Below are 72,089 nucleotides of genomic sequence, written 5' to 3'. Positions count from 1 at the left end.
ATCTAACTTGTTCCCAAAGTTTCTCATATATTAGTTGTGAATTTCTTCTATAAATAGCGAGCTCACATATATTGCATTCTGCACACTGAAAGGAATTCTGAAACTTCAAATACTTTTCTTCTCTCTCTCCCTCTATGACTTGTGTTGACAAATCATTCTGCCCTTCATCTCCTTTTTTTTTGTCCATGAAATTAACCATTTTCTTCTCTCTCCCTTTTTGATTTGTGTTGAAGAAGTTTTCTTCCTTTCATCTCATTCTTTTCCCTCGAAATTAAGAGTGTTCTTTAGACCATATACCCTTATAGATATAATGTCACTTGGGAATTAAGAATGGTCTTAAGAGCCTAGTACCTTTGATAATTTATGTCCCTTCGGAATAAATAATATTTTAAGACCATAGTCCCTTTTTCGATATAATCATAATGATCATAAAAATATATTCCACCTCAATTCTTGCATAAGTTAGATGTTAGAAAGGGAGATACAAGCATATAACTAATTATATATAGTTCTCAAAATCGATCCTTGCCTTCTTCTTCTTCTTCTTCTTCTTAAGAAAGTATGTGTCCAAGAAAAATAAAAACATTTAATTTGTGAATTTAAACTCCTATGATGAAAAACAAAAGGAAAAAATAGAGTGAGAGAGAACTATTCCTCGTTCAACTCCAAGGCTGACGAAGCTTTTGATTTGTTACGAAATTTTTTTTTGGAAATAACTAATTCAAAGCCTCATCAGTTTTGGGGTTGGGCTTGGAATGGTTCTCTCACTCTGTTCTTTTCCTGTTTTTTTTCATTGTAGGTGCTTTAGTTAACAAATTAATCGTTTTGATTGTTCATGTAGACTTTCTTGGTTAAAAAGAAACTTTAAGAAGAAGAAGAAGAATAAGAAGATGGCGAAGGATTTTAAAGAACTATATATATATATAACTAAATGTTGGTATCTCCTTTTCGGTTTTGTATATATATCAAGTTCTACAATTGTATATAATTTCTTGGGAGATAAATTCCACCTAAAAGCATGATTGTGGCAACTGATAGAACTAACTTGTGACTCGATAAACTGTTTTTACAAAAACTTTTATGAAAAATTACTGAATGTAAGAAGAAAATCTTAAAAGCAATACTAGATTCAGTAATATTTTAACTTCGTGTAAAATTGAGTACCTTTAACACAAGTTGGTTTCATAATAGATTGTTATTTATTTTGTATTAATAAGCTGATGAATTCTTGTTATTAATTTATTAATATATCATATGAATTTATTTATCATGACCGAAGCATTCCCATGATTTATTTTGTAAAATTTCATGAGTCACATAAGCAATAATGTTTGATGAACCTAAATTTCTGGAATATGAAAAAAAAAATCTCTAGTTACCGAGTAAAATGGGAGCACATTTTTTATAAATAATTAGCGGAAATAAGGGAACTATCATGCCTGTCTGACCTCTCTTTTTACTACGCTAAAGTTTGTGTATATTTTAAGGGATAAATTTCACCCACATTTTGAAGAAAAAAATAGAAAAAAAAATAGAACAAAAATTGGTCTTATTTTTTGTCGATGACTTTCCCCGGGACCAGAATATGTCTTCACTCATTTTCAAATATGCTCAAAGAACAAAACAAATTTGAGAAACTTTTTCTAAAAGACCTCAAATTCTATTTTTATTGTTCCAATTTTTTCCTTTCAGAATTAATAATAAATTCAGTGGAAATTTGTCGAGATTAAATTATGGGTTAAATATGTTTTTAGTCCCTCCCTAAATTTTTTTATTAACTTTTAGTCCCTATTTGAATTTTATAGGGACTATTTTGGAGGACTAAAATTATCCAATTTTTGTAAAATGTTTTCAAAATAGAGACTATTTTTACAAACTTAAAAATTTTGGAGGACTAAAATTACCATTGAAATTTCATAGGGACTAACCTTAAAAACTCATGATTTTGTAGGGACTAAAAACTTATTTAACCCTTAAATTATTCGAAAAATATATGTTGATATATATTTTTTTTTTGAAGGATGTTGATGAAAAACAAAAGGAAAAAATAGAGTGAGAGAGAACTATTCCTCGTTCAACTCCAAGGCTGACGAAGCTTTTGATTTGTTACGAAATTTTTTTTTGGAAATAACTAATTCAAAGCCTCATCAGTTTTGGGGTTGGGCTTGGAATGGTTCTCTCACTCTGTTCTTTTCCTGTTGTTTTTCATTGTAGGTGTTTTAACTAACAAATTAATCGTTTTGATTGTTCATGTAGACTTTCTTGGTTAAAAAGAATCTCTAAGAAGAAGAAGAAGAATAAGAAGATGGAGAAGGATTTTAAAGAACTAATTATATATATATATATATATATATATATATATATATATATATATATATATATATATATAACTAAATGTTGGTATCTGTAACGCCCATACTAAACTGATCTAGAATATTTAGAATGTGCGTTAAATTTAGTACTGGATACATTAAAATTACAATAATAAAATTTAGTCCTGTATTGTCTCCTTGCCACGTACAACCTGCTGATCTGAAACAAAAATAAAAGGGATTGGGGTGAGACGAAATGTCTCAGTGAGTTCCACCTATCCTAGGCTGTAGGCAATCTCAGGGAACCTAGGATCGCCATCTGTCTCTAAACTCAACCCGTTTTGGGTTTATAAGGCTCATATTTACATAACTGAGCGATCGGGGAAAAACTAAGATCGGTAAATAACTGAATATTCTTGTCATCTTGACATATTCATAATCATATACTTGTATATAGTCATAATCATAATCATAATAATATTTATCATTATGTTAGAAGTTAGCGTTGAACAAACAATATTATCTGAGTTGATTTTACGGAATAAACCCAGGTGGAGTAACCCCGGAATTTATTCCACTCTGACCGGTAATAATTTCCAACTGGCGGGAACCCAACTGACGGGGATACCGGACTCCTCTTATTATTGTGGGGTCATCCTCACGGATAGTGCCCGTTCCAACTGGCGGGAACCTTTCGTATCCAACTGGCGGGATAGCGAAAGCCACAGCTTAAACATGTTTAAATATTATAACTTGAACTGATTTCTGATAACTGAGTTAATCCTCATCTCCACTACTGACGGGGAGCTAGAGAGGAATAATTTATCTTAACTGATTTTCTTACAATGATAATATTTCTGAATATGATAATAAAGACGAAGTGAATCTCGTCTTTAACTTGTAATTAATCTGATAATTCTAATATTTTTCTGTGTCTAATCATACTAACCTATTCAGGTTCTAGGCATATCATTGTCATATGTCATTCCTAAAGGTTATAAATAATTTCCCACGCCCTGATAAATTTATATTGACATAAGAAACTAATATATAAATTAATAAGCTAGAATAAATAAATTAATGTAGTTTCATGGAGAATTAAACTACCCAAGGTGGGGTTTCAATCTAAAGGAACTCACCGTGAATCACTCCCAGAAATTGCAACGCAGCTTATCCACAATCTACAGCTTTTGCTATCTCCAAAACTCCATAATCACTTTTCCAAAATAGCTTATGCCTTGGCTTATAGGTCTTTCCCTTTCCGAAACAACTCAACTGACTTGTGACATATTCTTACTTAATCAACCAGCATACAAGAAAAATTCCATTTCAGTCCCTGCACCAGAAGGTCGCCGTTTGGCTATTTAAGCACTTCTAAAACAGCTTAATTATCATTTAAGCACTTTTACCATTACTAAAACAGCTTATCATTTTTCCATTACTCATATGTCAATTAAACATCTCTCTCATAAGCTGTTCTTCAGAAAATAATACTTGAAACAACTTAACTTCCAACTTAAGCTATTCTTCAACGGCTTAACTAACAACTTATAACTTCTATCACATAAATTTCGACCCAAACTTTAACATAGCAGTTCCAACATGTATTATTAGCCCTATGAACCACTTATACAGTAGTCTGAACTCACAACTTAGTCATTTAAGGCATTTTGCTCAAAACAGCTTAACTGACAGCTTATGACCTCTAAACAATTCAATTTCAATTCAAATTTTCCAGAATCAATGAATTCATGTGTACACAGTTCCTATCTCATTTTTACAGCAATACTAACATGTTAACTTCAAAAATCAGTTATGGAAGTTATTGGAACAACTTATGGCTTTTAGCTTCTAGCTTCTCTTTTCAAACAGCAAACAACAGAAAAATGATGCTACTGCCAGCCCAAAATATAGAGTCATCACAGAAAACAAAGGAAATAACAACTTATGCTTCTAATCATTCAACATAACTTAAACTACATCTCTAAATATCCACTTTTACCTCAATTTAAGCTTGTCAAACTTCCGATTTTCCAAACTCATATTCCAAGCTTCTGGTTTTCTTCATTCTTGGCCTGATTTCTTGCTTCTAATGTCAATCCTAACACAATAGTTACTTCTCTACACATGAAATTCCATTTCTAGCTTGATTTTGCAAAAACCTCCAAAAGTGGTAAATATAGAGAGAGCTTGGCTTAGGATGAAAAATGGAGGGAAGGATCTTCCAAGCTTGAAACACTCTTAGTTTGTACAAGGATCCAAGATTCAAGCATGTTTGTTGATTTCTAAGAGGGAAAAATTTAGAAAATTGGGAGCTTGAAGGATGGAGGGGTGAGACACGAGTATAGAGAGGGAGAGGGAAGAAAAAAATCTGCTCTTCTAGTGAAGAGAAGAAAGTTTTAAGCGACAAATTTCATTCTCAATAGTCCGTTGGAATAATATGATTCGGTCCGGAAAGTCTTATGCGCAATTACCATTTTGCCCTTCTCTAAAAAAAATAAAGATAAAATAATTGATACTGAATTTTTTTTTTTATATGCGGGGTATTACACTCTACCCCCCTTAAAGAAATTTCGTCCTCGAAATTTTAGTGATTTAATAGCTAATAATCATAAATAATTCCTCTATACTTCCGACTTTAGACTCCAACATACGTTTATTACCTATTGATTCTTTCTGATTGACTAAATTATCAGTTTCCCATGTTACATAAAGTCTTCCGACTACCTAGCCATAGATACAACTGACTTGAATTAATATGTTAAACCGATTTCAGGACATGTTTTCCAATCTCATGTCGAAAAGATTCGATAATAACTTTCTTATTTGTAATCTGTGGAATACATTATACACATTCCGAACATATTGGATTGTAAAGCTAACCTATGCATCTGATATCTTTCTAGTAAATTCCTTGTTCCACGTACTCTTTATAAATTGTCTTAGGTTACTCCTACTTGTTTACCTTTACTGAATTCTTGAAAAATCTCATATGTTTACTAGAGTAACACTTCTATCGACTTCGTCAACTTTTATCTTGTCTTGGACGAATATGACCTTTGAGTGGTCTTTCATGCTATGTCTGGTCCCAATAAAATTTTATTTCTGAACTATGCCCCAAATAACGAGGTCTTATAATGATAATCGTACCATACTCTGTATAAGATCGTCCCTACTAAGCATTCATCTAAACATGTAATCCTAAACATACATCTAAACATGCATATCCTAAGCATATATCTAAAGATATCTATGTGATGTGTGTGCATGTGTCGGTGCTTGTGTCGGTGTACATCATTAGAGTCCATTGTCCTTTACATCATTGGCCTAGATACATGCTATGGTCTTGTAAGAATTTACAATTGCATAAAAGTAAAGTACAAAAAAAAATCCTAAGTATTACATTCTAATTTTTGCATGAATTTTAAAGTGTGAGAAAGATAGAGACCAAGAATATAAGATGGAGAATGAGATGCCTTATGGAATGCATGAAACATGAAATGAAGGAGTTAGTAGCACATGATAATATCAAGAAAATAAAGCAAGTAAAAGTTACTATAACAAAAGCAAAGAAATTACCACAAAACATAGCAAAAATGATGCAAAGCATAGCCAAAATTATACCACAAAATACAAAGCTCACATGACTTATAATCCTCACATCTTAACACATTTTTAAAAAACATAAACTCAAATTTTAAAATGGGGATCAAAGAGATATGAGGGACCATGCATTTTAATGAGGAACTTAAGCATATTTTCCATTATTCATTCACAAACAAATCTTGCAAAGCAAGTAACTAAACACAAGGCACACACATATAGTAAAGACACATTCAAACAGCAACAAGACCTTCACAACTCATATATCATGAATCAAAAACATCCATCAAGAATTGGAATTGAAATTACACAATTTTCATAGGCTTTTTACATAAAGTTTCACAATTAAAACACTAAAACATCATGCTATTTTTTATCAATTTTCCAACACAACAAATATCATAAAAGGACCACAAAAAAATAAAAATAAAGAAGCCTGTATGAATTTTTATAGAATTTTTCAAGGATTTTTAGACTCAAAAATGTACAAAACTTCACAAATTTTAACAAGAATAGTAAACAAATAACAAGAAATATCCCACACATATTTTTTAGGTTTTAAAATGTAACATCACAAAAATATCAAGAAAAAAAAAACAAGAGCATATATAAAAAATTTTAGGAATTTTTAAGAGAAATTTTTAAGTGAATAGGGGCGTAAAAAGCATGTCACATGGTGCAAACAGCAAGAAAATTCATAAAAAACGAAAAAAAAACAGTAACACAAAGCCCAGGCCCAAGGGAATATGGATTCTGGATCATCCAAACGTATCAGGGACGTTGGATTGATCCAGATCCTAAAAACCTAAATCAGACGGTGGAGACGCTTGGTCCAAGGGTGAACCAGTTCGGTTCACGCCTATATAAAGGCACATGAGACCGGTTCTTTCATTCTTAACCCTAGTTTCTCTCTCTAAGGCTCTCCTTCTCTCTATAGTTCTCTCGTTCTCTCTAGAACTTCCGATCATCTTCTCCGACGGAATTGACCACCGCCGGTGATGACGGAACCCTAACTTCATGGAAACCCTACGATCTAAAGCTTATGTTGCTCATTCTTTAACCCTAAACACAGATTCACCAACGAAATCCACAAGAACTTAACGAAACGACATAGATCTAGCTTCGATCTTCTCGGTTTTCACTCTTTCAAAACTTTTTCGAACAAAAACTTGAACTGAAACCTTTTAATGGCCTGGATCTACGTCGTTTTGCAGAGACGAACACACATGCAGAAGAAAAATCGAAAAAAGAGGAAGAGATTGAAGTGTTACCTCTTCGTGACCTTGTTGCTTCGGACAGAGAAGCTTGGAATAGATCTTCGTTCCTTGCTTCTGGTGAGTTCGTAGCTTCTAAGATCGAAAATAAATCGATTTTTTCACTCTTCTTCTTCTTCGCGACTTTCGTGGAATCCTGTGAATTTGTTGTTGTTTTATGATGAAAATTGATGAGGATTGAGTGATTCAGTGATGATTTGATGCGAATTTGAGAATCTGGAAAAGTTAGGGTTTAGGTTTGGGATGAGTATTCATCGAGTTCTTGATGAGCTTTGCTGTTTGATCTATCTTCTTCTCTTTTTTCAAAATTCCTTGTAATCGCGTCGAATTCGTCGTAGTTATCGAAGGATTCACGCTTGAATTGCAAGGAACAAGTTCAATGATGATGATTACGCATGTAATCACTGAGAACTTTGCTGAATATGAAAATATTTTTGTTGAATTGAAAGTATTTTGGCTTCAATTTCTTTGGAAATTTGTGTTGATTTCGTGTATTTGGTGATGAACTTTGTGAACTTGTGTTTGTTTTGGATGAATTTGGAAACATTTAGGGTTTGTTAGATGATGAAGTTCTTCATGAACTTCATCATGTTCTCGATGAAATGTGGTTTTTGATCGTAACTGAATGGAGAGAGAAACTTCTTTCTGTTTGTGATGTGGCACTGAATTTTTTGCTGAGTTGTTGCATTCTCTTTGGGATTGTGATGATTGGGCCTTTATATAGGTGACATGTGTTCCTGATAGCCAATGTGTGCTTGCCACGTACTCTGGACTAAACTTGGACTGAAATTTGGACTTGGGGCCTTTCTGCAATTGTGAAAATTAAAAGGGCCAATCTGCAAATAAAAAAAGGACTAAAAAATGAACTGGACCAAAATAGGACTACTCTGCAATTGTAAAAAAAAACTTAAAAATAAATTCGAAACAAACAAAAAAAAAGGACTTGAATGCAATTTTTTTTTAAAAAAAAAATTTGAGGACTATAAAAAATGAATTAAAATTTGATAATTGGAAAAAAACTTCAAGTGAAACAAAAATAAAAAACACAAAAAGGAATAAAAATGAACCAACTACTTAAATGAGGTACTTCAAAGTAACCTCTCTCTGCCAAAATTTCGTTTGAAAAGACCAAAATGCCCCTAGGGACTAAAACGACTCAAAACGACTCAAATGCAATTTTAAAATGGTTTTTGACATGGAATTAAAGCAAGAGTTTATACAAGCACATTGAAAAAACTCAGAGGCAAATTTTTTTAGAAATTAAACAGAGTTTTAACACAGGAAAAGACTAAAATGCCCCTAGGGGCTAAACTGACTCAAAATGATTTCAATGCAATTTTTGAAATGGATTTTGACATGGAATTGAAATAAGGACTTATTCAAACTATTTGAAAAGACTCAAACAACTTTCAAGGACTAAAATGAGTTTGAATGCAGGAAATGACTAAAATACCCTTCTTCATGAATTTTGCTAGTAATATTGAAATAAGATGCAGAGGAAGATGCAATTGATCAAGGACAATTCAAATGACTTGAAATGCAAGAAAGGAAGAATTGAGCTAGTATTTTTAGGTCCAAAATTAGGGTATAACAGCTGCCCCTATTTAAGTTTCTTTGTCCGGAGAGTCAAGAGACGAAGTCTTTGATTTGACGGGACGAAGATACTTAAATATTAACATTTGCACTGTTTTTGGACATAAAAATACGCTCTCAGATTTTCAAAATATGAATGCCATGCAACATTTTGATTATGAATGCAAGACAAACGAACTGGAGTCTACAGAGCATGTCATATCACTGGGGACTTAGGTAGACATTGACAGGGTAGACAAATCAGGGGACAAAAGATAGGTACAAGCTGTTCTTTGGATCGAACTCGCCACTTGACCATGCAATACAAACAGAAGATGGGTGCAAGCTGCTCTTTGGATCGAACTTGCTACTTGACTAGGAATAGAGATACAAGACAGGTACAAGCTGTTCTTTGGATCGAACTTGGCATTTGACCGGAGACATAGACATATAGGAAGATACAAGCTGTTCTTTGGATCGAACTTGTCGCTTGATTGAAGATACAAACAGATAGGCAGGTACAAACTGTTCTTTGGATCGAACTTGTTATTTGACCTCGAAGTATAGACAAAAGGATGACACAAGCTGCCCTTTGGATCGAACTTGCGGCTTGATCAATATCACAACATGTTGATTGGTACAAACTATTCTTTGGACCGAACTTGTCGTTTGACCGATAACAAAACATAAGCAGGGTACAAACTGTTCTTCGGATCGAACTTGCCGTTTGACCGGAAACATATGCATATAAGCAGGTACAAGCTGTTCTTTGGATCGAACTAGCCACTCGACCAATAACAAGATACAGATTGGAAGTTTGATTTGGAAGGATACAAATTGAGAGTGAGTTGATGTTGACTTGATTTGAAAATAGACATGACCATTATTGTTGGCCCAAAAACAAATTGAGAGTGGATTAACATTGACAAAGACATTGAATTGAAAGTTTGAGATTGAAAGAGAGATTGAACATTGAGATTATCAGAGACATAGACATAGACATTGAATTGAGAGTTGAAATTGAATTGAATTGGAGATTGAGATTGAGTTGGATTGAAAATTGAAATTGGGTTGAATTGAAATTGAGATTGAGTTGAGTTGGATAGAAATTTGAAATTGAGTTGAATTGAAAATGGAAATTGAATTGAATTGAAAGTTGAGATTGGAAATGCAACATGTATGTATGGTATAACAAGATTATCAAATGTATGAGCACATAGAATGCATGATTATGCATGTATGAATGCTTGAAATGCATGATTGGTTTGTAGTTTGACAGAGAAGTTTCACAGAGACAGACGAAACATTGGAAGCTTGGGCACGTAGTGGCTCGTGCTATAACATATTCATACAGAAATCCTCTTTGGAGAGACCGTCGTTGGAAGACGTATCAAAACCATGGCTGAGGGCAAATAGAAGCTCGTAGAGGAGGGACCCTTGGAAGATTCTTGGATACAGGTCGCCGTTGTTAGGTGTGTCAGTGCTGGGTAAACATTGGATATTCGCATCTGTGGTCAATGCTTTTCATTCTTTCATTCTTCAATCCCATTTTTACCTGAACCGCCCTTTCGGGCTTTTGATTCACCGGGAATAACTTCTTTTCACTGCCCCATTTTTGCCTGAATTGCCTTCATAGGTTATCAATCAGCGGGGTGCTCATTTTTGCCTAAGCCGCCCTTCCGGGTTTTCAACTTAGCGAGCTTTTCATTTGCATTTTTTTTCAAGCTTTCATTTTCATTCTGTTTTTTCATTCTTACCATTGACCACAGATCATCCTGGTTTGCTTTCAAAATAGACAGGAAAGGATTTTTCAATTTTCAAAAATGTTTGTTTCATACAATGACATTATCAAATAGAAAGAGAATATTTTGTATATAGCATTGAAAGTAGAAAGAAAATAGAGTTTCAAACAATAGCACATGCTCAAATTGATGTAGAAGAGTGAAAATCAGCCAAAGGCATAACTCCACGGATTTACAAAGCTTGGAAAATGGTAATTTTATTGGTTGGTGGTACATTGAACACGATGACCGCTACATTTCATAGAAATTTTGAATTCACAAGTACAGAAGCTTCTGATGAAGATGATCATTGACAGTTGCAGATGCCCCAATGAGTGATGGTGATTTGCCAGATATAGTTACTTGTCTTTTATTATCAATCTCATTTTTGCATGAACCGCCCTTTCGGGTTTTCGGCTCATCGAGACGCTCATTCTTGCCTGAGTTGCGTACAATCTCAGCGAGCTTTTTCATATTCTTTTTTTTGTCCCTAACTTTTGCCTGGATCGCCCTTTCGGGTTTTCGATCCACCGGGAAGCGCATTTTTGCCTAGGCCGCCCTTTCGGGTTTTCGACCTACCACGCTGTTCTTTTCTTTTTAGACAAAGTATTTCTTGACTATATCGGCATTAACAGGATTTGGGAGTTCAACACCATCCATGTGTGTAAGGATCAAAGCACCACCGGAGAAAGCCTTCTTGACAACATAAGGACCTTCATAGTTAGGTGTCCACTTGCCCCTTGGGTCAGGTTGCTGGCTTATCCTTCTTTTCAATACAAGTTTGCCTTCCTTGAATTCACGAGGTCGGACTTTCTTGTCAAAAGCATTCTTCATTCGTACTTGATACAACTGTCCATGAGCCATAGCATCCATACGTTTCTCTTCCATCAGATTCAACTGATCATACCGACTTTGACACCATTCAGCCTCAGTTAATTTCGCTTCCATGATCACTCGAAGAGACAGAATCTCCACTTCCAGAGGGATAACTGCTTCCATACCATATACCAGAGAGAAAGGAGTTGCCCCGGTTGAACTATGCACCGTAGTACGGTAACCATGCAAGGCAAAAGGTAGCATCTCATGCCAGTCTTTGTAAGTAGTGACCATCTTCTGAACAATCTTCTTGATGTTCTTGTTAGCGGCCTCAATTGCACCATTCATCTGAGGTCTATAAGGAGAAGAGTTGTGATGTTCGATTTTGAATTCTTCACATAAAGCTTGCATCATGCTATTGTTCAGATTGGAACCATTGTCAGTGATGATCTTGTTGGGAACGCCATATCGACAGATGATGTTATTCTTGATAAACTTGACAACCACTTGCTTGGTCACATTTGCATAGGAGGCAGCCTCAACCCACTTGGTGAAGTGGTCAATTGCCACTTGAATACAACGATGCCCATTGGAAGCTTTTGGTTCAGTTCTTCCGATCATGTCAATGCCCCACATAGAGAAAGGCCATGGGGAAGATATAACATTGAGGGCATGTGGAGGTACATGAATCTTGTCAGCATATATTTGACATTTGTGGCATCTCTTGGCATGTCTGTGGCAGTCACGCTCCATAGTTATCCAGTAATAGCCGGCTCTTAACAATTTTCTTGACATAGTGTGACCCGTAGCATGGGTCCCAAAGGTGCCGTCATGTACATCATGCATCAATTTCTCAGCTTCTTGTTTGTCAACACATCTCAACAAGACCATGTCATAGTTCCTTTTGTATAGGATTTCTCCGTCCAGAAGGAACCTGCTAGCTCATCTTCTCAAGGTCTTTTTATCCCTGTTGGAAGCACCAGATGGATATTCATGATTCTGCAAGAACTGTTTGATGTTATAATACCAAGGTTTTCTAATTCACACCTTCATCAGTTGGATCTGGCATATTTTCAATAGTAAACACATGAGCGGGTCTATCAAGACATTGTACTTTGATTACGGGCACGTCATTCCAATGGTTCACACGAAACATGGAAGACAGAGTAGCAAGAGCATCAGCCATCTGGTTTTCATCCCGGGGGATGTGGTGCAACTCAACTTTGGTGAAGTATGTCAACAAACGTCTTGCATAGTCACGGTAAGGGGTCAACTTCTCATGATGAGTCTCCCATTCACCCTTTATCTGATTAATAACAAGTGTGGAATCTCCATAGATGTCAAGGTGCTTAATTCTCATATCAATGGCTTCTTCAATGCCCCAAATGCATGCTTCATATTCAGCTATGTTGTTCGTGCATTCAAAGGTTATTCGAGCAGTGAAAGGAATATGGTGCCCCTGTGGAGTTACAATAATGGCCCCAATCCCTTTACCATAAGCATTGACAGCACCATCAAATACCAGCCCCCACTTGCTATTGGGATCCGACCCTTCATTGATCAGTGGTTCTTCACAGTCTTTTGCTTTCAGATACATGATCTCTTCATTAGGGAATTCAAACTTGATTGGCTGGTAATCATCGAGAGGTTGACAAGCAAGATGCTCGGCAAGGATGCTTCCTTTGATTGCTTTCTGAGCTTTGTACACAATATCATATTCAGACAACAACATTTGCCAACGTGCAATCTTTCCAGTAACAGCGGGCTTTTCAAAGATGTATTTGATTGGGTCCATTCGGGATATCAACCAAGTTGTATGATTCACCATATAATGACGCAGGCGTTTGGCAGCCCAAACTAAGGCACAACAAGTCTTTTCAAGCATTGTATATCGAGTCTCACAGTCGGTGAACTTCTTGCTCAGATAGTAGATAGCATGTTCTTTCTTACCAGTCTCGTCCTGTTGACCGAGAACACAACCCACTGAATCATCTAACACTGACAGATACATAATCAAAGGCCTTCCTTCCACTGGTGGGACAAGGATTGGTGGTTCCAACAAGTATTCTTTAATGCTATCAAAAGCTTCCTGACATTCATCATTCCATACAACAGGCTGATTCTTTCTGAGCAATTTGAAAATTGGTCCACAAGTAGTAGTCATGTGAGATATGAATCTTGAAATATAATTCAGACGCCCGAGGAAACCTCTGACTTGCTTTTCAGTTTGAGGGGCCGGCATCTCTCTGATGGCTCGGACTTTGTCAGGATCCACTTCAATGCCCCTTTGACTGACAATGAAGCCTAGCAATTTTCCTGATCTTACACCAAATGTGCACTTGTTAGGGTTCAACCGCAGCTTGTACTTTCTTAATCTTTCAAACATCTTCTTCAAATACACAACATGCTGCTCTTCATCACTTGATTTCACAATCATGTCATCAACATATACTTCAATCTCTTTGTGAATCATATCATGAAACAGAGTTGTCATACCTCTTTGATAGGTTGCACCAGCGTTTATCAAGCCGAACGGCATCACTTTATAGTAGAATGTTCCCCACGGAGTGATGAAGGACGTCTTTTCTCTATCTTCTGGTGACATCCGTATCTGGTTATAGCCAGAGAAACCATCCATAAAGGAGAACACTTTGGATTGAGCAGTATTGTCAACAAGCACATCAATATGAGGCAATGGGAAGTTATCTTTCGGACTGGCTTTATTCAAATCTCTGTAATCAACACACATTCGAACTTTCCCATCTTTCTTCAGTACTGGTACAATGTTGGCAATCCACTCAGGATATTCAACTGTCATGAGGAAACCCGCATCAATTTGCTTCTGCACCTCAGCCTTGATCTTAAGAGCCATGTCTGGACGAGACCTTCTCAATTTTTGTTTGACAGGAGGACATTCAGGTCTTGTCGGTATCCGATGTTCCACAATCTTGGGATCTAGACCCGACATATCTTCATAGGACCATGCAAAGACATCTAGATAATCATGGAGAAGCTGAGTAATCTTCTTTTTCACCTCTGGCTCAAGTGCAGCACCAATCTTGATCTCTCGCTTGTTCTCTTCAGTACCCAGGTTGATGAGCTCAATCTCTTCTTGGTGAGGCTGAATGGCTCTTCTTTCTTGCTCAAGCAGTCGAGTGATCTTGTACGGTATCTCTTCATCATCCTCCTCATCTTCAGCTTCATATACAGGGAATTCAAAATTTGGAGGAACCATAGGGTCACTGTGTTCAACGGGTTTATTATGGTTCAATCTGCATAATGTGATTTGGGATGATTTTAGAAAAATGTTTTTCATGCAGATTTTTGAAATTAATAAGAAAATACAGATGTTTTGGTTTTTTCTGGCATTACCATTATTTCCAAGAAAAAAGCACTAAAAAGTAAAAAAAACAAAGAGTCGCGGAAAAGACGACAACTTTTATTGATAACGGCAATGCCGAAACAAACATGCCCTTACAATGATATCACTTTCGCCTTGGGCAGAGCGAAAGGATTGTTATTTTGAAAACAAAAAAAGCATGAACAACAAGACACATTACATGGAAGCATGCATGACTAAAGGAACATCAATGGCCTCCCAATTTCTCACAGTGCCTCCTGGTACAACAAATGTAGGCACATAACTACTTTCAGCAGCATCTTCAGCAATAGCATTGATAAACCCAGCACTGTAGAAAGTTCCTGTTGAAACGCCTGAAGCCGGGGAGAATCCAAGGCCCTCTTTACGCTTGTTTTCCAAAATCTGTATCACTTTGCCCCAGCCAGCAGCTTGCCCCTCTTGAACAGCCTTCTGGGCGTCTTTCAATGAAGCCATGCTAGCACTAGCTCTCCGGGGTTCTGCACCTTCAACAGTCAAGCCTTGAAATGACGTCCCTTCAGCGGACCCTGCTTCAACACAAGAGAAAGATGACACTTGGCTAACCAGATATGCTTCTTCACCATGTACAGTGACAAGCTTACCATTCCTCACAAACTTGAGTTTCTGATGCAGAGTAGAAGTTATTGCCCCAGCGTCATGAATCCATGGTCTTCCGAGGAGACAACTGTAAGAGGCATTGATGTCCATGACCTGGAAAGTAATCTGAAATGTCTCGGGACCAATGGTAATTGGCAAGTCTACTTCCCCAAGAACATCCTTGCGAGATCCGTCGAAAGCCTTAACCAAATAGCTACTTCCCCTCAGAGAAATTCCATGATGACTCAACTGTCTTAGTGTAGACTCAGGCATTACATTTAAAGATGATCCAGTGTCCACCAACACATTGGATATCATGTCAGACTTGCAGTGTACTGAGATATGCAGAGCCAAGTTGTGGTGTTTCCCTGCTTCGGGGAGCTCGTCGTCACCAAACCCCAATTTATTGCAAGCAGTAATGTTACCCATTACTCCATCGAACTGATCCACGGAGACTTCATGGTCAACATAGGCCTGTTCCAGCACTTTCACTAATACTTTCCTGTGAGCTTCTGAGCTCAGGAGCAAGGACAAGATGGATATTTTCGACGGAGTTTGCAGCAGCTGGTCTACAATCTTATAATCGCTCCTTTTGATAAGCCTCAGAATTTCGTCCAGATTAGACTCTTCAATAGATTGGCCTGTTGGGCTGGCGTTCTTGTCAACAGGAGGAGCAACTGGTGGAGTTATTGTAGCAACAGGTGTAACCACCTTCTTTTGGAACAAGGGTGGACGGACTTTTCCACTTCTCAGAGCTGTAATTTCTCCAGCAACATTATCAACCGTAGCTGAGGATACCAGAGGCACTTCCACTCCATTCTCAATCATGGTTGCGTCATACTTGTAAGGGATTGCCTTTGTAGAGGCATAAGATACCGAACCAGATAACCTGATCACCAAAGGTTCAACATTCTTTGTCTGAGATGTACTTTCAGCCGGAGAATCATGGAACACTGGCACAATCACGCAAACATCACTGGCAATCAAGTGCTTGTCATCCATCAGGCTCTGTATATCATCTTGCACCACGCCACAACCCATAGGATTTTGAAGACATTCTGAACAGGAAGCATGATCGTGATTAAACAAAGAAGCCTGGCAAAGTTCGACATGTAGTGGCACCAAAGGAGTAGCAACATTACGGACATCCAACATGGGAGCCTCTTGATGAACACGCACTCTTTCGAAAGCCTCAATCATGTTAACAGCAGCATGGTTTGGAAGTGGATTGTCAAGAACATGAGGAACACTATTTTCAAAAGTCAACCGTCCTCTGTCCATCAGGTCTTTTACAATATACTTCAGAGCATAGCAACCCTCAACATCGTGGCCTTGAGCGCCCTGATGGAACTCACATGTGAGATCCTGTCGGAACCTGGGAGGCAATGGTGTAGGCGGAGGCTTGCCTGGTCTGGTGACGCAGTGGCCCTTGGCGAGTAGAGTTGGGAGCAGATCAGCGTACCGCATTGGTATTGGTGGAAAATAAGTCTTGGGCCGAGGACCCTGTTGTTGCTGCTGTTGCTGTTGAGCAGGAGGCTATTGTTGTACTTGTTGAGCAACGACATTAACGGGCAGTGGTGGTTGACCTGGTGGCAGAGGATACTGCTGGTAGAATGGTGGGAAGAAAGGATGTTGAGAGTACTGCATATATTGGTAGGGCAGGGGTAACTGAGCAGCAGTTGTAGACGGGTTACCAGATACCATCCCTACTTCAGATTCTTTCTTCTTATGGTGGCCATTACCATACTTCTTAGGTGCACTAGCTGAAGATTCCCCCTTTTCAAGAACAATGATACCTTCTCTGACAGCCTCCTCTAGACGAGTTCCCATAGTAACCATGTCGGAGAAATTATTCGGAGCAGAGACTATCATTCTTTCAACATATTCCTTCTTTAAAGTTTTCAGGAATGTCTGGGTCAGTTCTTCTTCATCAAGCCGAGGAGAAACACGGGCAGCTGCCCCTCTCCATCTCTGAGCGTATTCACGGAAAGTTTCATCTGACTTCTGAGACAAAGACTTAAGAGAATCTCTATTCGGCTTCAAGCGGGTATTAAACTCATAGTGGTTTTCAAAAGCAGCAGTGAGTTCCTCAGAGGTATGGATATTGTCTTTGCTTAAACCAGTATACCAGTCTGCCGCATCTTCCATCAAGCTATCCTGGAAGCAGTGGATCATCAGCGCATCATTATCTACGTAGTTGGCAATCTTTCGGACGTACCGAATGACATGGCTATGTGGACAAGAAGTTCCATTGTATTTGTCGAAATCTGGTACTTTGAACTTCTTAGGAACCTCAAATCGGGACACCAGGCATAGATCACGAGCCTTAGCAGAAACACCGTTCCCACGGCTAGCTTTGACCTCACGGAGTTCTCCAGCCAATTCTCTTAACTGTCTCCTCATAGCTTCCATTATAGGATCTTGTCCACGTGGAGTATCAACATCAATTACCTGTTGCATAGTGTGTACAACTGGGTCGGTAACAACAGTAGTCACTTGAGGCATAGAAGTAGGTGTAGTAGCAAAAGTTGTCACAGGAATCTGTCCTTGATTGCCAATACCAGAAATACCAGCCGCAGTATTAGGAGCATAGAAAGCTGGGAGTCCATAAGGGTGTCCATTGGGCATAACAAACCGAGCATCAGACATCATAGTAGACAGTGGGATAGATGGAATCACTTCAGTAGAAACTGGAGCAGATGTGGCTGGTTGTTCTTGTGCAGCCATCATAGTGGACATAGCGTCATGAGCCTTAGCCAAGTCTTCTTTCATAGCAGCCAATTCGGCACGGAGCTGAGCATTTTCTTCTTCAAAGTTAGCCATGTTTCTTCTCTTGTACAATCTTGTTTGATGAACTCTATCTGGTTGGTAAACCTTACGAGCACGAGCCACTTTTCAGACTGCGGCGGAAAAAACCAGGAGGCAATGAGCACGAGAGAAGTTTTTTGTGACCAGTGAATGCATATGATGCATGAAATGTGTTAATGCATATGCAAAAAGACTCTTTTTGTGTTATCGATGGGTTTTAGACAAATTAGAAACTTGTAAACATTACTAAACAATCAAAAAAAAAATCAAACATCATAGAGTCTTACAAGACGATTCCCTTTGAAATACTAAGCCAAGGGATAGACTTTGAAATGTAAAACAACATAAACAACTGAAAATAACAACAGGAAACAGAAATCCTCAAGCATAGGAAGTGGAGGCATCATCCTCAGACTCAGATCCAGACTCATAATTGCAGTATCGTGCATAGAAGTTACGGGCACCCCTAGCCCTCTTGGAGTTCCTCATAAGCAACTTATCCTTTTCTTCAATTTCCTTCCTAGCTTTAGCCAACTCTTTCTTCAGTGTTAACACCTCATGAGTCTTTTGTTCATCTTTTCCATCCAAAGTCATAATCAAGTTCTCAGCCTTATAGTATCTAGTCCTCCACTGATGCTTCTCTCGACTCTCCATAGCTAGATGCTCCTGATACATCTCCTGAGTAGGTGGAAGTAGAGGCAAAGGCATGGTTGGAATAGATGCAGACACATATCTCATGGCGGGGTAAGGCATACCAATCTTCTCAGCTTGGTTTATTACCCACTGTGTATAGGCCTCATGAGCAACACCGGATCTCACACCCATATGCTTCACCTCTCTCTTCCGAAGTTTAGACCAAGCCTCTATGAAATCTTCTCTTATTCCTATGGGTGCATTGGAGTAGTGGAAGAAGTAAGGAGATGTAGCAAGATTGATGGGCTTTTCTTTCATCGGGAAACCAAATTGTCGCAAAGCGAGCTCCGGGTTATAGTTTATTCCACCCCGGGTACCAAGAAGAGGTACATTAAGAAACTTTCCACCACCCAATATAATTTCTTTGACTCTAGCAGCGGGAGTAAGCCAAACCACTTCATTAGGAGTGAGAGCCATGATCCTTTGTGAAATAGACCAATTCTCTGGATTATCATGGAAAGACTTCGGAAGGTGCGAAATAAACCACCTATAGAGAAGAGGTACACAACAAAGAATGTATCCACGACCCTTGCCGGATCGATCGTGAATAGCATGGTATGTGTCAGCCAGCAAAGTAGAAACCGGATTCTTGGAGTGGAAGATCATAATAGCATTCATGTCCACGAAGTCATCAAGATTTGGAAAGAGAATAAGCCCATAGATGAGAAGTGCGAGAATAGCCTCAAGAGTGTCCTGACAAGTAATTTCGAGATTGGCTTTCTCAAGTAAATACTTCGAAGTGAACTCTCGGATGTGAGCCTTAGTGACAAGATTCTTGGAGACATCGGTGGTCTTGAGATAGAGATCCTTAGCAATAACCAATGGAGTAGGAGGATTCTCAAGTCCCGCGAAGGGTACCCCTTTAGCAATAGATAGACCCATCAAGCAAGAATAAGCCTCTAAAGTGGGCACCAACTGAAAGTCGGGAAAAGTAAAGCACCGATACTCCCGATCATAGAATTGCACTAGGGTGTGCACAAGCTTCTCATCCACATTAGTCTGGAGAAGAGTAAGTAAAGCCCCGTAACGGTGTCGGAAACCAGTCGGATCCTCGATCTTGAGTGCCAAACCTCTCAAACTAGCCAAATCCACTTCCTTGAACTTGTAGGACTTAGTCTTCCCCATTCCTACAATGTTTACAAATTCAATTGGTCTAAGCCCTTCGATAAATGCATGAAAAAAAAGTTTATGCTTGTATGCATGTATGCATGATTATGTTCAAGTTCGGAGAAAACATGGTGGGTTGAAGTTCAAAGTCGAGGAGTCATGGGTGGACACGGTGTCCGGTGAAACTAGGGCTTTGGATAATAGTAACCGGGTTCTAAAAAGGTTCCCAAGTCACAACCTCTCCGACGTATATCACGGTGTCACGAGACAACACTCGCTCCATGATTATCCGTAAGAAGGTCTAACTTGAGTGTAGTATCGCGTGACGACTAAAATTCGAGACAACACTCGGTTTAGCCTCCGCACTACATCCTAGAAAATGGCCATGGATGGGTTCGGTTATCTACGGTTCATAGCGTCATAGAACAATTAGATGTAAAGTGCCTAAACGCGACAACACGCGCCGACAACATCACCCCCAAAATGCCTCAGCTATGTGGGGTTGATCGCATAATCCAAAACACGAGGCAACCCCCGGAATGAATTGTCGATTATATCCCTCCTAAATCCTAAGTTCACTCAGCCCAGGTGTAGCACTTTTGATATTCACACCCCACACGTTTTCAAGAATTTAAACATTTATTCACATAAGGAAGCAAAAAGAAGCAAGTAAAAGAAGCAAGTAAAAACGAAAGCGCAAGCGTGGAAATAAAGACTAGGCGTAACTCTCGAATCTCCCCAGTGAAGTCGCCATCTGTTTTATCTTGGTTTTCGGGTGTCAAACATTGATTACGTTTGGACCTTTTTAACCTTTGATATCTCATTTTTTCTTGGGAAGGGAAAAAATAAGCAAAACCCTTGAGAATCGAGGTCCGGGAGTTGTTTTCGCTATGGGAAGGTGTTAGGCACCCATAACGACTATAGTATCCTATAGGAACCGTCTTCATTTTCTACGCGCGCGCTTTATTCTTAAATGCTATTTGGAAAATGATATTTACACCTAAAGTTTACTAAGTCAAGAATTGGAGGGAGAAGAAAGTGTTTGAATTTTTATTTTAATTGAATTGAAGGAATTTCGATTCCTTGCCTACGTACCCGTTTAAGGGATCAAATCCACCGTAGTTCTCTTCCAAAAAAGGTTTTTGTTTTTGTTGGTTGATTTTAAGTTTGAAAATTGGAATTTTGAAGAATGGAGATTGAGAAGCCTTAAAGGCATGAGACTTTAAGAAAAAGTGAGGTTTGATTAGTTATTTTTGAAAAAAAGTCAAGTATGATTAATTTTCGTTGAAATTGGATTAAGAAAATAAAGAGAAAATGCAAAGGAGTTTTGACTCCTATATTTTTGGAAAAGGTTTTCAAGTGATGTTGTTCAAGTTTTTTTGGAAAATTGATTTTTTCTAAGTGTAAATCCTAAGCATTCATCTAAACATGTAATCCTAAACATACATCTAAACATGCATATCCTAAGCATATATCTAAAGATATCTATGTGATGTGTGTGCATGTGTCGCTGCTTGTGTCGGTGTACATCATTAGAGTCCATTGTCCTTTACATCATTGGCCTAGATACATGCTATGGTCTTGTAAGAATTTACAATTGCATAAAAGTAAAGTACAAAAAAAAATCCTAAGTATTACATTCTAATTTTTGCATGAATTTTAAAGTGTGAGAAAGATAGCGACCAAGAATATAAGATGGAGAATGAGATGCCTTATGGAATGCATGAAACATGAAATGAAGGAGTTAGTAGCACATGATAATATCAAGAAAATAAAGCAAGTAAAAGTTACTATAACAAAAGCAAAGAAATTACCACAAAACATAGCAAAAATGATGCAAAGCATAGCCAAAATTATACCACAAAATACAAAGCTCACATGACTTATAATCCTCACATCTTAACACATTTTTAAAAAACATAAACTCAAATTTTAAAATGGGGATCAAAGAGATATGAGGGACCATGCATTTTAATGAGGAACTTAAGCATATTTTCCATTATTCATTCACAAACAAATCTTGCAAAGCAAGTAACTAAACACAAGGCACACACATATAGTAAAGACACATTCAAACAGCAACAAGACCTTCACAACTCATATATCATGAATCAAAAACATCCATCAAAAATTGGAATTGAAATTACACAATTTTCATAGGCTTTTTACATAAAGTTTCACAATTAAAACACTAAAACATCATACTATTTTTTATCAATTAAAACACTCAAGATATTTGTGCTCGTGCAGGGTCTCTTCTTACTAGCTGGAGGAATGCTCAGAATATTCGACATCATATTCCTCAGAATCCTGACACCCCGAATGAGTTGAAGTGGATCAAACCAAGTCCCGGCAGGTTTACTTGTAATGTTGATGCGTCCTTCTCTCAAGCTCGGAATCGGGTTGGTATTGGTGTTTGTATTCGAGATGATGAAGGTCGCTTTGTGTTAGCCAAGACTGAATGGATGACTCCGCTTCTTGATGTGGATTTGGGTGAGGCTTTGGGCTTATTATCAGCAATGTACTGGGTTCGTGATCTGCAACTAGGTATTGTGGACTTTGAGCTTGATTCCAAAACTGTGGTAGATAGTCTTTATGGTAGTAAAAGTGGCGTCTCTAATTTTAGCGCAGTAATTAATGATTGTAGACGTCTGTTAGCTTCTGATTTAGTAACCTCTGATGTTAGGTTCATTCGGAGACAAGCCAACGAAGTTGCTCATAGCTTTGCTAAAGTGGCTTTGCGTCATGCTAGTTTCCATATTCATATTAGGATTCCATCTTGTATCTCTGCTATTATTATGAATGAAATGCAATAAGTTTCTTTTTGTCAAAAAAAAAAAAAAAATAAAGAAGCCTGTATGAATTTTTATAGAATTTTTCAAGGATTTTTAGACTCAAAAATTTACAAAACTTCACAAATTTTAACAAGAATAGTAAACAAATAACAAGAAATATCCCACACATATTTTTTAGGTTTTAAAATGTAACAACATCACAAAAATATCAAGAAAAAAAAACAAGAGCATATATAAAAAATTTTAGGAATTTTTAAGAGAAATTTTTGAGTGAATAGGGGCGTAAAAAGCATGTCACATGGTGCAAACAGCAAGAAAATTCATAAAAAACGAAAAAAAACAGTAACACAAAGCCCAGGCCCAAGGGAATATGGATTCTGGATCATCCAAACGTATCAGGGACGTTGGATTGATCCAGATCCTAAAAACCTAAATCAGACGGTGGAGACGCTTGGTCCAAGGGTGAACCAGGCCGATTCGAATGAACCAGTTCGGTTCACGCCTATATAAAAGCACATGAGACCGTTTCTTTCATTCTTAACCCTAGTTTCTCTCTCTAAGGCTCTCCTTCTCTCTCTAGTTCTCTCGTTCTCTCTAGAACTTCCGATCATCTTCTCCGGCGGAATTGACCACCGCCGGTGATGACGGAACCCTAACTTCATGGAAACCCTACGATCTAAAGCTTATGTTGCTCATTCTTTAACCCTAAACACAGATTCACCAACGAAATCCACAAGAACTTAACGAAACAACGTAGATCTAGCTTCGATCTTCTCGGTTTTCACTCTTTCAAAACTTTTTCGAACAAAAACTTGAAATGAAACCTTTTAATGGCCTGGATCTACGTCGTTTTGCAGAGACGAACACACATGCAGAAGAAAAATCGAAAAAAGAGGAAGAGATTGAAGTGTTACCTCTTCGTGACCTTGTTGCTTCGGACAGAGAAGCTTGGAATAGATCTTCGTTCCTTGCTTCTGGTGAGTTCGTAGCTTCTAAGATCGAAAATAAATCGATCTTTTCACTCTTCTTCTTCTTCGCGACTTTCGTGGAATCCTGTGAATTTGTTGTTGTTTTATGATGAAAATTGATGAGGATTGAGTGATTCAGTGATGATTTGATGCGAATTTGAGAATCTGGAAAAGTTAGGGTTTCGGTTTGGGATGAGTATTCATCGAGTTCTTGATGAGCTTTGTTGTTTGATCTATCTTCTTCTCTTTTTTCAAAATTCCTTGTGATCGCGTCGAATTCGTCGTAGTTATCGACGGATTCACGCTTGAATTGCAAGGAACAAGTTCAATGATGATGATTACGCATGTAATCACTGAGAACTTTGCTGAATCTGAAAATATTTTTGTTGAATTGAAAGTATTTTGGCTTCGATTTCTTTGGAAATTTGTGTTGATTTCGTGTATTTGGTGATGAACTTTGTGAACTTGTGTTTGTTTTGGATGAATTTGGAAACAGTTAGGGTTTGTTAGATGATGAAGTTCTTCATGAACTTCATCATGAATGGAGAGAGAAACTTTTTTCTGTTTGTGATGTGGCACTGAATTTTTTGCTGAGTTGTTGCGTTCTCTTTGGGACTGTGATGATTGGGCCTTTATATAGGTGACATGTGTTCCTGATAGCCAATGTGTACTTGCCACGTACTCTGGACTAAACTTGGACTGAAATTTGGACTTGGGGCCTTTCTGCAATTGTGAAAATTAAAAGGGCCAATCTGCAAATAAAAAAAGGACTAAAAAATGAACTGGACCAAAATAGGACTACTCTGCAATTGTAAAAAAAACTTAAAAATAAATTCGAAACAAACAAAAAAAAAGGACTTGAATGCAATTTTTTTTTTTTTAAAAAATTTGAGGACTATAAAAAATGAATTAAAATTTGATAATTGGAAAAAAACTTAAAGTGAAACAAAAATAAAAAACACAAAAAGGACTAAAAATGAACCAACTACTTAAATGAGGTACTTCAAAGTAACCTCTCTCTGCCAAAATTTCGTGTGAAAAGACCAAAATGCCCCTAGGGACTAAAACGACTCAAAACGACTCAAATGCAATTTTAAAATGGTTTTTGACATGGAATTAAAGCAAGAGTTTATACAAGCACATTGAAAAGACTCAGAGGCAAAATTTTTTAAAAATTAAACAGAGTTTTACCACAGGAAAAGACTAAAATGCCCCTAGGGGCTAAACTGACTCAAAATGATTTCAAATGCAATTTTTGAAATGGATTTTGACATGGAATTGAAATAAGGACTTATTCAAACTATTTGAAAAGACTCAAACAACATTCAAGGACTAAAATGAGTTTGAATGCAGGAAATGACTAAAATACCCTTCTTCATGAATTTTGCAAGTAATATTGAAATAAGATGCAGAGGAAGATGCAATTGATCAAGGACAATTCAAATGACTTGAAATGCAAGAAAGGAAGAATTGAGCTAGTATTTTTAGGTCCAAAATTAGGGTATAACAAAGGTGATTTGGGTTGGACCAACTGGTGAGAGTGCTAACTGGGAATCACATAGTAGGATGAGGGTTTCGTATCCGGAGTTGTTTTCTTATGTAATTTTCGAGGGCGAAAATTCTTTTAGTCGGGGAGAGTCGTAATAATCCTTTTTTCGCTAGAATTATTTTAATTATTTATTATGTTGGTTTATATGTGCTTGTATGTGATTAATTGTATCTGTGTGCATTTTATTTGGGATTAGTGGAGTTTGGCTTAAGAAGGGTATTTTAGTCATTTTAATCTCAGGGGTATTTTGGTCATTTAGTGAGTAAGGTAAAATAGTAATTTAATTAGGAGGTTATTTTTAGTGTTTTAAGTGGGAATAATTATTTTTACTAAGTTACTAGTGAGTTGGGGTAATTATTTAAGAGACAATAATTATTCGTTATTTTGACGGTTTGAGTGTGTAGTAACTTTGGTGAATGAAAATTGCTTTTCTGACATAGAATACTTCCTATTGACACAAGTAAATGACCTTAATACCCCCAGCGGAAGTTAACAACCGCTACATGATACGCCGACAGTTAACAGCCGCTGGAACTCAGCGGTTGTTAACAACCACTGAAGCTGAAGTCAGCGGTTGTTAACTGCCGCTACGTGCTTGACCATTTTCCAGAAGCTCTTTCCTAACCAATTTACATTTTCATATTCATTTTCATCTAAGATTTTCATCAAATAACCACTTGAAAATTCTTCTAAAATTTTCATATAATAACCAATTGATACCTAAACATATTCATCCAATATTTAACAGGAACATGGTAAAATTAAAACGCAAGAAATAATATAAAACGAACGTACGTATATGTAATAGAAATAGGAAAATGTACGGAACATGTCATAATAATACATCATGATCATCATAGCCAAAAAATACATAAAAAAATCCTAATAATAATCAGCCCTGCCTACCCTGCCTCTGCTGCCCCCTGCGCCGCCTAGCAATCCGATAAGTAAGGGCAGGGCGAGTAGCACTAGCTATCCGCATGACCTCCCGGACAATCTCCTCTTTGCTCATCTCGGCTTGCCTGGCCACAATATCATCAGCTATGTGCGCCACATCCCGGACGATCGTCAGTGTGTCAGGCATCTCCCTGGCATGCTCCTCCTCTATGATCTGCTCCACGTCCGCCGGCCTGGGAGGGGATCCTTCATCAGGTGGGAGAATGCGAGGGTGAGAGACTCTGGCATACCAAGCCATGTAGCCAGGAGCATGCTGCCATGGTCTCTCACACCCATCTCCCCAAACAGTGAATAACCATGGCTGAGCGTCCATCAACACAGTGGTCAGCATCTGTGTAGGCACCTGAAGGACATCTGACGAATGTCTGGGAATGTCCTGCACAAAGGATAACTGCCTCTTTACCCGCTCAGGTAAATGACGGTACACCCTCTCCTTCCCACACATGAGTCATCCCGAGTAAGTGCACAACATCTGAAATGGGTGCACGTCTCTATGATCACCATAGGTAGAAAACCTGACGTCATCCACCTCCAAGCGATCCAGGCGTAGGCAATAATGGGGCACATCTTTATGCCTCTGCTAGTAAGCCATCTCCCAACACATGGTCTCTGCGGCTCCCACTCCGGGTTATGCTTCCTTGGGTAAGGACCTGGCAAATGCTCCAAAATCCATCCCTGCAACAAAATAAATAATACACAAAAATAATTATTGGAGTTAAATATTCAATAAATCTAAAACATTATAAAATAATCTAACATGATAATATCATTTACTCTAATAAATTCATAAAGAAATTAAGATAAAGATTAAATTATTACCATAAAAAGAGTCGTACAGCCAGCCATCGTTATGTTATTCAAGATAACAGAATAATCCAGATACGCATACAGGTGATAACATGCAAAATACACTGTCTAAATAGTTTGTTTTCCATTTATTTTCGGGTCAATTATTTTATTTTGCACGATTACCGCTAGTACTTTGATGTGTTTCAGGACCATATGGTGTAAAAAGCAGAAGTAAAGAAAAATGAGGAAAAGAAAGAAATTATGTGTCACAAGCCCAACGACCTTTGGCAATTTTTTTGTTTAAGAATTAGACTATAAAAGCACATGAGACACTCAGTTGCAAAGGACCCCTAGTTTTTTAGTTTCAATTTTATCTTGTTATTTCTTTAGAACCCTAGCCACCGTACAATTTTGAGCGTTTAGAATTCATCATGGTTCCAAACCTTTAGCTACCGTACAGTATTTTAATCTTACTTTGATCGATTTATTATTACCCTTGTTTTACTTTCATCGATTTACTACTATTCATATTGAATTGAATTAGTGTTTCATATCATTACTACTATCCAATTTCCATAGTTTCTTTGCTACTGTGTTGTGATTTCCTACTTGCTACCTATTTCACTTTTAGATTTAAGCTCTATATTATATTCCAAAAATTAATTCCATTGCCACGGTTAGTCAAGTTGCTGCCACATGTATCTATTTAACTCCAATTAATTCGTTTCTGTACACTCTGCCGTGCCAATTTCTTCAAGTTGCTGGGTAATTAATTTGCTGCGGATGTTTTTTTTTTATTTAAAGTTGCCATCTCTTAACAGGTTCGGTTCCTTTTATCTCTTTGCCTTTAACAACATGTATTCATCAAAATTATATTTAGAGGATAGTTTAATCATGTCTGAGTAGTTTATTTTGAGTCCAAAATGAAAGGACCGTCGTACCGACGGAACTCATGTAAAATGCGCACCCCTTTTATTGTAACGAGAATTTAAATGTTTGTTTTGAAAATTCTGTTTCGTAATTTAAAAAGTCTACTACGAAAGTAGAGACACCGAGATATCGTTTACGCATCGAAAGAGCGAAAACGATATCCAACTTGGAAAAATTCAGATTTTTAATTGAAAAGGTTAAAGCGAAAGCACTTCTTTTCTTTTAATTAAGAATTTATTGAATTAAGAAAAGAGAATTTTTAAGCCTGTAATTATACGCTACGAAAGTAGGGAGTTACGCGTCTACAAATTCTGACAACGTATTGCGAAAGCAAACGATGCCTCTTGTTCAATATTTTCTACAAATTTTTTATTTTTCTCATTACTATTTAATTAGCGCAAAGTAACTCGAGTGTCGAAGGTTGATGGAAACCATGGTTTTGGTCTCTACCCATCATATATTTAATTAAAATCAATATTTATTTTACTCGCAATTCCAAACTATTTTGATTTCGCCTTAGATAAACACAGTAACAGCGAACTTCGGTAATTGTTAAATTGGTCTCTGTGGATACGATACTTTTTATACTAAAACCGACATAGCCGTACACTTACGGCCCTGTCAACAGGTAGGCTAAGGTCATCCCTCCCCATGACCACTTCCCAATCGCCCCCAAGTTCGCCATGCAATCAAGATATATCAAGTCGATGTGTCTATTCGTTTTGTTAATGAACAGTGCACAACCGACGAGATATAGAAGGAAACTCCTCACACACCACGCCCTCCTCATGGCTCTCTCCTGCAGCTCCTCCCTCGACTGTGGATCCTCAAGTCGTCTAGCCTCTGTCAGGTGCTCCTCATAAACCCGCTTCAGTGCAGGATAACTGATATGACCAGGAGATTCGTTCCTAACCTCAGCTCTGGCATCAGCATCTGACATGCCCAACAACTTGGTCATCAGATCAATCGAACGGTCCCTATACATCGCCTTGCCGTGGTCCAGCATGCGGCCGTAAATAGGAATGTGCAGGAGATTATGCACATCGTCCAAAGTGATCGTCATCTCCCCCACAGGTAGATGAAAACTACTGGTCTCCGTGTGCCACCTCTCGCATAGAGCATGTATCATGGCATGGGTCACAGTCGAATACCCAGTGTGTATCAAACCCTGGAGGCCAGACCCCTCCATAGGCTCCCAAAACCACCTCCAAGCCGCCTCCGGCTTATCAAGCTCTGTCAACCTCTTCTCTGCATTTATGCTCTTGTAACCCACTTGATCATACCACATCTGAAATTCAAATTAATTAAGACATTGTCACTATTTTAAATGATTCAAACACTTACGCTACAAAATATTAAATAAATTAATTCACTTACGCTACATTCTTCTAAATAAATAAATCACTTACGCTACATTATTTTAAATAAATAAAACACTTACGCTACATTATTTTAAATAAATAAATCACTTACGCTACATTATTTTAAATAAATAAATCACTTACGCTACATTATTTTAAATAAATAAATCACTTACGCTACATTATTTTAAATAAATAAATCACTTACGCTACATTATATTTAATAATTCAAACACTTACGCTACATAATATTTTAAATAATCACTTTAAAGCATTTAAAGAATTTTAAACAATTTAAACACTTACATCATTATGGTTCACCCAAAGAGGGTTCGCCACGGGCCTCGCGTAGTCGGTCAACAGTGACGTGGTTTTAGGTCCTCCAGGAAAGGGAGGCTCTCCAGCAGGATACAGCGGTATCAACGGAACACGACGACGTCGTGTCTGAGTTGCCGCCTCAGGCTCACCCTCAGGAACATGATTATCTGCCACAAGATAATCCTCAATAACATCCTGTGGCACCCCCTCATCCTCTGCCTCGTCCTGCGGCGGCTGAAAAAACATCCTCTCCTCCTCTATCCGATCATATCCAACAAAACCCTCATCCGCATAAGCATGCACTGGTGTCGGATCAACCACCTGGGAGGAGTCATCCACATGTGCATGTGAGCCCTCTCCATGTATCCTCGGGTCCCTGCGCTTCCGAGTCTTAGGGACATACGAGTCTTCAGCCCTCTTTTCTCTCCGAGCACTAGCGGTACTCACCTCTTTACCTTTCCGCATCCTATCCTCTCTAATAACCCACTGTCGCTCATCCGTATCCCTAGCCATATCTGTACAAAACAAATTTAAAAAACATAAATACGTGGAACAATGGTTCTAATCTAATCTAACTTATGCATTCATCAAACCTAATCTAACTACATTATCACATATGGTTATTCTACATTATGGTTATCATTATGCCAAATTTATGGAACAACGGTTCTAACCATTACATTATCACAAATTAAACTTACGCATATGAAAAATTAAACTTAGGCACATTATGTCATTCATCATTATGTCATTCATCAAACTTGCCAACAAAGCAAAAAAAACAAACTTATAAACACCATAACATATATACATTACATAATTTAACATTTTTGCAAAAAAAATTACACAAAAAAACAAGATTCTCTCACTTAGACATTTCATCAAACACCTTAAGTGCTATTCAAAATACTAGCACAATTGGTGTTATTTCAACATCAAATTCAACTACATTGTACCTACATTGTCTCTAAACATCAATTCCAGCATAAACAATCCATCAAAGCAACTAAATCATGCATAATTTGCAATTTTCTAACCTAACCCTAAAACTACCTAAAATTAACATTTTGCTCAAAATTATAAAAACTAACACCCTAAACAAACTACATTGCATGTAAAAAGGAAGGAAAGAACTTACTTGTCAATTAATTGAAGAAATTGGGCGCAAATTCGTGAAGTAGAAGTTTGGAGAAATTTGAAAGTTTGGAGGTTTGAAGAAGTTGTGTTTCTGGAAAATGCAAAAGTGAAGGTTCTGTGCTCATAAAAACACAGAACTCAACGGTAGTTACCAACCGTTGAGTTCCAGCGGCAGTTAAGTACCGGCGTGTTTCTCCGCGGTAGTTAACTACCGCCAGGGGCATTAAGGTCATTTACTTGTGTCAATTGGAAGTATTCTTTGTCAAAAAAGCAATTTTCTTGGTGAATTAGTTGGCAAGAATATTGAGCCCATTAAGACAACTAGAGATTAAGCCCATTTGGGTAGTGACTTTATAAACACAAGTCTCGTAAGAAAGTTAGGTCATTACATTCACTCATTTTAACAAAACATTGAGATAGAGTTAGATAGAGAAAGGGGATCTATATGAGAAAAGAGGAGCCTGAGAGAGAAAGCTTGGGATTGGAGGCTAGGAGCTAAATTGAAGCTAGGGTTTGGAATCTTGGAGAACTAGAGGTAAGGGGGATAGTGCTATTTCATAATTAAGTCATAATCTAGTATTTTCACTTGTGGGTTTAAGTGCTTTTGTGATAATTGTGACATTGTGTTTTTTAATTATGAAATTCGTGCTCTTAATTCACGTGAATTTAAGGGTATGATAAACTTCATGAAATTTATGTATTATGTGCTTAAAACTCATGGTTGTTGTTCATAAGTTGTTTTGATGATTTTTGCTTAAATTGGTAAAAATGAAGTTGTTGTTGATTGTTATAAAATTGTGAGATCATGCTTTGATTGATGTTATTTTGTGTTGTTGGTGATAATTTATACCTTGGGTGTTGTTGTTGTTTTAATGAATTTTGAAGAACATGGGTCATTAATGTTGAATTATGATTCTTGATGAATTGGGGTGAATTGTTGATGTTGTTGTGTTGAGATCAGTTAGTTGAACTTCTGTTTTTGGTTAGAAGTTTTGTTTGTGAAAGGTTTTGGGAAGAAACTTGGGTTTTGTATGAAAAGTGAGTTTAAGTGATTTTGGACAATAAGTGCCCTTAAATGATTTTGAGTAAGCTATTTTGGGATGGGAGAAACTTGAATTTTTCTGTAGAATGAGATAGTACCGAGTGTAAGGAGCGCGTAGGCGAAAACAGCATTGAAAATGAATTAACAGTTTGAATTTTATGTGCGAAGAGGTGAAAGCGAAAAATCGGAAAATCTGTACTGTCAGACGAGCACGACCATGCGCCCTACATGCACGGACCATGCATATGGCTCGACATTGAGCTGCACGACTGTTCGTCCTGTAGGCACGACCGTGCGTGCTGTCTGAACTTCGATTTTTGCGTTTTTGAGCCTTTTTCACCCTTTTCTGTTTTGAATTGGCTTTTGGTGTGAGCATGAAATTTTAGATAAAGATGTTAGCTTTCTAATGACTTTGGTTTGGCTTAAAAATGATTTTTAGATTTTGAGTTATGGTGAAAATACAACAAGTAGGTCTATGTGAAATTTTACAAAAATTCAGCATAATTATTTTTAAGTGAACCCAAAGGCTATGGTTTGGTCCCAAACCTCAAAACTTGAGTACTAGGAGTTTAATTAAGATGTTTAAGAGTATTTAACCTATGGCATGATGGATCTAACTTGGTTTCGTTTTGAAAATGAATTGGTTTTGTAAAGTGACAAAATGAAACGAACTTAGGCGAATTTTAGGATTTATCAGTATTGGCCAATGAGACATATATGTATATGCTACTGCACTCATATGTGAATTGTGTATATACTCGGTTGAGGTGTTTGAATTGTCTACTTTGATTTTCGGAGAAATAATCAGAAATGCTAGTTTTTAGGAAAATAGATGAACTTGTCAAATTAATATTTTATAGTCGAATAACTTGTAGTAGACTTTGAATTCATGTTAGTATAATTGAATATGAATAAATTGGTGAGGATTGGGTATTTAAATTGATGAAGGTCATGATGTGGCTAGATGTCTGTCTTTATGTGAAATGCGAATTCGGAACCTTGTTGTTTCTTTGAGGTGAATGTTATTGATGATAATTTTGGTGTTGATGATTTATTTAAAATGATAAATTCTTACATGCAATTTGGTGATGATATTGGTGGTGTTTGCATGTATGAAAGTTGTTGGTGTTTATGTTTGTGAATTATAGTATGAATGTATGAATGGTTGTATCATATGTTCATGCATTTATAAGTACTCAGAGGCGATGTTTAGAGACGATGTCTATGATACAATTTCGTATCAAGAGGCAATGTTTTGAGGTGACGACCTTGATGATGGTGAAATTCGGTGAATATGTGTAGGTGTAAAAATCTAATTGCGTATTCTTATACTTGTTATTTATAATGGTGTTGTAGTTATTGATCATGTGAATTTTAATCCAGCTTGTTTACTTTCATATGATTATGTTTAATTATGAATTGTGGACTAACCCACATGGGTCGTTTGGTTGGGCAGATGGTGTGCATGATTAGTTGCTTTCTCTTAGTGAGTATCCTTGGAGGATAGCTATGGTCAGAGCTACCTCGTTTACCGCTTTGGTGTCGTAGTTCCTAGGGCTCTGATTAGGGGTTGGTCATAGATGTTTTATTATATATCTGTTGGAGATTTTTGAGACTATGTAGTGTTATGAGTTGTATGATGACATGGCTACTTGGTGACTTATTTTATTATGGTTGACAGTGATTATGATTATTTTTATTTGATGGAGAGATGTTATTATTATTCCACTGCTATGTTTGAGAAAATTATTTTTGCATGATGAATTATTCAAAGAAGTGACATCTAAATCCTTGTATAATTTATATTATTTGCGTGATCATCGCTTTAAGGGTTTAAGGTGTTACTGGTGACGCTGAGTCACCCTTATATAGGCACGAAGGGTTTCTAATTGTCCTGGTGAGATGCAGCACAATACATGGAAGCAATTAGAGATAAATTGGACTGTGAAGATTGGCTTGAGGCGCGCTGTTGTGTGGTAATCCTTATGTTTGGCCTTGTGTGTTCTTGGGCTTTAGCTCTTTAGAATGTTTATCATTGGGATTTTGCCGGTCCGGAACACAAACCCTTTAAGTTTCTACAAAATACTACTTGTATTGAGCACACAATTCAAAAGTGCAAACCCTTAATCCCCTTTAATTTCTTTTTGGCTTAAATAGGTATAGCGAATTTCTTAGCTGACGACAATCCATGTGGATATGATAACTTACTACTTTATTACTTGTTCCAGTTTTGTGTACTTTCAAAATTTGTCATCATGTTCAAATGAGTTTTCCATATGAGAGAATAAATAAACAGGCCCGGCCTTGAGGAAGTGCAAGGTGCTTAATCAAGCCGGGCCTCCAAAAACTATGGGCCTAAAAAAAAGTTAACTCTAATACACACCCCCACTTAAATAAAAAATATATGTGTTACTTCTTTACACGTTTGAGTTTTTTCTAGACTTTAGTTCTCCTATCTGGACATAAATCTGGTACTATCAAACCACCCCCAATTTGTATAATCACTTAAGCAGTCAATTTGAAAACCTATTTCATTGAAAGAATCACAACAATCATTTCTTTTTCACATAAACCATTCGTTTTTCCCTTTCCCACAACGGATAAGTGACAAATCCAAATGACGCCGTTAGTAAATTCCACCTCTCTTTCGCTTAATTTTTTTGTATTTCGTTTCATGTTTAGAATCCCTTCTGATTCTGATTTTTTAATAAAGCTCAGCTACACAAAAAAATTGCGTTTTTATTTTATTGGGGGCCTATTTTAAATAGAGAGCCGAGCCTCCTATTTCATAGGGACGATGAAAGGTCATAATAAGGGGTATATCTATAGTAAAAGATTTGAACAAGACCAACCTTATTTCTAATCTTTGAGTACAATGCAAACCTAATTTGCATACCTTAATCCAACCCTTTTGGAGGGAATCCAGGTCACCAAGCCCATTAAATGCTAACTAATTGTGTTTAGTTTGAAATTCAAATTTCTCTCCATAATTCGGTACTGTTAAGTGTCATCCAACCTTTTCAAATTCCAAACACAATAAATTATCTTATTTTTCCAATGTAGCAAGTGTAGATTATGATTCTCAATGTCACTTCTCCATTCCAATTCCACTATGCATCGTTTTATCTGTTGTAATTCCAATGCATAAACTACTACTTCCTAAGCTGATCCTTTGTAACCCAAGCCATGTAAATGAGGTTTTTGTCCCTTATACAATACCTTGGCCCACCCAAAATCACCACCACATTGTTCAACCATCACCACCGCACAAAGAGCCAAATAGAGGCAAGCATAGTAGATTCAATTTGAGACTATTCTTTCTCCACCTTCAAAACTCATCTTCCCATTTGCAGAGAACAAATTAGATTAAGAGAAGGGAATCATAGAGTCAAGAAATACTGCATCAACCCCTGTCCTCTTCATCTCCATAAGTTGGATTCAACTTCCTCAGTCCTCACACCACTCAAAGCAGCTCCCACGGAAGATAGTTGTTGTGTGGTAGCATCTTCGCTTAAGATGGATTTTCTGCTCCTATTCAATGTCTCCACAACTGCTAGGTTGTTTTGAGGTCAGTTTTTAAGTTTGATTTCATTTTCATGTTGCAAATGGAAATTCAATTCTCTTAACTTTATTTCATGAACATTTGATGTGGATTTTTTTTTTTGAAGTAGAAAACATTTGATGTGGATTTGATAGTGATAACTTGAGTTGAAGCTTTATGCTTCTTGATTTAATCATTATTTGATTGTTTTTATCTTCTCATTATTCGATGGGTTTGACTATTTTTGATTGCATGGCGTTGTCTTCCTTTCTTTTATATAGGTTTGATTTGTAATTTCTTGAATCCCTCAATGCAAGTGTGATAACAATTAAGTGTTGAAGATCTTAAATTTTAAGACTCCCCTTTTCATTTTAGATATAATTCATTATTTATACAAATTGGATGTATCTTACCTTTCTAAATTTGTATGTTTCTAATTTTTTGATTTGGTTTTAAATAGGAAGAATACTCTTCTCCTTTTCAATTTTCAATCCACATGTAATTTGTTCCTTATGTAAGCATGTCACTAATGATTGCTTTACCAGCTTCAGTTGAATACCATTTATAAATGTTGTACTAATATATGGGTTATAAGCTGGATAGGGAAAATATAAATTTTTTTTTTTAAGGAGTAATAAGGTCGTCCTCCTACTAGCATGACGAGAACATAACAACGGGTGCTGGTACACCAAATTAATTACATTGAACACTCAAAAAATTCAAACTTTTTTCTAAAGGCTAAGATGATTTATGTAAACAAACCTCTATGATGTAATTAATGCCATCATAGAGGTTGATGGAATCGGCTATATAAATTTAATTATGCTGGATGACATTTTATATACATGACTTTTTGGTTTTAACCTGTGTGTTTTTCTTGCCTTCATCTTACTCCATTTATCCGAATTCATCTCCTCTACCTTAATACTCCATCCGGTCACTATTATAAGTAAAAGTTCACTTTTTTGATTCATTCAATAAATGATGTATGTAATATCCCGTCTGTCAGTATCGGAATATTACCGTCGATCGTGCTGTAAGATTAATATAAAGGAAAGTAAGTTTATTGAGAATATTATTAAGTGATGACAGTCAAATACGAGCTAAGTCTCAGAGTCATATTTAACACGCTTAAGACAAAGGGTATTTTGGTAATTGCACGTCAAGGGAGTATTTAATTGATTTTGGGGCCAAATATCTTCATATTCTTTTCCCTTTCTCTCTTTAGGGTTTGAGTTGGAAAAATTGCTCTCCCTTCTCTCTTCTCCCACGCCTTCTTCTCTCTTTCTCTTCCTCTATCCTTTCCAACTTCTTCCATCTATGGCAAGGCTTCACCTTGTGATCTTTCAAGATACCAAATCATTAGAAGCTTGTATTGAGTTGTCTTTCTCTTCTTCTCTCCATCAAGAATAGATTATGAAGTTAGGGTTGTTGATGCAAGAAGAGGATGATGCTTGGAAGCTTTGACTTAGGTAATTATCTTGGTGATCTCATGGTTAAGAGCTAAAGAGAAAGTTGATTGGAAGATTGGATTGATGACCCAAGAGCTAGGGTTTGAGGTTGTTTATGGTATGTATGGCAAATTGGAAGCAATTAGTGGAAGATTGAGCATGATGAGTCATAGATAGTATTAATTATTGCCTTATTTAGTTTAGTTTTATTTTAGATTTGATTTTATTTTATTGCATTTTATTTTAGTTTAGAATATTTTACTTCAAATTGTGTTTTATTTTATTTTAGGAATAAATATATGGTGGAAGGTGTCTTGGAGCAAAAGAAAGAGGACTGGAGCAAATACAGCGCAAGAATACGAAGATACGGGACAAAAATATGTTCCCACCAAGTCAGAAGCTTGGCACGGCCAGTGCCAACATGTGGCACGGCCGTGCCACCCTCCAGAGCCACTTTTGCTGCTTTTTCTTCAAGGCCAAGTTACCCTGTTGCAGCTTTACTGTTTTACCCTTTTAGTTGCTTAGTTTCTAAGTCGATTGTAAAGCTATAAATAGAGTAGCTCTCCACCATGAACAATCATCCTTTACCTTTGTTTATTTCAATTGCTATTTTAATAAAAGTCTTTATTTTCCCTTTTACTTTCTTTGCAATTTATTTTACCGTATTTCTCTCTTCTTCCTCCATGTCTACGATGAACATGAGTGAGTAGACTTCTTAGTCTTAGGATTATTGGGGAGTCTAATGACTCAATCCTAAACAAAACATGTCTAAACCCTAATTTCTATGTAACCCTAATTTCTAATCTAGATTCACCGTCTTAACGTGGATTAACAATTATCAAACTGTGGAAGCGAAAGCGGAGGGTTTGATAATCGTTAATCCATCATCCCAAACATCAATTCATAAAGCGAGAGCGGAGTCTTGATGTTGGAACAAGTGAATCTAGACAATAGTTGCAAAACAGTGAAATAGTCTTTGCAACTATTGAGACAAAGAGTAGTTTCAATCCTCTATGCATCTTCTAGTAATCATGTCAGTGAAATAGGCTTGGTTGCTAGAAGTAAACTCTCACCGGACTTTCATCGGAAAGGTGAGGGGCTAAGGGAAACCGGTCTTTAGAAATTAGTGTGTAAACCATGAAATTAGAAGTTTAGGTTTTGTCTAGTGAAGGATTAGTTATTAAGATGAACCAATGATCCTAAGGCCCTTTTATTATTATTGTTTTTACCTTCAGCAATCAAACCCTTTCTAACCAACTTTCTCTCCTCTAATCATTCATTAAAAGTTAATTAAATTGACCAACTCCCTAGCGGAACGATACTCTACTTACTACTATTACTTCGATAGGCCGTGCGCTTGCGGTTTGGCTCCATCAAGTTTTTGGCGCCGCTGCCGGGGAGTTAACTAATTTAATTAGCTTTTTCTTAGTGATTAGAATTCTCTCTTCTTCTCTTTTTCTTTTTATTTTTCTGTTATCGTTAACTTCTTGGGTTCTCAACCTTGTATGCGAAGAACTAGAAATCAAGCGGTATTCATACCCGAGATCGAAAGGTTCTTACATAGAAGGAGGAGAGCAGCACAAAATAACACCGACATGGCCAATCGCACTCTCAAAGAGTATGCAACGCCGTCTACGGCTGAGCCACAAGCTGTTATTGTGTACCCAACGGTTGAGGATGACAACTTTGAAATCAAGCCTGCCCTACTTAACTTGGTGCAGCAAAACCAATTCTCGGGATCCCCCACTGAGGATCCCAATCTTCACATCTCTGTTTTCCTACGAATTAGTGGAACCATGAAGGAGAACCAAGAAGCCGTAAGACTTCATCTCTTTCCCTTTTCCTTAAGGGATAGAGCTAGCGCTTGGTTCCATTCCCTCGAAGTCGGTTCCATTACTTCATGGGATCAGATGAGGCAAGCATTCCTTGCCCGTCACCATCTAAAACCGCTAAACTTAGAGACCAAATCACGCGGTTCAATCAAAAAGATGGGGAATCTCTCTATGAGGCGTGGGAGCGTTTCAAGGAAATGCTAAGACTTTGTCCCCACCATGGCCTAGAGAAGTGGCTTATAGTCCACACTTTTTATAATGGCTTGTCTTATACCACTAAGATGTCTGTTGATGCAGCTGCAGGTGGAGCACTTATGAACAAGAATTACACGGAGGCGTATGCCTTGATTGAAGACATGGCTCAGAATCATTACAAATGGACCGACGAGAGAGCCATCTCTAGTTCTTCACCCTCCAAAAAGGAGGCAGGTATACACGAAGTCTCTAACTATGATCACCTTGCTTCTAAAATTGATACACTAACTGAAAAACTTGAAAAATTCAATGTTAGTGCTATCAATTCTGCTTCTACTCCTTCTTGTGAAATATGTGGTATAACTGGTCATGCTGGTGTTGATTGCCAACTAGGTAGTGCTACTAACGGTGTTGAGCAAATGAACTATGCTCAATACAACCAAGGGATGAGACAAAATCAAAATTTTTATAAAAATCAAAATCCCTATGGACAACAAGTAGCACCACCCGGTTATGCAAACAACCAAAGATTCACTCAAAAATCCAATTTGGAAATTTTGTTGGAAAACTCTATTGCCAACCAAAACAAACAACTTCAAGAACTCAAAAACCAAACTGGATTTCTGAATGATTCTCTTTCCAAGCTCAATACCAAGGTTGATTCTATTGCTACTCACTCTAAAATGCTTGAAACACAAATCGCCCAAATAGCCCAACAAGTGGCTACATCTTCCCAAACACCGGGAGTCTTTCCTGGTCAAACCGAAGCCAACCCCAAAGCCCAAGTTAATGTCATATCTTTTAGGGGTAGTAAGTTAGGCGAAACTTTTGCTAAGGTTAAAAACATTGGGAAAGAAAATGTCAAGCCCTTAGGTGATAAAGTTGTGATAGAAGAAGCTAAACCACTTGAAGAAAACAAAACTCCATCCCCCTTAAATCCCGAAAAGCTTAAATTAGAGGGTAAATTTGAAAAATTTGTTAACATACTTAGGAAGATTTGCATCAAACTTCCCTTTGCTGAAGCTTTGTCTAGGATGCCTCTATATGCCAAGTTTTTAAAGGAAATTTTTTCAAAGAAAAGGGCTATAGAGCATAATGAGACAATAGCCTTGGCTAAGGAAACTAGTGCAATCATCCAAGAAGCAACCCCTAAGCTTAGAGATCCAGGTAGCTTTGCCATACCATGTGAAATTGGGAATGAATCCATAAACAAAGCCTTATGTGACTTAGGAGCTAGTGTTAGTTTGCTGCCTTTGTCTCTTCTTAAAAGGATAGGGATAGGAGAGTTGAAACCTACCGAGATGTAATTAAAAATAGCTGATCGTTCTACCATGAAACTTGTAGGATTTGTCGAGGACATACCTGTTAAGATAGAGGGGATATACATCCCCACTGATTTTGTAGTCGTTGACATTGAAGAGGACGATGACGTCCCTATAATCCTAGGTAGACCGTTCCTCGCAACTGCAGGAGCTCTCATTGATGTTAAACTTGGTAGGATCGTCTTTCAAGTGAGTGATAAGATGGTAGGATTTGAGTTGGAAAACGTTATGAAAGGTCCCGCTCTTTACTCTTGTTGCATGCTTAACGATCATGTTGTGAAAGAACGTTTTATAGCGTCATCTACACAATATGATATCTTTGATCCATTCTAAGGACTCTTTCTAACCGTCAAGCTAATGACATTAAAAGAGCGCTTCGTGGGAGGCAACCCACGCATTTAATTGCTTTTGTTTTGTTTTTCTTTGTTTTAATTTGTTTTGTAGGTAATTGTCCAAGTATGATTCGAGAAAAATCAAGAAAATGAAAAATTTTGAAGTCCCTCTGACCAGAGTGTTGGCACGGCCCGTGCTGGATCTGGCACGGCCGTGCCAGTGTTTTTGAAGAAAAGAAGGTTGGGAGCCACAGAAAGTTGGCACGGCCCGTGCCAAGGTTGGCACGGCCGTGCCCGTGTTCTAGCCATTATAAACCTAATTTTTCTTCTTCTTCTCCATTCATTCTCAAACCACAAACCTCTCTCTACCTTCAAACTTCTCTCTAAACCTCCATAACCTTCAAACCTTCAAACCTTCATATCTCCCTCAATTCTTAACCAAATCACTCCATTCTTTCAACAATCAACCACAAACTTCACCCAAAACAAAAACCACTAATCAAAAACATCTTTCATCCATCCAAACCCACAATTCACCAAAACCCTAATCCTTCAAAACCTAACCCAAACACCACAAAACCTTAACCAATCCACACATCCAAACCAACAAACCTTCCTTAAACATCAACCCCAACCCTAAACCAATCCTTTCCACCAAAAATTTTCCCAAACCCTAAACCTTCAAAACCAATCCTACCAAAGGTCAATGGCTTCAAGAAGAAGTAGTAAAGAACCAGCAAGCTCTCAAGGAGGACCTCCCCCAAAGAAGCAAGCCCAAGTGAAGAATCATGGGATCCAGTTCAAAAACAACAAGCAAAGGGACAGGTATAAAAATCTTATCTCTAAACATCTGCACCCTTCTCGTTATCCTGATTCCCATACTTTAGATATGCTAGAGCTGTTTGATGATGTTTCTAGGTTGATAGGAAAGTTAGGTTGGACTGAATTGCTGACACCTATGAGGGGTTATGAAAATTTCACTTATGAATTCTTGAGCTCAATAGATTTTACTAAAGATAAGATGAATTTTGATAACCCTAACCATAGAGTTGTTTTCCGGTTAATGAATATTGATTATGACATGTCACTTCAGCACTTTTGTGATGCCTTAGGCTTTGCAAATGAGGGATATATTCATGATCATTGGGATCCCAGCCTTAAACCGGATAACTATGACCCAGCTGCCTTTTGGAAACAAATCACCGGTCTTAACAAATACGTCCCTAGGGCGAACAAAGCTAGCAATATTCACAACCCCGTACTTAGGTACCTTCAGAGGGTAATGGCTTGCACTATTTGGGGTAGAACCGAGCTAGGAAACACTAGAACCGATGAATTGTTCATGCTTTGGGCAATGCTCCACAACCACCCCGTCAATACCTGTTTTTATTTGATTGATCACCTAGACTTTGTCGGTACTAGACCGGCCGGTAGAGGAGACATAGTGGTGGGTGGCATCATTACATATATAGCTAGGTGTTTTGGAGTGGGTGAAGATGAGGGGATCAAACCAATTGAGGGAAATAATAGGCTTAACATAGAAACCCTTATTGCTATGAATTTCATCAAACATCGTCCACCCCTTCATTACCAACTTAAGCTAAATGTGCCGATCATGTTTTTATTGCCTAACCCATCTCGGACTACCACCGAGGTGGAAGAAAATTGGTTGTATGATAATGATGTGCAGGTTCTTGGTGATGATGAGGGAGAAGGTGCTAACTTGCACCATGATGAAGGAGAAGGTGCTAACTTGCACCATGAAGAGGGGCACCATGGCCATGAAACCGGTGAGCTTCATGAAAATCAACAATGGACATGGATTCACACTGAAATCGAGAGGATGCGCACCGAGCAACAAAGGCAAGGTGTTGAGATCTCCGGCCTTCGCAATGAAGTTCAAAGGGGCAACCGTGTCAATGATGAAAATAATGAGATGCTCCGTCGGATGATGCAACACCTCCAACTTCAAGGTCCTCCTTACGGACCTCAATAAACAAATGTGAGCTTTCCTCTTCCTCTCTTCCCTTCTTCTTCTCCCTATCTCTCTCATTCTTCTACTCATCTCCTTCTTTCATCTTCTTCTACTCCTTCTTCTTCTTCTTCTTTTAATTTCTTTTTCTTTTGAATCATTGAGGACAATGCTTCCCCTAAGTGTGGGGGGGGCCTAATAAAGTGTCTAGAGTCGTAGTGTCCAAACTCCCTTGAACTTTATTCTTTTGTTTTGTTTTTATAGCAAGAGGCATGACTAAGTAGCTTGTTTTTAATATAAATATGGCATGAAAATTTTTGTTTTGTCTCTTCTTTAGGTCGCCTCTTGTACATGAAAATAGTTTCTTGTGTTCCTTATGTTCTTGCTATACCCATATCATGTTTTATTATGAAATTCTCCAATGAGAAAAGCACCCGGTTGCAATCCTTGAGTAAATGTATGAATAGGTATTTTAAGGAACACGTTCTATCTTTAGTGTTAACTTAGACCCTTTAAAGTCTTAAGAGTAAAAGTAGTATAAGTTTGTGTGGGAAAATTAATCAAATTGTTCTTAATTGTTATATTCTTATTAATTTGTTAATGTTAAATGGGGCGGGAGAATGGCACCAACATGTGGGGGAAAGGACAATCCCTAACTTCCTAATTGTGGTGGTGACTCCCTAATTTGAACCTAAAGTGAAACAAATTCATCAATGCTAGGGGGAAAGGACAATTACATCCAAAAAGACTTCCTACGCGGAGATGAAACAAACAATAAATTTGCAGCACTACTTAGGGTGATTTTGAATCTAGGGGGAAAGGACAATTACATCCGAGAAGACTCCCTACGAGGATAGATAGCCCCTAAGCATCTGCAGCCCCTTGTGCTTAATTGTTAAATTAATTCAATCTTAACTTTAATTCCCATCACTCTTATATGAAATGAAGAAAGGACTTTTCTCGGTTACTTTAGCACTAAGGATAGAACCTATTCCTCATAATATCTGTCTTATACAGGAGCAAGAAAAGGGTTGGACTGCACACACACACTCACTTGAGACTTGATGTTGGGTAGAATAGGTTCATGAGAAGTATTTGAAATTGTAATTAGTGTACTTGAGGCAAGGCCTTTCTCTAGAGACATTTGTTCATAATATTGCCATAAACAAATCTTTTGTTGCTACTATGTTTGCTGCCTTTTGCTTGAGGACAAGCAAAGATTCAAGTGTGGGGGAGTTTGATGAGTCATAGATAGTATTAATTATTGCCTTATTTAGTTTAGTTTTATTTTAGATTTGATTTTATTTTATTGCATTTTATTTTAGTTTAGAATATTTTACTTCAAATTGTGTTTTATTTTATTTTAGGAATAAATATATGGTGGAAGGTGTCTTGGAGCAAAAGAAAGAGGACTGGAGCAAATACAGCGCAAGAATACGAAGATACGGGACAAAAATATGTTCCCACCAAGTCAGAAGCTTGGCACGGCCAGTGCCAACATGTGGCACGGCCGTGCCACCCTCCAGAGCCACTTTTGCTGCTTTTTCTTCAAGGCCAAGTTACCCTGTTGCAGCTTTACTGTTTTACCCTTTTAGTTGCTTAGTTTCTAAGTCGATTGTAAAGCTATAAATAGAGTAGCTCTCCACCATGAACAATCATCCTTTACCTTTGTTTATTTCAATTGCTATTTTAATAAAAGTCTTTATTTTCCCTTTTACTTTCTTTGCAATTTATTTTACCGTATTTCTCTCTTCTTCCTCCATGTCTACGATGAACATGAGTGAGTAGACTTCTTAGTCTTAGGATTATTGGGGAGTCTAATGACTCAATCCTAAACAAAACATGTCTAAACCCTAATTTCTATGTAACCCTAATTTCTAATCTAGATTCACCGTCTTAACGTGGATTAACAATTATCAAACTGTGGAAGCGAAAGCGGAGGGTTTGATAATCGTTAATCCATCATCCCAAACATCAATTCATAAAGCGAGAGCGGAGTCTTGATGTTGGAACAAGTGAATCTAGACAATAGTTGCAAAACAGTGAAATAGTCTTTGCAACTATTGAGACAAAGAGTAGTTTCAATCCTCTATGCATCTTCTAGTAATCATGTCAGTGAAATAGGCTTGGTTGCTAGAAGTAAACTCTCACCGGACTTTCATCGGAAAGGTGAGGGGCTAAGGGAAACCGGTCTTTAGAAATTAGTGTGTAAACCATGAAATTAGAAGTTTAGGTTTTGTCTAGTGAAGGATTAGTTATTAAGATGAACCAATGATCCTAAGGCCCTTTTATTATTATTGTTTTTACCTTCAGCAATCAAACCCTTTCTAACCAACTTTCTCTCCTCTAATCATTCATTAAAAGTTAATTAAATTGACCAACTCCCTAGCGGAACGATACTCTACTTACTACTATTACTTCGATAGGCCGTGCGCTTGCGGTTTGGCTCTATCAGAGCATAAGCTAGAGTATGGGTTGTGTTCTTGGTTAACTTAAAGCTTTGGAAACAAGGAAGCAAACTAGGGTTGGTTGTGAAGGGAAGATGATGCTTGCTTAAGCTTGAGGCTTGGAATTGCTTTAAGAATTTGCAAGGTGAGTTCCTTAGATAGTTCCCACCCTTGGGATTATGTGATTTAAGCTTGCAAGAAAATATATAATTATTTAGAGTTATACATAGAAATTGTTATCCCTTTTCTTGTCATGCTCTCAATACATGTAAATACTTGTTCTAAGAATGTTTTGCAAGTTCTAAATGACACACAGAGTAATGGCATGCCTTAGGATACTTTGTTTTGAGGTTTTTGGATTCGAACATCAATTATGCAGGGCTGAACTGCATCAACTCACCACGGCGAGCAAGGAGCTCGCCACTGCGAGCAAGAGCAGCAACTTTAAAATGACAACTCATCTCAATAAATAAAAACCTAAGAAAAGTGAATTGAAAAAGAACAAAGATAGTACAAAACATAAAATGACTCCAGTCTCCGGGGTAAAAATTGGTCAAGACAGAAATTATCGTCATGCATTTTCAAGTTCTTCCACGGTCGTACATGGAAACATCTCTCGACAGGTAGCCTTTGATGCCAAACAAATTGTGCAATAGAGATCCCTATTTTAACCTAACCATGATTTAGTTCCAGTATTTCTAAACTTGAGATGTTAGTCCCCCCATTTTAATCGGTTTAGAAATTTTTCCTACAATAAAGTCTAGGGTTTATTTTTAATGTCCCGTTTGTTCTATTTTCAAAATATGCAATGACATGCCAAAAAATGTAATTACACATGTTAATGAATATGATATGTAAGAAAAATAATTCCCAAACTAAGTTGTGAGCAAAAAATCCAGAAATTTTTGAAACAAAGACATTAAAATCCAAAATTTAGACTTGTTCAAAAAAAAATTCCAAAATTTAGAAAAGTGCATTTAAGTTTAGATATTGTTAATTTTTTTTCTTGAGAAGAGCTTAGATATTGTTGACGTAAGTTGTATGATAGCGTTGCATAGATCTACATATAGATGTTCTATATGCATTTAATGTACATCATGTACCTCTAATGTAAAAATGCGACGGACAAACTAAAACCGACATGTTTTCAAGGACATATTTGTATGTTCATAAATTTTAGAGACTAAAATGACCGCTGTTTTTTATATTTAGCATATCTGGAGAAGCTGTTTCTTGGAAGTCTAAGAAGCAAACCATTCATGCTCAGTCCACAAAGGAATCTGAGATGATAGAACTAGCTACTGCTAGTGAAGAAGCAAGTTGGCTAAGATGCTTGCCAGCTGGAATCCCTTAATGGGAGAAACTGTTACCAGCTGTGTTAGTTAATTGTGATACTACCACGTCTATTGCAAAGATTAAGAATCGTTATTATAATGGAAAGATACAACATATAAATAGGAAACACAACATGATTAGATAGAGTAACTCTATTGGAACGGCTAGAGTTAATTTTGTACATACTAATGAAAACTTAGCGGATCCTTTGACGAAAGGACTAAATAGAGAGAAAATCCAAGATACTTCCAGTAGGCTGGGACTAATACATATAGCTCTCTGAGTGATGGTAACCCGACCTACATGACTGAAGATCCCAAGACTTATAGTCAATGGGTAATAACAAGACATGAAGTGATAGAGCATACTATGATAAGGATTGAGAAATCATGATCCTGCAGCGAAAGAAGGATGAGGTAATAGAAACTCTTGTTAAATCGAAATAGTATCCGCTATGCAATGGTTAAAGTTGTAGGCGACACCTTTGTTTACTAGAAAATTATACGGAGCCGTCTGACGATATTTCTCGAAACCATTTTTTAGGAGCATCTGTGGAAATTATATTGAGTAATTGACTAAACACAAATTCCCATAATGGGTAGAACAAGTGTAGTGTGAATTGAAAAAACTGGACTAGTGTAGTGTGAATTGAAAAAACTGGAAGTCCCACATCGGATGGATCCCACACATTTGTGGTGTTTATATAGTGGGGGTGTACCTCTAACGAGGTGGATAATTAAGTGAACAAAGTAAGCACTAAATAAAATATATATATATATATATACACACACACACACACACACACACACACATATATATATATCATATATATATATATTATTTGAAAATGATAAATTAAATAATTAATAAAATCATTACTAGAAAGTTCTTTCTTAGTCCCCAAGTTATGCTAAAATATTTTTGAACGCAATCTAGAATATTTTGGAACACAATCTGAATTATTTTAGTATGCAATCTAATATTTTTAGTCCTTTTGATCTAAAATATATTTTGGTACATAATATAATATATTTTGGTACTCAATTGAGATATTTTTGTACTATATCTAATACGTGAAAAACTTAACGTCAAAGTAATGTATTACTTGTTCCCAAAGTTTCTCACTTATTAGTTGTGAATTTTCTCTATAAATAGAGAGCTCACACAATGCATTCTACACACCGAAAATTCACAGTTGATGCTTCCTGTGCTTTTCTTCTCTTCTTCCTCCTTTGACTTGTGTTGACGAGTCCTTCTTCCTTTCTTCTACTCCTAATAATTTCAAAACTCATCAAATGTTGAACATAAAGAGTTGTTGGAAACTTGTCAAAGTTATGACACTTGCTGTTTGGTTTGTATCATGAAGGAAAATATATGAAATTTACTGAAATAAGATAAAGGTAATGTAACGCCCATACTAAACTTATCTAGAATATTTAGAATGTGCGCTAAATTTAGTTCTGGATACATTAAAATTACAATAATAAAAATTGCGACTGAATAAATATATATATCACTACAGGATCGTACATTTGCTGTATGAATACATGTCTGGAACCATAATAAATAATCTGAACTAGTACGACACGAGCATGTGAAAATATGACATTCAGCCTCCTGTATTGTCTCCTTGCCACGTACAACCTGCTGATCTGAAATAAAATAAAAGGGATTGGGGTGAGACGGGATGTCTCAGTGAGTTCCACCTATCCTAAGTTGTAGGCAATCTCAGGGAACCTAGGATCGCCATCTGTCTCTAAGCTCAACCCTTTTTGGGTTTATACAGTTTTGTCATGCTTAACTGAGCGATCGGGGGATAACTAGGATCGCTATCTGAAATACTGATTCAATCCTGATACTAATGCTGAAATCATACTAACTATTATAGTCATAATGTCTGTCATATTATGTTAGGAATAGTCATAATGTCTGTCATATTATGTTAGGAATGTTAGCGTTGAACAAACAATATTATCTGAGTTGATTTTACGGAATAAACCCAGGTGGAGTAAGCCCGAAATTTATTCCACTCTGACCGGTAATAATTCCAACTGGCGGGAACCCAACTGACGGGGATACCGGACTCCTCTGATTATCGTGGGGTCATCCTCACGGATAGTGCCCGTTCCAACTGGCGGGAACCTTTTGTATCCTAACTGGCGAGGATAGCAAAAGCCACGGTTTAAACATATTTTAATATTATAACTGAAATGATTTCTGATAACTGAAATAATTCTCAACTCCACTACTAACGGGGAGCAAAACAGAGGAATACATTAACTTAATTGATTTCTTATAATAATAACATCCTGAAACTGATAATAAAGACGTAGTGATTCCGTCTTTATTCTGAAATTAATTCTGATACTAACCTATTCAGGTTATAGGCATATCGTTGTCATATGCCATTCCTAAAAGGTCATAAGATTTCCCCCATATTCTGATAAACTAAATTCGACTAATTAAGCCGAACTTCCATAACTAGGATTCTTTACTTCCAATGATTGGAAATCCACCCATGAATTGTTTACATGACATGCTTGTTCTAAATACATCTCTTATGTCAATGTGCAATAATTATGTAATGGCACCTAAGTTGGAGGATTGCTAAATATTCTTTGTCACATAGTAAGAAAATATGCATTAATGTCAATTCGAACATGTTTATGTTACTATGCATGTTGGAGTATCTTAAAACATTCCTGGTTACATAATTGAATAAAATGAATGTTTCAAATTCTAGCCGAACAATGGCTATATTTATGCATGATAAACTTTCTTGTAAAATTATTTAAGAAAATGTAACCATTTCTAGTAACCAAGGCAAATGTTAAATTCCAATATTTTTCTCAATCATTTACATAAGTAAATTCATCATTGGCCTTGTTTAAACAATTTCCTCCAACATCAACACTATTATAAACATATTCATAACATAAAAGAGAATTTAGAGTAAACTAGTAACCAAAACATGTGACAATTCAATTTTCCAAATTATATGTATATCAATCTTCTATTCAAATTCTATCCTCCAACATTAGGACTAAAGTAGTATTGCACAACAACATAAGAAATTTTAGAACAAAATAATGGGAATCTAGCATTGATACAATTATGCCCACACGTTCTAATAATTCTTAATCATATATTAGCATTCTAATGATATAATTTACTACTTAAAGGTGGGTTTACTAACTAAAGGAACTCACCTCGAATCACTCTTGGAAAAATTGCAAAGCAACTTATCAACAACTTGCAGCTTCTGCTATCTCCAAAACTCCATAATCAATTTTCCAAAATAGCTTATGCCTTGACTTATAGGTCTTGACTTTTCCGAAACAGTCCAACCCACTTGTGACATACTTCTAACTCATCAACCAGCATATAGAAAAATTACCATTTCAGTCCCTGCACCAGAAGTTTGCCGTTTGGCTATTTAAGCACTTCCAAAACAGCTTAATTACTATTTAAGCACTTTTATCATCACTCAAACAGCTGATGATTTTACCATTACTCATATACCAGTTAAACATATCTCTCATAAACTGGTCATTACAAAAAAAATACTTGAAACAACTCAAATTCCAATTTAAGCTATTTTCCAAACGGCTTAACTAGAAACTCATGACTTTTAGCATATCAATTTCAATTCAAACTTTCACACATAATTCCAACATGAATAAACAGTCCTATGAACCACTTATACAACAGTTGGAATTCACAACTTAGTCGTTTAAGGCATTTTGCTCAAAACAGCTTATATGACAACTTATTCCCTCTAAACAATTCAACTTATGTTCAAATTTTCCAGAATACAACCAAACATGATTACACTTCACCTAAACCACTTGCATCAAAAGTCTAACTTGTTTCATCCAATAATCATTTATGATAATTTCCTTGAAAACAACTTATACCTCAATTTAGGCACTTTTAGTTCAACATAACATCCCAACAGCAACAACACTAAAACTGATACTACTAGCAGTCAAAAATACAGGGTCATCACAGAATCCAAAAGCAATAACAGATTATTTGTGATTACCTTCTAATGCTCCAAGTAGGAATCCAAAATCATAAGCTAAAGCTTTCAAATTTCTTGTACTCAAGCTTCAGCTCTCTTTTCATGTCTTCTGTCCAAGGCTTGGTTCACCAACATAAGGTCTCAAAACTTGCTAACAAGGTCACAATATGATAAGGATCAAAGTTGTTTGCTTGTATGTTGATTTTAGCTTAAATTTGGAAAGAATGATGAGAATTAGGTGGGAGAAGAAAAAGGGCCGAGAGAGAGAGAGAGTTAGAAGAGGGGAGGAGATATTTTTGATGAGGGAGAAAAGAATGGAAAAAAAAATGAAGATATTTTGTATGCTTGACCTTTTATAGTCCTTAGATGAGTAATGAACAAAATGCCCTTTTCTACACTCTTCCTCAACTAAAATATCCGATAAAATGCTGTGAAAGTTTTAAGCGAAATATTACATTCACCGTGATCCATTGGAATAATTTGATTCGGTCCGGAAAGTCTTATGTGCAATTACCATTTTGCCTTTCCCTAAAAAAAAACCCTAAGATAAATAACTGATACTGAATTTTTACATGCAGGGTATTACAGGTAAAAATATAAAAATTGCTATAAATGGAATTTTGGAGATTTGTTTTTAAACCACAATGAATAAGAATCCGTATGTACAACATTTATATGATGACTGGTCTTTGAAAATGTATATGATTTGCATGATGAAAACTACATTTGCTAGACGAAAACATATATATTTCACCAATTTATTACTTTTATTTACCAAATGCTTGTAACATGTTTTGAAAAGCAAATGGTTGCAACTAACACTATGTTCTTGAAACTTAATTTCAAAATATATGTTGATTGGACTCTTGTTGGCACATGGAAATGAATGTTGTACACATGAATTCTTTTTCATTGTGGTTTCAAAACAAATCTCCAAAATTCCATTTATAGCAATTTTAATATTTTTACCTTTTTCTTATTTTAGAAAATTTCAGATATTTCCCTTCATGATACAAACTAAACAGCAAGTGTCATAGCTTTTGCAAGTTTGCAACAACTCTTTATGTTCTATATTTTATGGGTTTAGACATTGTTGCCCTCATCTCACCTACTTTCATGCAATATGGTCCCTTTGTTTTCATTGTTCATGACCCCACATATTGAAATGACACTTACATGCTTTCCTTCTCTCTCAAATCAGTAAAATTTATAATGGCATTTTCGTCCGTTTAAGTTAGCCTTCATAAAGTTTCTATATAGTCTATTGTTTCTTTTATATGTGGTAAATGAAATAGATCAAAGGAAAAGAAAGTTCTAGCAAGCTAGGGTTTTGTTTTAAGAGATGGGCCGTGGGAAGATTGAGTGGGAAGATTTAAATTAAGAAGATTCAAAACAAAACCACAAGGCAATTGACATTTTCAAAAAGAAGAACTGGATTGTTGAAGAAGACTCGTGAGCTTTCTATACTATGTGAAGCTCAAATTGGACTCATCATTTTCTTAAGCACGGGAAAACTGTCTCAGTATTGCTCTGATTCCACTAGGTATATATATTTACCCTTCATTTTGTTTTTTATTTTTCTCTTAGATCCCTAGAATTGTAAAGTTGTTTGATTTATGTGACGTAAACACATTTGTAGAGGAGAATCGCAGCTTACTTGTCTATCTACCTTTCAACATTTCATTTTATATTTTTCTCTTGGATATCTTGCTTTGTAAAATTATTTCAGATCAAGCACTAAAATATATTAGATTGCATACTAAAATATTTCAGATTGTGTTCCAAAATATTCTATATTGTGTTAAAAAATATTTTAGCATAACTTAAGGACTAAGAAAGCACTTTCTAGTAATAATTTTATTAATTATTTAATTTATCATTTCCAAATAATTATTCTATATTGTGTTAAAAAATATTTTAGCATAACTTAAGGACTAAGAAAGCACTTTCTAGTAATAATTTTATTAATTATTTAATTTATCATTTCCAAATAATAAAATACATAAATATATTTTTTTCATTTAGTTCTTTTTTTTTCACTTAATTATGCACCTCCTTAGAGGTACACCCCCACTATATAAACACTACTAACGTGTGGGATCCGGCCGATGTGGGACTTCCACTTTTTTCAATTCACACTATACTATTTTACAAGTAAGCTGCGATTCTCCTCTACAAATTAGTTTACATCACACAAATCAAACTACTTTACAATTCTAGGGATCTAAGAGAAAATATAAAACAAAATTAAGGGTAAATACATATACCTAGTGGAATCAGAGCAATACTGAGAGAGCTTTCTGGTGCTTGACAAAATGATGATTCCAATTATAGCTTCACAAGCTCACGAGTGTTCTTCAACAATCCAATTCTTCTTTTTGAAAATGTCAATTGCCTTGTGGTGTTGTATTGAATCTTCTGAATCTCAATCTTCCCACGTCCCATCTCCTAGGAACAAAACCCTATTTTGCTAGAACTTTCTTTTCCTTTGATCTATTTCATTTACCACATATATAAAGAAAGAAACAAACAAAAACGTATTGAGAATACACAGAGTTAAACAATAGACTATATATCAACTTTATGAAGGCTAACTTAAAAGACAAAAATGACATTCTAATTTTTCATAATTTGAGTGAGAAGGAAAGGGTGTAAGTGTCATTTCAAGTTAATAATAAAATCAATATTATGCAGGTTCGAGGAAGATGATATGTAGGTTCATGAACAATGAAAACAAAGGGACCATATTGCATGAAAGTAGGTGAGATGAGGGAAATAATGTCAAAACCCGTCAAATTTTGAATAGAAAGAGTTGTTGCAAACTTTGATGCAAACTTTATGGGAACATTTGATGGGATTTGACATTATTGCCCTCGTCTCACCTACTACCTCAAATTTGCTTTTAAGATTTCTCTTCTTACCTTCAGTAATTTTTCATATAAGTTTTTGTAAATACAGTTTATCTTTAGAGTCGGTCTCCATCTTCTTATTCTTCTTCTTCTTCTTAAAGTTTCTTCTTAATTAAGAAAGTCTACATGAACAATCAAAACGATTAATTTGTTAATTAAAACACCTACAATGAAAAACAATATGAAAAAAAACAGAGTGAGAGAACCATTCCAACTCCAACCCCAAAACTGATGAGGATTTGAATTATTTATTTCCAAAAACTTTTTTCGTAACTAATCAAAAGCTTCGTCAGCTTTGGCGTTGGAGCAGGAATAGTTCTCTTCACTCTATTTTTTCTTCCTGTTTTTCATCATAGGAGTTTAAATTCACAAATTAAATGTTATTATTTTTCTTGCACACATACTTGCTTAAGAAGATGATGAAGGTAAGGCTGGATTTTGAGAGATATATATAATTAGTTATATGTTTGTATCTCCCTTTCTAACATCTAACTTCTGCGAGAATTGAGGAAGAATATATTTTTAAGATCATTCTGCTTATATGAAAAAAGGGATTATGGTCTTAATATATTATTTATTCTGAACGGACATAAATTAGTAAAGGGACTAGACTCTTAAGACCATTCTTAATTCCCAAGAGACATTATATCTATAAGGGTATACGGTCTTCAGAACACTCTTAATTTCGAAGGGAAAAAAAATGAGATGAAGGGAAGAAATTTTTTTCAAGACAAGTCAAAATGGGAGAAAGAAGAAAAGGGTTAATTTCATGGACCAAAAAAAAAAAGGAGATGAAGGGAAGAATGTCTCGTCAACACAAGTCAAAGAAGGAGAGAAAAGAAAAAGATTCGAAGTTTCAGAATACCTTTCACAACTAATATATGAGAATCTTTGGGAACAAGTAATTCACATATTAGATCTAGTTCAAAAATATCTCAAATTCAGTCCCAAATATTTCATATTGAGTACAAAAATATACTATTGAGTTCCAAAATATATGTCTAATCATGTATGAAATTATTAGATTGCATACCAAAATATATCAGGATGTGTTCCAAAATATTGTAACAAAATTTGGCAACTATGAAAAAAATTTCTAATGACTAAATTAAATATTTTATTCTTGTCAAAAAAAAAATTAATTATTTTATTTAAAATTTCAAAATAATAAAATATATATCAATATATATTTTTTGAATAATTTAAGGGTTAAATAAGTTTTTAATCCCTACAAAATCATGAGTTTTTAAGGTTAGTCCCTACGAAATTTTAATGGTAATTTTAGTCCTCCAAAATTTTTTAGTTTATAAAAATAGTCTCTATTTTGAAAACATTTTACAAAAATTGGATAGTTTTAGTCCTCCAAAATAGTCCCTATACAAATCAAATAGGGACTAAAAGTGAATAAAAAATTTCAGGGAGGGATTAAAAACATATTAAATCCATAATTTAATCTCGACAAATTTCCACTAAATTTATTATTAATTCTGAAAGGAACAACTTGGAACAATAAAAATAGAATTTGAGGTCTTTTAGAAAAAATTTCTCAAATTTGTTTTGTTCTTTGAGCATATTTGAAAATGAGTGAAGACATATTCTGGTCACGGGGCCAAGTCATCGACAAAAAAAGACCAATTTTTGTTTTATTTTTTTCTTCAAAATGTGGGTCAAATTTATCCCTTAAAATATACACACAAGTTAGCGTAGTAAAAAGAGAGGTTAGACGGGCATGGTAGTGCCCTTCCTACCGCTAGTTTGTTATAAAAGATGTGCTCCCAATTTACTCGGTAACTGGGGTTTTTTTTTTTGATTGTCCAGAAATTTTGGTTCATCAAACATTATTGCTTATGTGACTCATGGAATTTTTCAAATAAATCATGGGGATGCTTCGGTCATGATAAATAAATTCATATGATATATTAATAAATTAATAACAATAATTCATCAACTTATTAATACAAAGTAAATAAAAATGTTAACATGTGATTGGAATAAAAATTTAGATTGATTATCATATTGGTCGCAATCTATTATGAAACCAATTTGTGTTAAAGATACTCAATCTTATAGGTGAGTCTAGGAATTCTGCCTCAAAATTCCAAGGACCGACCTCAGTTCCACATTCGTATAGGTGAGTCTATCAAAGGTAGTCCTGTAACTATGGACCCCACTCATCCTATAGTATAGATCTCATTAAGAGTTTCTATTACCTCATCCTTCTTCTGCTGTAGGATCATGATTTATTAATCCTTATCGTAGCATGTTCTATCACTTCATAACTTGTTATTACCCATTGAACCTAAGTCTTGGGATCTCCAATCATGTAGGTCGGGTTACCATCACTCAACGAGCTATATGTATTAGTCCCAGCCTACTGGATGTATCTTGGACTTTCTCTCTATTTAGTCCTTTCGTCAAATGATCCTCTAAGTTTTCATTAATATGTGCAAAATTAACTCTAACCGCTCCATCAGAGATACTCTCTCTAATCGTGCCATGTTTCCGATTTATATGTTGTCTCTTTCCATTATAATAACGATTCTTAATCTTTGCAATAGTCGCGGTACTATCACAATGAACTAACACAGCTGGTAACAATTTCTGCCATAAAGGGATCTCAGCTAGCAAGTATCTTATCCAACTTGTTTCTTCACTAGCAGTAACTAGTGTAACGCCCTATTTCTATTAAAGTGATAAAACACGCGAATATAACAAATATTTAAGAAATAGACGCAACGTCTCATCTAAACAACAACCAACATGCATATATAATAATATCTCAACAGTCACAGCGGAATATAATTCATACATCTCCAAAAATATATATGCCATGGTCAAATAACATCAACATAAAATTCTTCAAATCTCAACAATGAGTACATCTCTAAAATAAAATATTCAGACAAAACTAGGACACCGACTCAACCTAATCAGAGCCCTAGACTACAACGCCAAGTGATAACGGAGGCTAGCTCCCTCTATCCAAACATCCACCAAGCAACTCACCAAGCGACTAATCCTGCACAGCGTCTACCCATCCATACAGACAGGTAGGCGGTCGAAACCACTGGGGGTAAGCATTACATTAATCATAATCAATATATGAAAACATAAGCATTCAAGGATTTAAGCATATCACATAAACATAAACATCCCTCCCAGAATACTAGCATCATATGATTATTACCCCCCATTACTTGCATCTCAAGCTATCACATTATCACCATAGCATAACATGCATATTCAATCTCTAAACAAGTCATCGACATAAGCTCGTCATTTGTCAACATCAATCAAAGAAAATAATACTCACCTCATTACTCATCTAGCATGCTTAACTCAACAAGTACAATCCATCATTTCAAAGTTATAAGCAAGCAATCATCATCATCAAAGAAAATCACCATATAAAAATCTCACCTCATCATTATTACTAAAATAATTATCATCAATTGATTCACCAAGTGTATAAGCATAAATAGGCAAGACATGCAATTAGAGCATAGATCATTTATTCACAACCATCAACAAAATCCACTAATGCACATATACACCAATCCATATAATCACAACATTCTCCAAATTTCACCAATATACAATTCACCAAGTCACATATTCAAATATGACACGACTCATCGACTAATCAAATGCATGCAATGTTCTAGACTCTTCTAGATGCATGTGGTACCAATCTCCTCCAAGGTCGTCACCTTATGATGCAACAAAAACATCATTATCAACGGCTATAATCAACGGCAAAATGGATACAAGTATCCGGTCAACGGCAATATGGATATAACATCCGACACGACATATGATGCATGAACATATGACTCAGTCCATAATGCATATGTTCACAGCAATTCAACGGCTATAATCAATGACTATATGTATATACACGCATTCATCACCAATCACATCGAAACTAGCATGTATAAACTCACCACCAACAATCAACGTCATTTTCATATAATGATTCAATAACATAATTCATCATCATGATTTAGCATATATGCATTCACCAATAATATCACCAACAATTAACATATATGCAAGTAATCAATGTAACACCCTATTTCTAATAAGCGGTAAAACGTGCGAATATACAAATATATTCTAGAAATAGATGCTACGTCTTCGAATTCAAACATACATGCATAAAGATCATGTTACATAACATAGCAGCGGAACAGACATATAATTCCTAAACATCTTCAAATCTCAACATAATACAAATATATTCTCCAAATCTCAATTAACAAGTACCATCTCAACTCCAAAATACATAGTCAAATAAAACAACGTGCAAGAACTACCCTAGATCAGAGCCCTAATCTAGACACTTGCATATAAAGAGGAACTCCACTCCTCGGCATCATCAACCAAACAAACTAAGCATCCTGCACTCCATCTACCCGTCCATACAGAAAGGTAGGTGGTAAACCACTGAGGGTTAGCATTACATCATCATAATCCAAATAAGTTTAACAAGAACATTGGAAATGAAAGATATATTCAAGAATGATGAATAACAAATTATACATGTACTCATAAGTAATCACAACATTCCTATCACTCCAAAGCAATGATATCATCATTCCAAGTTCACAACAACAAGTATATCATACACATATCACCATTCCACCATGTCAATTATCAATTAACAAATTCAATCATCATGTACAACTCAAATACATTTCAATTCACCAACAATGTATGCAATGGCTCTAGACTCATCTAGATGCATGTGGTACCAAATCACCTCAAGGTCGTCACCTCCGATGCAACAAAAACATCGTAATCACCTCAATTGGATATAAAATCCACCACCATCAGTCATGAATGCATGAACATATGACTCAACTACAATGCATATGTTCACACAAACAATTCACCTCAACATCACCAATACTTGTATATATGCAATTAACAACAATTCACCACCACATAACATATATACAATTGCCAACAACATCCACAACACAAGCAACATATAGTTGTCACACAAATATACACCACCAATCATCTTCATATAAGTTATATCAAATATCCATAAAGGATTCACAAGACAATTGGCTCTTAAAACCATTTCCCGCAAAGCTCGTCTCTTAAGATCACAACATTAGAAATACTTGAGCATATAGGTCAAAACCAAGCAAACAAGCTCAATTGCCTATGTCATGTATTCTCACAAGTCACATATGCGTGCAGTAGAGATTACATACGCATTTCATCGGCCAAATACGACAAATTCAATAAAAACTCAAAGTTCGTCTCACTTTATCGATTTTTCACAAAACCCCTATTTTCAAAGCAAAACAAGTTCAAGCTTGATGAAACCAATCACAACCACTTTTAGAAATCATATAAACAATATACAACTTTAATCCCACCTCAAATTCCGGAGAAAAACAAGTTTTCAGAAAAAAAATCGACGTTTGAACCGTTTTTCTAAAAGTTAGACAAATTTCACAAATTCAAGTCCAAACCAATTCAAATCATGTTCCAGTAGGATCAAAGGTATAAACAGAGGTTAATTAAGTCTAAAGAAACATTTTAGAAGTATCGGATTGGTCCCCAAGAGCACAAAACAATGATTCAAAAGTGGCTGAACTGGGGCTAGCACGCTTAAGCGTCCTCTGCACGCTTAAGCGTCCTAGTTCCAGTAACTCCTGGAACAACACGCTTTTGGGATGCTTCTGGCACGCTGGTGGGCCGCTTAAGTGGCCTAGCCTTGTTGAATCGAAACATGTAATAGTTCCTAGGAAATCTAACAAGCATATCTACGACTTCCATGGTTGATTTTAGAGTTTTCAAAAACGGCCGAAATGGGGGTTAAGTGAATTTCCTTGTTAATTTATGGATTTCACTCGTTTTTGACCCTTTTTCTTTCGCTATAAAGGGCATAAGGTGGCCTAGCCTTATTGAATCGAAGCATGTAACAGTTCCTAGGAAATCTAACAAGAATATCTACGACTTCCTTGGTAGATTTTAGAGTTTTCAAAAACGGCCGAAATGGGGGTTAAGTGAATTTCCTTGTTAATTTACGGATTTCACTCGTTTTTGACCCTTTTTCTTTCACTAAAAAGGGCATAAAGTGGCCTAGCCTTATTGAATCGAAGCATGTAACAGTTCCTAAGAAATCTAACAAGAATATCTACGACTTCCATGTTTGATTTTAGAGTTTTCAAAAACGGCCGAAATGGGGGTAAGTGAATTTCCTTGTTAATTTACGGATTTCACTCGTTTTTGACACTTTTTCTTTCACTAAAAAGGGCATAAAGTTGCCTAGCCTTATTGAATCGAAACATGTAATTGTTCTTAGGAAATCTAACTAGAATATCTATGACTTCCATGGTTTATTTTAAAATTTTCAAAAACGGCCGAAATGGGGGTTAAGTGAATTTCCTTGTTAATTTTCGGATTTCACTCGTTTTTGACCCTTTTTCTTTCACTAAAAAGGGCATAAAGTGGCCTAGCCTTATTGAATCGAAGCATGTAACAGTTCCTAAGAAATCTAACAAGAATATCTACGACTTCCATGTTTGATTTTAGAGTTTTCAAAAACGGCCGAAATGGGGGTTAAGTGAATTTCCTTGTTAATTTACGGATTTCACTCGTTTTTGACACTTTTTCTTTCACTAAAAAGGGCATAAAGTTGCCTAGCCTTATTGAATCGAAACATGTAATTGTTCATAGGAAATCTAACTAGAATATCTATGACTTCCATGGTTTATTTTAAAATTTTCAAAAACGGCCGAAATGGGGGTTAAGTGAATTTCCTTGTTAATTTTCGGATTTCACTCATTTTTGACCCTTTTTCTTTCACTAAAAAGGGCATAAAGTGGCCTAGCCTTATTGAATCCAAACATGTAACAGTTCCTAGGAAATCTAACAAGAATATCAACGACTTCCATTGTTGATTTTAGAGTCTTCAAAAACGGCCGAAATGGGGGTTAAGTGAATTTCCTTGTTAATTTATGGATTTCACTTGTTTTTGACCCTTTTTCTTTCACTAAAAAGGGCATAGAGCGGCCTAGCCTTATTGAATCGAAACATGTAATAGTTCTTAGGAAATCTAACTAGAATATCTATGACCTCCATGGTTTATTTTAAAATTTTAAAAAACGGCTGAAATGGGGGTTAAGTGAATTTCCTTGTTAATTTACAGATTTCACTCGTTTTTGACCCTTTATCTTTCACTAAAAAGGTCATAAAGTGGCCCAGCCTTATTGAATCGAAGCATGTAATAGTTCCTAGGAAATCTAACAAGCATATCTACGACTTTCATGGTTGATTTTAGAGTTCTCAAAAACGGCCGAAATGGGGGTTAAGTGAATTTCCTTGTTAATTTACGGATTTCACTCGTTTTTGACACTTTTTCTTTCACTAAAAAGGGCATAAAGTGGCCTAGCCTTATTGAATCGAAACATGTAATAGTTCTTAGGAAATCTAACTAGAATGACTTCCATGGTTGATTTTAGAGTTCTCAAAAACGGCCGAAATCGGGGTTAAGTCAATTGCCATGTGGTGTTGTTTTGAATCTTCTTAATCTCAATCTTCCCATGTCCCATCTCCTAGGAACAAAAGCCTATCTTGCTAGAACTTTCTTTTCCTTTGATCTATTTCATTTACCACATATATAAGGAAAGAAACAAACAAAAACGTATTTAGAATACACAAAGTTAAACAATAGAATATATATCAAATTTATGAAGGCTAACTCAAAAGACAAAAAAGACATTCTAATTTTTCCTGATTTGAGTGAGAAGGAAAGGGTGTAAGTGTCATTTCAAGTTAATAATAAATTAAATATTATGCAGGTCCGAGGAATATGATATGTAGGTTCATGAACAATGAAAACAAAAGGACCATATTGCATGAAAGTAGGTGAGATAAGGGCAATAATGTCAAAACCCGTCAAATTTTGAATAGAAAGAGTTGTTGCAAACTTTGATGGGAACATTTGATGCGTTTTGACATTATTGCCCTCGTCTCACATACTACCATACAATATGGATTTTAATAAAAATTTAGATTGATTATCATATTGGTCGGAATCTATTATGAAACCAATTTGTGTTAAAGGTACTCAATCTTACACCAAGTTAAGATATTACTGAATCTAGTATTGCTTTTAAGATTTCTCTTCTTACATTCAGTAATTTTTCATATAAGTTTTTGTAAAAACAGTTTATCTTTAGAGTTCGTCTCCATCTTCTAATTCTTCTTCTTCTTAAAGTTTCTTCTTAATTAAGAAAGTCTACATGAACAATCAAAATGATTAATTTGTTAATTAAAACACCTACAATGAAAAACAATATGAAAAAAAAACAGAGTGAGAGAACCATTCCAACTCCAACCCCAAAACTGATGAGGATTTGAATTATTTATTTCCAAAAACTTTTTTCGTAACTAATCAAAAGCTTCGTCAGCTTTGGCGTTGGAGCAGTAATAGTTCTCTTCACTCTATTTTTTCCTCCTGTTTTTCATCATAGGAGTTTAAATTCACAAATTAAATGTTATTATTTTTCGTGCACACATACTTGCTTAAGAAGATGAAGAAGGTAAGGCTGGATTCTGAGAGCTATATATAATTAGTTATATGTTTGTGTCTCCCTTTCTAACATCTAACTTCTGCGAGAATTGAGGAAGAATATATTTTTAAGATCATTCCCTTATATGAAAAAAGGGATTATGGCCGTAAAATATTATTTATTCTGAACGGACATAAATTATTAAAGGGACTAGGCTCTTAAGACCATTTTTAATTCCCAAGAGACATTATATCTATAAGGTATACAGTCTTCAGAACACTCTTAATTTCGAAGGCAAAAAATGAGATGAAGGAAAAAAAACTTCTTCAAGAGAAGTTAAAAAGGGAGAAAGAAGAAAAGGGTTAATTTCATGGACCAAAAAAAAAAAGGAGATGAAGGGAAGAATGTCTCGTCAACACAAGTCAAAGAAGGAGAGAGAAGAAAAAGATTCGAAGTTTCAGAATACCTTTTACAACTAATATATGAGAAGCTTTAGGAACAAGTAATTCACATATTAGATCTAGTACAAATATATCCCAAATTCAGTCCCAAATATTTCATATTGAGTACAAAAATATACTATTGAGTGCCAAAATATATGTCTAATCACGTACGAAATTATTAGATTGGATACCAAAATATATCAGGATGTGTTCCAAAATATTGTAACAAAATTTGGCAACTATGAAAAAAACTTTCTAATTAATAAATTAATTATTTTATTCTTGTCAAAAAAAATTAATTATTTTATTTAAAATTTCAAAATAATAAAATATATATCAATATATTTTTTTTGAATAATTTAAGGGTTAAATAAGTTTTTAATCCCTACAAAATCATGAGTTTTTAAGGTTAGTCGCTACGAAATTTTATTGGTAATTCTAGTCCCCCAAAATTTTTTAGTTTGTAAAAATAGTCTCTATTTTGAAAACATTTTACAAAAATTGGATAGTTTTAGTCCTCCAAAATAGTCCCTATACAAATCAAATAGGGACTAAATGTTAATAAAAAATTTCAAGGAGGGATTAAAAACATATTAAATCCATAATTTAATCTCGACAAATTTCCACTGAATTTATTATTAATTCTGAAAGGAACAAATTGGAACAATAAAAATAGAGTTTGAGGTCTTTTAGAAAAAATTTCACAATTTTGTTTTGTTCTTTGAGCATATTTGAAAATGAGTGAAGACATATTCTGGTTCCGGGGCCAAGTCATCGACAAAAAAAAAAGACCAATTTTTGTTTTATTTTTTTCTATTTTTTTTTCAAAATGTGGTTCAAATTTATCCCTTAAAATATACACACAAGTTAGCGTAGTAAAAAGAGAGGTTAGACGGGCATGGTAGTGCCCTTCCTACCGCTAGTTTGTTATAAAAGATGTGCTCCCAATTTACTCGGTAACTCGGGATTTTTTTTTCATTTTCCAGAAATTTTGGTTCATCAAACATTATTGCTTATGTCACTCATGGAATTTTTCAAAATAAATCATGGGGATGCTGAGGTCATGATAAATAAATTCGTATGATATATTAATAAATTAATAACAATAATTCATCAACTTATTAACACAAAGTAAATAAAAATGTTAACATGTGATTGGAATAAAAATTTAGATTGATTATCATATTGGTCACAATCTATTATGAAACCAATTTGTGTTAAAGATACTCAATCTTATAGGTGAGTCTAGGAATTCTGCCTCAAAATTCCAAGGACCGACCTCAGTTCCACATTCGTATAGGTGAGTCTATCAAAGGTACTCCTGTAACTATGTACCCCACTCATCCTATAGTATAGATCTCATTAAGAGTTTCTATTACCTCATCCTTCTTTTGCTGTAGGATCATGATTTATTAATCCTTATCGTAGCATATTCTATCACTTCATGACTTGTTATTACCCATTGAACCTTAGTCTTGGGATCTCCAGTCATGTAGGTCGGGTTACCATCAGTCAGTGAGCTATATGTATTAGTCCCAACCTACTGGATGTATCTTGGAATTTCTCTCTATTTAGTCCTTTCGTCCAGGGATCCGCTATGTTTTCATTAGTATGTACAAAATTAACTCTAACCGCTCCATTAGAGATACTCTCTCTAATCGTGCTGTGTTTCCGATTTATATGTTGTCTCTTTCCATTATAATAACGATTCTTAATCTTTGCAATAACTGCGGTACTATAACAATGAACTAACACAACTGGTAATGATTTCTCCCATAAAGGGATCTCAGCTAGCAAGCATCTTATCCAACTTGTTTCTTCACTAGCAGTAACTAGTTCTATCATAACAAAGTACAAATGTTTAAACTAACATAACAATGTTATACCCTAATTTTGGACCTAAAAATACTTGCTCAAAATGTTTTTCCATCTCTGATATGTGTCTATTTGTAATATCCCGCTCGTCAGCTAATGGAAATTTTACCTGTTAAATGTATCAGAGGAATGATATTCATGGAAAGTAAGTTATTGGAAATATTTTATGACATGTCAGCTATTTACGGGAAAGGAATCAGAGTCATTTTAAACACGTTCAAGGCAAGGGCATAATGGTAATTTTGCATGGGAAGTATATTTATTTGAAGTTGGCCCCAAAATATCTCATTTTCATTATCCTTTCTCTCTCTTGTCTTTGGCAAAGACTTTCTCTCTCCCTTCTCTCCTCAATCACGCCCTCCCTCTCTTCTTCTCCACCAAACTTTCCTAAATCTTCATCTTCTCTTGGTGAGTTTTTAGACTATGTTCCCTCTTGATCTCTTGAACCTAAAGAAGCTTGGATTTTGTTTGATTCCTTCATTTCTTCTCACAAGGATGGGTTCAAAAGTTAGGGTTTTGGGTTGGATAAGAGGTTAAGGCTTTTGATTTATGACTTGGAGCTTATGTTGATCATGTAGCATGGAATTGGAGAGTTAAGCAAGAAATAACCTTGAGGTTATGTTGGAAACAAGAGCTAGGGTTTTGGAGAAGGAAGTTTGAGTTGGGATATGAAATTCAAGATTTGTTGAACAAACCAAGATCATGGTGTCTTAGAGTTCAAGAAAACAACAAGATTGAATGGCATGGGCTAAGATTGCAAGAGAATCAAGTTAGGGTTTTGATGCTTGGGCTTGGAAGCTTGGAAAATGTCTCAAGAAACTTTCTAGGTGAGTTCCATAGATAGACTTCCCACCCCTTTGGGATTGTGATTATGCTATATATGTATATTATGAATGATATGAAATTCTAGGGTTCAAGTATTAGTCTAGTAGCCCCTTTTTATGCCATGCATGCTATACATGTTAATTCTTGCCATATGAATGTTTTATAAGTTTCCAATGATCAAATATGTTCCAAAACACATAGAGACACTTGGTTTGAGGTTTTTAAGTCAAAAATATCAATTTTGAGGTTGCAGGACTGTCACAGCTCGCCCCGGCAAGCAAAGGGCTCGCGAGGCGAGCTAGAGGGCCGAACAGGGGGTCCTGCTCGCCCCCAACTCGCCACGGCGAGCTACCACTCGCCTCCCCAGCAAATCTACTCGCCTAGGCAAGTAAGACAGAGAGGAATCTCATTGTTTTGCTCGCTTCAGGCAGGCATGGGGATTCGCGATGCGGTTTTCTCCGTGGTAACTTTTTTTACGAATGTAAACCCCTCAAACCATGGTCCTAAATGATGATCAATGAAAGCAAGATTCTTATGTTAAAGAGGCAAGTATTATGCAAGTTAGTAAGGCATGGAATACGAGAGAAATCATGTCAAGAGACGGGTAGCAAGTTATCCATAGGTAAGGGAAAAACTAGAGCCTCGACACAGTTGTCGAGAACTAGCTAGTTAGCATGAATCTCTAGAATGATAAGACGCAAAGCTTGTAGTCTTCGCACATGATCAAGAGTGTTGTAGCAATTATGTTAAGTCGTGGTTTGATTAGTTAATCACTCCACCATGATTAAGAATTTACAAGCATGAACAAGTATAAGATTACCGCTAATCGGATCGACTCAAGGGTCCGAGGTATTAAGCAAGCTAGTATGAATATGTTTAAGTATACGTACGATAAGACTATGATTAATAAGTGTAGGTGACATGTCTCTTGCTATCCACATCAGGGGGATACAAGGGGTTCTCGTAATGAGAACGATTTAAGCCGTAAGGGACCCGCATGTCACTGAGTAAACAAGACGTAGGTGATCGTGTCTCTTGTTATCCACGCCAGGGGGATACGGGAGGTTCTCGACCTAAGGGGGACGGTTTAAGCCGCAAGGGACCCGCACGACACCGAGGGAGTCCGATGTACGTACATCGGTCATGTATGGGATTGATCTCGGGGTTACTCCACCTGGGACTATCCGTAAAATGAATCAAGTTAATAATTGTTTGTTCAACGCTAACCAATGAATGAACTTAGGCACGATTATGTTTATCATGATTATGATTATGTTATGTTTATGCTCTTGATCGAGCCCATGTATGATTATGTTCAAGAACAAGAGCATGAAATGCTATTAGACGAGCGCAAGACATGTATATGACAAGTAAAGAAAGCTATGCCCGTGACGACCTTAGGTTTCCCTAATCGTCCGGTTTAGAATCATGTCATGAATATGTTATGTTATTTATGTTTAGGCCTTGTTACGTAATACACTTGGCAATGCGGTTTAGGTTCCCTCAACCGCCATGACATGTATAGATGAGAAGCCTATAACAAGTAAGATATGTTTATGACGGCTCTAGTATGCACTACCGTCTATGTATGCAAGTCCCCACACACGTATAATCAACCGTCAGGTTGTAATGTAGACATGGTGACCGTAGGTTTCCCCTTGAGGTTGCCTATAGCCTAGGATTTAGGGGAACTCACTGAGACATTATGTCTCATCCCAATCCTTATTTGTTTCAGATAAGCAGGATGGGCATGCATGTTCGTAGTTGGATGGATATTACTTCAAGGGTTCGTTCGTACCGCTGCAGGATATTATGGATTTCAAGAATGTATTTTTATGTATGGATGAGTTGTATTGTATTATGATTTATCCGAACGTGACTTGATGTAAATATAATTCATTCGGTAAAATTTTATGTTGTATATTTTTTTAATGTATCCAGTATCAATTTAACGCACATGCTAGGCTTTCTAGATACGTCTAGTATGGGTGTTACACTATTACTATTGAGTGATTGCCAATTTGATATTGTTTACCCTGATATTTTACTATGTTTTAGTTGCATGTTTAACTGTCTTTGTTTTGAGAAAATTTCAATTGTGACTTTGTCTATGTTTTCTTGCATTTCAAGTCATCCAAAATGTTTTTCTTACATATCAAGTCATTTGAAATTGTCTCTGATCAAGTGCATGTTTCTCTGCATTTTATTGGCAAAAATCATGGAAAAGGGCATTTTAGTCATTTCCTGCATTCAAATTCATTTTAATCCCTGAAAATTGTCTCCGAGTCTTTTCAATTGGTTTGTATAAATCTTTGCTTTAATTCCATGCCAAAATTCATTTCAAAAATTGCATCTGAGACATTTTGAGTCAGTTTAGTCCCTAGGGGCATTTTGGTCATTTCACACAAAATTTTGATAGAGAGAGATTACTTTGAAGTACCTCATTTGGTAGTTGGTTCATTTTAGTCCTTTTGTTGATTTTATTTTTAGCTTCACTTTACGTTATTTTCCATTTTACATTTTGTACCCAATTTTATTATTATTTTCATTTTAGTCCTCCAAGTTGTTAAAATTGCACTTTTAGTCCTTTGACAGTTTTGCATTTTAGTCCTCGAATGTTTTAATTTTGTTTTCAAGTCCTTTTTCTATTATTGCATTTTGGTCCTTGTATTTTCAAAAATTGCAGATTAGTCCCAAGTCCTAAAACAAGTCCAAGGCCGAGTTTGTTAAAGTCCCAGTACAGGTGTCAACATATCATTGGTCTCAAGTACATATGGCAGCCTATATAAGGCCATCTCAGCCACCGCAACAGTAACTTTTCCATTCACAACGTGCCAACTCATACAAACACAAAACCAATTCTCTCTCATCTCATCAAAGATCAAAATCCTAACCGTTTCCAGAAAATTCCAAGAACATTCATCCCCAATACCAAACCCTAACTTTTCTAGAAGCACAATTGAGCAAGATTGAAGCAATTTCTTCGCAGTTCTCAGAGATTCGAAGGTGAATCTTCATCATTGAACTGCATTCTCTGCAATTCCAGCACCAATTCATCTCAAAGACGAACCGGTGCGATCACAGAGACGAAGAGGGAGAAGAAGAAGGATCGAAGCAAGATCAAACCGGAGAAGAAGAAAGAGTAGATCGAATCAGACTGGTGCACCAAAGCAAACTCACCGATTTATTTTCGGTTGAAACAACAACGAAGTGTTCATCAGAAGATCAGAGAAGAATCAAGAAGTTTTTCTTCGTCTTCTCCTTCGAATTTCCAGAACAGATCACAGGTAAACACGTAAAACTTCTCAGTTTCTCTTTAAAAACATCAACGAAGATAGATCAAGGTAGATCGGTAGTTTCTGGAAACATATTTGAAAAAGATTTGAAAACCTAAAAAGTTCTTGAAAACCGTAAGTTTCAAACCCCGATCTACTCTATTTTAATCATAGTTTCACAAAAATAACCTCAGAATCGTAAAGAGGAGAAGAAGACGAGAAGATTCATGGAAAAAGATTTTGAAAAAGGAATCAGAAAGATTCCGGTACGGTGGCGCCACCGGCGAGCCACTGTACCGGAGCTTTCTCCGGTCATCTTCTCCGACGGAAAGGTTTCGAGAGAAGTGAGAGCTTCTCTCACTAGGTTTTGTGTTAGAGAGAGAAAGAAGAGGAAGAAATGAATTGGACCGGTCTCTATATGCTTATATAGAGGCTTGAACCGGTCCGGTTTATTTTTGGTTCACCTCTTCTCCATCTCAACCGTTAGATCTAGGTTAAGGAGGATTCGGATCAATCCAACGGCTGTGAATGTTCCCTGTGATCCGGATCCGTTAGATTTTGGGCCTAGGCTTGTTTCTTTACTGGACTTCGTTCTTTCCTCTATTTTCTTGCTGGTTGCACCATGTTTCTTACTTTCTACACCCCTGCCATGCCAAAATGTTTTAGAAAATTCTCTAAAAAATTTATAGAGACCTCATGATATTTTTGTGATGTTTTTGTGTTGATTTTGCACTGAAAAACTTTATAAAAATATATTGATTCATTTTCTTGTTTTAATCCTTGAATTTTATGGTAAAAAGCTTGTGAAGATGTGCACAATTTTGATCCCAACTCTTGATACATGTTTGTGATTGGTGATGTGTGAATTTGTGATGAATTTGTCACTGTTTGGGTGTATTTCTTGCTGCATGTGAATATGTGTGATTAGTTACTTGTTTTACAAGGCATATTAGTGTTTGTTTGTGAAAATAAAATGTTAAATACATCTAGGAATGAATCACAATCTTGTAACTTGAGCATGAACCTCTAATTCTCACATTTTTGCTGCATTGAAACTCATTTTAAAATTGTCATAATGTGGAAATTATGAGTCATGTGCATCTTGAAGTATTGTGATTAGTTTCTAGTATATTTTAATACTCTATCTTTGTGTTTTTTGCATTTGTTTAGTACTCTCTTGTCTTATTATTTTCTTCATTATATTTGGTGCTACTAACCCTCTTGTTTCATGTTTCATATACATCATAAGCCTTCCATGCTTCATCTCCTCCTCCACTTTATCTCTTGCTTTTCCTTTATGGTTCTCACGAGGATAGTAGTGTGTATTTAGGCCAATGATGTAAAAGGACAATGGACTCTAATGATGTACACCGACACAAGCACCGACACATGCACACACATCACATGGATACTTTAGATGTATGTTTAGGGTATGAATACTTTAGATGTATGTTTAGGGAATGTAAGCTTAGATGTATGTTTAGGAACTTCGAAACTTAGGCAAAAATTCTTTTTTTCCAAAAAACTTGAACAACATCACTCAAATAATTTTCCAAAGAAACCTTGGGATCAAAATCCCATTGAATTTTCCCTTTATTTTCTTAAATAAAAACCTTAATGAACTTTAATCATACTTGGACTTTCTTTGCAAAATAACTAAATTCCACCACACATTTTCCAAGTCTTATGCCCTTGAGGCCTCTCTCTCTTATTCTTAAAAATTCCATTTTTTCCAAATTAAAACCAATCAACAAAAGCAAAAACATCTTTGGAAGAGAACTATGGTGGATTTGATCCCTTAAAAGGGTACGTAGGCAAGGAACCAATGTTCCTTCAATTCAAATAAAACAAAAATTCAAACACATTCTTCTCCCTCCAATTCTTCACTTAGTAAACTTTTAGGTGTAAATAACACTTTCAAGTAGCATTTAAAAATAAAGCGCGCGCGTAGAAAGTAAAAAACGGTTCCTATAGGATACTATAGTCGTTATGGGTGCCTAACACCTTCCCGTAGCGAAAACAACTCCAGGACCTCGATTCTCAAGGATTTTTCTTATTTTTCCCTTCCCAAGAAAAAATGAGATATCAAAGGTTAAAAAGGTTCAAACTTAATCAATGTTTGACACCCGAAAAATCAAGATAAAACAAACAAAGTATAAACGTTTAAACTAATTAGTTTTGTGAGGAATTTAATGACTTATAAGTATATTACTTGAGGGTTGCGTTGCCTTAACTACACTACACCCCTTTTTGAATAAAAAAAGTGAAACAAAGATAGTATCCTTAGTATGTGAAACAACTTTAAAATGACAACTCATCTCAATAAATAAAAACCTAAGAAAAGAGAATTGAAAAAGAACAAAGATAGTACAAAACATAAAATGACTCCAGTCTCCGGGGTAAAAATTGGTCAAGACAGAAATTATCATCATGCATTTTCAAGTTCTTCCACTATCGTATATGGAGACATCTCTCGACAGGTAGCCGTTGATGCCAAACAAATTGTGCAATAGAGAACCCTATTTTAACCTAACCATGATTTAGTTCCAGTATTTCTAAACTTGAGATGTTAGTCCCCCCATTTTAATCGGTTTAGAAATTTTTCCTACAATAAAGTCTAGGGTTTATTTTTAATGACCCGTTTGTTCTATGTTCAAAATATGCAATGACATGCCAAAAATTGTAATTCCACATGTTAATGAATATGATATGTAAGAAAAATAATTCCCAAACTAAGTTGTGAGCAAAAAAATCCAGAAATTTTTGAAACAAAGACATTCAAATCCAAAATTTAGACTTGTTCAAAAAAAATTCCAAAATTTAGAAAAGTGCATTTAAGTTTAGATATTGTTAATTTTTTTTCTTGAGAAGAGCTTCGATATTGTTGATGTAAGTTGTATGATAGCGTTGCATAGATCTACATATAGATGTTCTATATGCATTTAATGTACATCATGTACCTCTAATGTAAAAATGCGACGGACAAACTAAAACCGACATGTTTTCAAGGACATATTTTTCTGTTCATAAATTTTAGAGACTAAAATGACCGCTGCTTTTTATATTTAGCATATCTGGAGAAGCTGTTTCTTGGAAGTCTAAGAAGCAAACCATTCATGCTCAGTCCACAAAGGAATATGAGATGATAGAACTAGCTACTGCTAGTGAAGAAGCAAGTTGGCTAAGATGCTTGCCAGCTGAGATCCCTTAATGGGAGAAACTGTTACCAGCTGTGTTAGTTAATTGTGATAGTACCACGACTATTGCAAAGATTAAGAATCGTTATTATAATGGAAAGATACAACATATAAATCGGAAACACAACATGATTAGATAGAGTAACTCTATTGGAACGGCTAGAGTTAATTTTGTACATACTAATGAAAACTTAGCGGATCCTTTGACGAAAGGACTAAATAGAGAGAAAATCCAAGATACTTCCAGTAGGCTGGGACTAATACATATAGCTCTCTGAGTGATGGTAACCCGACCTACATGACTGGAGATCCCAAGACTTAGATTCAATGGGTAATAACAAGACGTGAAGTGATAGAGCATACTATGATAAGGATTGAGAAATCATGATCCTGCAGCGAAAGAAGGATGAGGTAATAGAAACTCTTGTTAAATTGAAATAGTATCCGCTATGCAATGGTTAAAGTTGTAGGCGACACCTTTGTTTACTAGAAAATTATATGGAGACGTCTGACGATATTTCTCGAAACCATTTTTTAAGAGCATGTGTGGAAATTGAGTAATTGACCAAACACAAATTCCCATAATGGGTAGAACTAGTGTATTGTGAATTGAAAAAACTGAAAGTCCCACATCGGATGGATCCCACACATTTGTGGTGTTTATATAGTGGGGGTGTACCTCTAAGGAGGTGCATAATTAAGTCAACAAAGTAAGCACTAAATAAAATATATATATATATATATATATATATACACATTTCTTCAAAAAAAAAAATTTACACACACACA

The 72,089-nt window shown here is 36.0% G+C and overlaps 2 protein-coding genes, 2 long non-coding RNA genes and 1 other non-coding gene across 5 annotated transcripts; 1 reads left to right on the top strand and 4 right to left on the bottom strand.

Annotated features, from left to right (window-relative positions):
- Window positions 1-2,434: 2,434 nt before the first annotated feature.
- On the bottom strand, window positions 2,435-5,478 carry LOC146922015 (uncharacterized). The gene is made up of 3 exons (XR_015012310.1): window positions 4,315-5,478; window positions 3,452-3,648; window positions 2,435-2,532 (listed from the first exon to the last, which is right to left on the bottom strand). It is a non-coding gene; the product is annotated as an uncharacterized LOC146922015 (long non-coding RNA).
- Window positions 5,479-21,906: 16,428 nt separating this feature from the next.
- On the top strand, window positions 21,907-22,758 carry LOC146922014 (uncharacterized). The gene is made up of 2 exons (XM_085711433.1): window positions 21,907-21,973; window positions 22,193-22,758. Exons 1-2 carry the CDS (start codon window positions 21,907-21,909, stop codon window positions 22,756-22,758), a joined length of 633 nt encoding a protein of 210 aa, XP_085567559.1.
- A 3,388-nt stretch (window positions 22,759-26,146) lies between these two features.
- On the bottom strand, window positions 26,147-27,057 carry LOC146922013 (uncharacterized). The gene is made up of 3 exons (XM_085711432.1): window positions 27,031-27,057; window positions 26,713-26,886; window positions 26,147-26,587 (listed from the first exon to the last, which is right to left on the bottom strand). The coding sequence occupies exons 1-3, from the start codon at window positions 27,055-27,057 to the stop codon at window positions 26,147-26,149; spliced, it is 642 nt and encodes a 213-aa protein (XP_085567558.1).
- An 11,674-nt stretch (window positions 27,058-38,731) lies between these two features.
- Window positions 38,732-38,838, bottom strand: LOC146922012 (small nucleolar RNA R71). The gene has a single exon (XR_015012918.1). It is a non-coding gene; the product is annotated as a small nucleolar RNA R71 (small nucleolar RNA).
- An 8,778-nt stretch (window positions 38,839-47,616) lies between these two features.
- On the bottom strand, window positions 47,617-50,734 carry LOC146922011 (uncharacterized). Its single transcript, XR_015012309.1, has 2 exons — window positions 49,425-50,734; window positions 47,617-47,867 (listed from the first exon to the last, which is right to left on the bottom strand). It is a non-coding gene; the product is annotated as an uncharacterized LOC146922011 (long non-coding RNA).
- Between the last annotated feature and the right edge of the window lie 21,355 nt (window positions 50,735-72,089).

Source organism: Medicago sativa, chromosome 5, assembly GCF_051527215.1.
Source record: "Medicago sativa cultivar Bolivia chromosome 5, Bolivia_mono, whole genome shotgun sequence".
Taxonomy (NCBI): Eukaryota; Viridiplantae; Streptophyta; class Magnoliopsida; order Fabales; family Fabaceae; genus Medicago; species Medicago sativa.
Note: the sequence above shows the minus strand (reverse complement) of the source record. Positions and strands in the feature narration are given on the sequence as shown.

Excerpts from the sequence above, each read along its gene's own strand:
- LOC146922014 (XM_085711433.1), top strand. The coding sequence starts at position 21,907 with ATGCATTTTAATGAGGAACTTAAGCATATTTTCCATTATTCATTCACA. Across the intron at positions 21,974-22,192 it reads AAACAAATCTTGCAAAGCAA|GGTCTCTTCTTACTAGCTGG; the intron begins GTAACTAAACAC and ends GTGCTCGTGCAG.
- LOC146922013 (XM_085711432.1), bottom strand. The coding sequence starts at position 27,057 with ATGGCTGGCTGTACGACTCTTTTTATG. Across the intron at positions 26,887-27,030 it reads GCTGTACGACTCTTTTTATG|GGATGGATTTTGGAGCATTT; the intron begins GTAATAATTTAA and ends ATTTTGTTGCAG. Across the intron at positions 26,588-26,712 it reads CGTCAGGTTTTCTACCTATG|GACATTCCCAGACATTCGTC; the intron begins GTGATCATAGAG and ends TCCTTTGTGCAG.